Genomic DNA, 50,490 nt, shown 5'->3' on the forward strand with positions numbered 1-50,490 from the left:
TACAAATTTTTATTTTGGAAAAATATTTTCCGTCATGACTAAGAGTAACTTTATAAGGAAATTGAAAGCAGTTCTACTATTTATTGAGCAGCAAATTTATTCTTAACAGAATATTTACACCGAAAAATTAAACAGAGTAGGGACCAAAACATTGCCGAAACGGGAGTCCAACCACAAGAATATCAATGAAAATTCTTACATGAATTTTCAAAACCAAATAGTGCATGAAGGTGAAAGCAAGTAGATTTTACGATGTTTTTGTTTTTTTACAAATTTGCAAAATCTCCTAGAAACAGTTATGGTTAGCCCACGTTTTTGTGAGAAAACCGAAAATTTTTATTTTTGCAAAATACTTTCCGTCATAACTATGAGTAACTTTATAAGGCGATCGAAAGCGATTCTACCATTTATTGAGACGCAAATTTATTCTTAACAAAATATTTACACCGAAAGCTTAAACCGAGTAGGGACCAAAACATTGCCGAAACAGGAAGTCAATCCACAAGAATATCAATGAAAAGTCTTACATGAATTTTCAAAACCAAACAGCGCATGAAGGTGAAAGCAAGTTGATCTTACGACGTTTTTTCTACAAATTTGCAAAATCGCCTAGAACTGTCACCCACGTTTTTTTTTTTTTTTTTTTTTGAGAAAAATGAAAATTTTTATTTTTGCAAAATATTTTCCATCATGACTAAAAGTAACTTTATAAGGCAATTGAAAGCAGTTCTACCATTTATTGAGCCACAAATTTATTCAAAACATAAAATTTACACCGAAAACTTAAATTGAATGGGGACAAAAACATTGCCGAAACGGGAGTCCATCCACAACAATATCAATGAAAAGTCTTACACGAATTTTCAAAACTAAACGATTCGTGAAGGTGAAAGAAATTTGTAATTTGATTTTACGACGCTTTTTTTACAAATTTGCAAAATCGCGCTATAAACTGTGATGCCCATGTTTTTGTGGGAAAAATGCAAATTTTTACTTTTGCAAAATATTTTCCATCATAACTAAAAGTAACTTTATAAGGCGATTGAAAGAGATTCTACCATTTATTGAGCCGTAAATTTATTCCAAACAGAATATTTACACCAAAAGCTTAAACCGAGTGGGGACAAAAACATTGCGAAAACGAGAGTCCATCCACAAGAATATCAATGAAAAGCCTTACATGAATTTTCAAAACCAAGTGGTGCGTGAAGGTGAAAGCAAGTTGATTTTCCGACACTTTTTTTACAAATTTGCAACATCGCTTAGAAATCGTGATGGTTAGCCCACATTTTTTTTGAGAAAAATGCAATTTTTTATTTTTGCAAAATATTTTCCGTCATGACTAAAAGTAACATTATAAGGCAATTGAAAGCGCTTCTACCATTTATTGAGCAACAAGTTTATTCTTAATAGAAAATTTACATCGAAAACTTAAACTAAGTGGGGACAAAAACATTGCCGAAACGGGAGTCCATCCACAAGAATATCAAAGAAAAGTCTTACATGAATTTTCAAAACCAAACTATGTATGAAGGTGAAAGCAAGTTGATTTTACGACGCTTTTTTTACAAATTTGCAAAATCGCCTAGAAACCGTGATGGTTAGGCCCACTTTTTTTTGAGAAAAATGCAAATTTTTATTTTTGCAAAATATTTTCTGTAAAGACTAAGAGTAACTTTATAAGGTAATTGAAAGCAGTTTTACCATTTATTGGGCCACAATTTTATTTTAACAAAATATTTACTTGGAAAACTTAAACTGAGTGGGGAAGAATACATTGCCTAAACGGGACCACAAGGATGTCAATAAAAAGTCTTACATGAATTTTCAAAACCAAATGGTGCGTGAAGGTAAAAGCAACTTGATTTTACGATGTTTTTCTTACAAATTTGCAAAATCGCCAAGAAACCATTAAGCCCACATGTTTTTGGAGAAAAATGCAGATTTTTATTTTTGCAAAATATTTTCCGTCATGACTAAGAGTAACTTTATAAGGCAATTGAAAGTGGTTCTACCATTTATTGAGCCACTTATTTATTCTAAACAAAATATTTACACCGAAAAATTAAACAGAGTGGGGACCAAAACATTGCCGAAACGGGTGTCGAACCAAAAGAATATCAATGAAAAGTCTTACATGAATTTTCAAAACCAAACGGTGCGTGAAGGTGAAAGCAAGTTAATTTTATGACCATTTTTTCACAAATTTGGAAAATCACCTAGAAACAGTGATAGTTAGCCCACGTTTTTGTGAGAAAAACGCAAATTTTTATTTTTGCAAAATATTTTCTCTCATAACTAAGAGTAACTTTATAAGGCAATAGAAAGCAGTTCTACCATTTATTAAGTCACAAATTTATTCTTAACAGAATATTTATACCAAAAACTTAAACCAAGTGGGAACCAAAACATTGCCAAAACAGGAGTCCATCCACAAGAATATCAATGAAAAATCTTACATGAATTTTCAAAGCCAAACGGTGCTTGAAGGTGAAAGCAAATTGATTTTTTACGACCTTTTTTTTTCAAATTTGTAGAATCACCTAAAAACCGTGATCGTTAGCCCACGTTTTTTTTGAGAAAAATAAAAGTTTTTATTTTAGCAAAATATTTTCCGTCATGACTAAGAGTAACTTTATAAGGCAATTAAAAGGGTTTCTACCATTTATTTAGCCGTAAATTTATTCTTAACATAATATTTACACATGAAACTTAAACTGAGCGGGGACCAAAACATTGCCAAAACGGGAGTTCATCCACAAGAATATCAATCAAAAGTCTTACATGAATTTTCAAAACCAAACGGTGCATGAAGGTGAAAGCAAGTTGATTTGACAACGCTTTTTTTATGAATTTGCAAAATTGCTTAGAAACCATGATGTTAGCCCATGCTTTTTTGAGAAAAATGCAAATTTTTATTGTTTGTAAAATTTTTTTCGCCATAACTAAGAGTAACTTTAAAAGGCAATTGAAAGCAGTTCTACCATTCATTCAACTGCAAATTTATTCTTAGAAGAATATTTACGCCGAAAACTTAAACCGATTAGGGACCAAAACATTACTGAAGCGGGAGTCCATCCACAAGAATATCAATGAAAAGTACTAAATGAATTTTCAAAGCCAAACGGTGCTTGAAGGTGAAAGCTAGTTGATTTTTTACGACGCTTTTTTTACAAATTTGCAAAATCGCCTAGAAACCATAATGGTTAGGCCACATTTTTTTTGAGAAAAACGTAGATTTTATTTTTGCAGAATATTTTCCATCATGACTAAAAGTAGCCTCATAAGGCAATTGAAAGCAATTCTACCATTTATTGAGCAGCAAATTTATTCTAAACAGAAAATTTACACCAAAAACTTAAACTGAATTGGAACCAAAACATTGCCGAAACGAGAGTCCATCCACAAGAATATCAATAAAAAGTCTTACATGAATTTTCAAAACCAAACGGTGTGTGAAGGTGAAAGAAAGTTGAGTTTACGACACTTTTTTAACAAATTTGCAAAATCGCCTAGAAACTGTGATGATTAGCCCACGCTTTTTTGAGAAAAATGAAAATTTTCCATAAAGATTAAGAGTAACTTTATAAGGCAATTGAAAGCAGTTTTACCATTCATTGGGTCGTAAATTTATTTTAACAGAATATTTACTTCGAAAACTTAAACTAAGTGGGGAAGAATACATTGCCTAAATGGGAGTCCATCCACAAGAATGTCAATAAAAAGTCTTACATGAATTTTCAAAACCAAACGGTATGTGAAAGTGAAAGCAAGTTGATTTTACGATGCTTTTCTTACAAATTTGCAAAATCGCCAAGAAACCGTTATGGTTAGCCCACATTTTGTTGAGAAAAAAGAAAATTTTTATTTTTACAAAATATTTTCCGTCATGACTAAGAGTAACTTAATAAAGGCAATTGAAAGCCGTTCTACCATTTATTAAGCCACACATTTATTATAACAAAATACTTACATTGAAAGCTTAAACCGAGTATGGACCAAAACATTGATGAAACGGGAGTCCATCTACAAGAATATTAATGAAAAGTCTTACGTGAATTTTCAAAACCAAACGGTGCATGAAGGTGAAAGCAAGTAGATTTTACGATGTTTTTTTTACAAATTTGCAAAATTGCCTAGAAACACTGATGGTTAGCCCACGTTTTTGTGAGAAAAACGCAAATTTTTATTTTTGCAAAATACTTTCCATCATAACTAAGAGTAACTTTATAAGGCGATTGAAAGAGATTCTACCATTTATTGAGTCACAAATTTATTATTAACAAAATATTTACATTGAAAGCTTAAACCGAGTACAGACCAAAACATTGCCGAAATGGGAATCCATCCACAAGAATATCAATGAAAAGTCTTACATGAATTTTCAAAATGAAACGGTGCGTGAAGGTGAAAGCAAGTTGATTTTACGACATTTTTTTTACAAATTTGCAAAATCACCTAGAACCGTGATTATTAGCCCACGATTTTTTGAGACAAATGCAAATTTTTATTTTTGCAAAATATTTTCCGTCATAACTAATGGTAACTTTATAAGGCAATTGAAAATGGCTCTACCATTTATTGGGCTTCAAAGTTTTTCTTAACAGAATATTTACACAAAAAACTTAAACTGAGTGGGTGCTTGCTAAACCCAAGTGCAGGTGTCGCGTAGCAGTATCAACTTGAAGTCTGAGTGTCATATTCCTTAAAGAGCATTGAAAAAGAATGCAGAATTATCAAGACTGAAACAAAAAATAATATCGAATGAGATGTAACTTATAGAATAAAAGTTCAACAATTAAAAACACTAAAGCATCAGGGTTCCACCCACATACAACTATGCAATTTCACTATTTCGATTCCTTTTTATAACTCAACTGAGATACCAACAACAAGTGATCTCAACCAGAAAATATAGCAATTAAGTTTTCCTCGTATAAAACTTCTTGAAAGTGATTTTCATTGTAGATATTCAAAACAAAACGCCCATTCAATTTCTTATAGAAGTAATCCCAAATATAATTTGTACCCACGGCAACAAAATATTAAAAAATTACTCCGTCGAAATCGTACCATTCTACTAATTTATTCAATTCACTAAAAGCATGAATGTGAAACAAAAACTATAGGAAAATATGATTAAACTTATGAATCATAACCAATATTCATCAATTAGAATCAAAATAATAAAACTACATACTAGTAATATAGGTTTCCCCCCTAGCTAGGGAGATTAGTTCTCCATAAACTAAATAGAAAAAGAAAAGTCTAAAATTATGAAAGAGTCGGGCCACTTTGGAAAACAATCAAATGGAGATTATATGAGCTGCTACCGCAGTCAACCTCCCTTCATATTCTTCTTCGATAATGGTCATTGATAAACCCATTATTAATATGTTAATGCCAATCCCCATAACCCTCTGAATAATGGTCATTGATAAGACTTAATGTGTCACATCCCGGCCCGGGGCGGACCACTTCCCGGGCCCGCTCTATCACCGTAGCACGATATTGTCCGCTTTGGGCTTACCATTCCCTCACGGTTTTGTTTTTGGGAACTCACGAGCAACTTCCCAGTGGGTCACCCATCATGGGATTGCTCTAGCCCCCCTTCTCGCTTAACTTCGGAGTTCCTACGGAATCCGAAGCCAGTGAGCTCCCAAAAGGCCTCGTGCTAGGTAGGGATGGGAATATACATATAAGAATCACTCCCCTGTGTGACATCCCGTCCCGAGATTATAAAAACGTATGTGTGAATTTACCTTTTTACCCCTAGTTCGTTACATTTACGTTTAGTGTTGTTTGTGTGGTGTGGCATGTGTTGGACCACACACACACACTTACACACACTGTCTCTATCTCTCCCGTGTTTTCCTCTCCCTCTGTTTCTTTTCTGTCACTTCTCTCTCTCCCTCTCCCCGAGTCCTCCATCATTCTTCTTCCTTCAACGTACGGACAACACACAAATCACCCAAACCTTGTAGATCGGAGAATCCAAGTACATATTCGAACTCGTGAAGCTCGTGCGAGTGCAACCATACCATTTTCAGGTGAGAAATCCTTCGTTTTCATGTCGATTCGAGGTAATCCGATTTAGGTACTGTTCATGCAAACTTAAACTAGCATGTTTTTGGGATTTTGAAGCTTGCAGGAAGCTTGGTGAGGTCCTAAGGAAGCTTGGAGTGCTTCGTTTGAAGGAATTGGACGTCGGGATCATCGTGGTCAAAGTTGGCTGGAGCTTTCGAGGCCTTTTCCGGCGAATCCACGGCGAGTTAGGGGTTAAGGCAGGTATGGTTGTGTTCGTCTCGTCAATACCTTCATTTTGATATATAAGACGTCGAAAATGGTTAAGAAATGAAGAAGTTATGACACTTTGAAGTTTACCCAGAAATTCCGGCAAAACACCCACCGCCGGCGAAACCAGTCCGGCGACGCGGGGAAGAAGACGCGCGCGTGGGCAGCGCTTGAAAATGGCGCGTGGGGGCGCGTGAGAGCTCCAAATTGAGTTCTGAAAATTGTCACGTGTTCGTGACGTCGTGTAGATCACCGTGGTATATTCATACACCCAAATTGAGCAACGTATGAGAAAGTTATGGACGAATGTTTGGTGTATGTGCGTTAAATAACGTCAAGTTGGTTACTGTTTGTATAGGTGAAAATTATACAAAAGAAGAATGTAACCAATCTAGGGGAGGCTCAGGGACCTACGAGACGTCGATGTGATCAGTGAGTGGGCAGTTACTTTTCAGTATATATATATATACGTATGCTTGACGTATTTCCCATAAAACGTATTTTAAAAGAAATACGAATTAAATATCCTGTCATATATGCATCATATTTTAATATGTGCATTACCATAATTATGCATACTGTTGCATGGTGCTGAGGAGGCCCAGGTAAGCTACATTTGAAATACTATCATCACATGCATTAGTAGCGGCATACATTTATATATGTGTATTTGGTGCTGTGGACGCACAGGTAAGTGCCAGGTAAGTGGTATTCAAGTTTGTATGCAATAGTAGTTTGAGATGCTTAGAGAGCTCATAATCTGCACCCCCGGTGTTAGTGCTCCCGCCCAGAGTTGGGGCATAGCCTTCACGTGTATGTTCACCCGTACCGCATGCTCGCCTTGGATCCAAGTTAGGTGCATAGGCTTGTCGTACATACCACATTAGGTGGTTCCGACTCGTAGGTGACCCGCGATTTATCGCCCAGCTTCACGTGATCGTAGCACTAGAGCATATATATATATTACACCAGCCTGTCGTACAAACCACGTTAGGTGGTTCCGACTCATGTGCAGATTCAGTTATTGAGTTTGAGATTTGAGCTCTATATGCAGCCGTACAGGTCACGTTAGGTGACTCTCGGCTGCCAGATTATATGATATTGATATGAGTTATGCTTGAGCATTTACATTTATTATGAGATTCTGATGTGGCATATTCTCAAGCATGAATGGCATACTTTGGAGCATGACTGACATATCTATACATACGTATATATGTTTATTTTTTGAGAAAGTATACAGGTTTTACGGAGAGGGGTTACAAAGTTTTGAGAAGTGTTTGGATTTGGAAAAGAATTGTTTTACTGACCCACTCAATTTTGGTTTTGCGCCCCTCCAGGTTTAAGAATTGCAAAGGTGTGGTGACTACGAGGAAATTCAACGGTGTTCTGACAGAATGGACCAAATGAGAACTCACCTTCGGGTGGTTCATCTTAGAAGTTGTATATTTTAAAGCTTCCGAACTGTGTAAATGGTTACGTCACTCTCACGTGACGGCCAGCATGCCCTCCTTCGGGACGGGGTGTGTCACCCTGGGCGATATGGGATGTCACAATCCACCCCCTTAGGGGCCCGACGTCCTCATCGGCACACACGCGACCAAGGTTAGGCTCTGATACCAAATTGTCACATCCCGGCCCGAGACGGACCACTTCCCGGGCCCGCTCCGCCACCGTAGCACGATATTGTCCGCTTTGGGCTTACCACTCCCTCACGGTTTTGTTTTTGGGAACTCACGAGTAACTTCCTAGTGGGTCACCCATCATGGGATTGCTCTAGTCCCCCTTCTCGCTTAACTTCGGAGTTCCTATGGAACCCGAAACCAGTGAGCTCCCAAAAGGCCTCGTGCTAGGTAGGAATGAGAATATACATATAAGGATCACTCCCCTGGGCGATGTGGGATGTCACATAATGCCATATTGAAATGGTAATGGCTAGCCATTTCTTTTTCTTCTTATTTGCCTTCTCCTTTCTTCATTTCTTTTCGGTAACCGACATAGAATTAAGCACCAATTTATTGTCTTGTGCCTCACCCTTTAATTGCCTTGCAACATTCTCATAGCCTTGCACATTAAAATTAATATAACCTCAGTAAAAAATTTAAAAAAATTAGATATAAAACCTATTTAACTAGTTATACATGATAAAGCACAAATTTGATAAATTACTAGAGAAAAACAAGTAACGGGTATAATCAAAGCGCATTAGACATGCACTTTTGAGCAATTATCAATGGGGACCAAAACATTGTCGAAACGAGAGTCCATCCACAAGAATATCAATGAAAAGTCTTGCATGAATTTTCAAAATTAAACAGTGCGTGAAGGTGAAAGCAAGTTGATATTACAATGCTTTTTTTTACAAATTTGCAAAATTTCCTAAAAACCATAATAACACCCACGTTTATTTGAGAAAAATGCAAATTTTTATCTTTGCAAAATATTCTCCATCATGACAAAGAGTAACTTTATAAGTCAATTGAAAGTAGTTCTACCATTTATGGAGCTGCAAATTTATTCTTAACATAATATTTATACCGAAAACTTAAACCAAGTAGGGACCAAAACACTGCCGAAACGGCAGTCCATCCACAAGAATATCAGTGAAAAGTCTTACATGAATTTTCAAAACTAAACGGTGCGTGAAGGTGAAAGCAAGTTGATTTTACAACGTTTATTTTACAAATTTGTAAAATCGCCTAGAAACCATGATGGTTAGCCTACGTCGTTTTTTTAGAAAAATGAAAATTTTTATTTTTGGAAAATATTTTCCGTCATAACTAAGAATAACTTTATAAGGCAATTGAAAACGGTTCTATCATTTATTGAGCCGCAAATTTACTCTTAAATGAATATTTACTTCGAAAACTTAAACTGAGTTGGACCAATACATTGCCGAAACGGGAGTCCATCCACAAGAATATCAATGAACAGTCTTAAAAGAATTTGCAAAACCAAACAGTGCGTGAAGGTGAAAGCAAGTTGATTTTATGACGCTATTTTACAAATTTGCAAAATCGTCTAGAAACTGTGATGGTTAGCCCATGTTTTTTTTTGAGAAAAATGCAAATTTTTATTTTTGCAAAATATTTTCCGTCATAACTAAGAGTAACTTTATAACGCAATTGAAAGTGGTTCTATCATTTATTAAGCCGCAAATTTATTCTTAACAGAATATTTACACCGAAAACTTAAACCGAGTAGGGACCAAAACATTGCCGAAACGGGAGTCCAACCACAAGAATATTAGTAAAAAGTCTTACATGAATTTTCAAAACCAAACAGTGTGTGAAGGTGAAAGCAAGTTGATTTTTTTACAACGTTTTTTTTACAAATTTGTAAAATCGCCTAGAAACCTTGATTGTTGCCCACTTTTTTTTTTTTTTTGAGAAAAATGCTAATTTTATTTTCCGTCATAACTAAGAGTAACATTATAAGGCAATTGAAAGTGGTTCCACCATTTATTAAACCGCAAATTTATTCTTAACAGAATATTTACAACGAAAACTTAGACCGGGTGGGGACCAAAACATTGCTGAAACAGGAGTCCATCCACAAGAATATCAATGAAAAGTCTTACATGAATTTTCAAAACCAAACGGTGCATGAAGGTGAAAGCAAGTTGATTGTACAACGCTTTTTTTACAAATTGGTAAAATCTCCTAGAAACCATGATGGTTAGCCGGCGTTTTTTTTTTTTTTTTTAAATGCAAATTTTATTTTTGCAAAATTTTTTCCATCATGACAAACAATAACTTTATAAGGCAATTGAAAGGGGTTCAACCATTTATTGATCTGCAAATTTATTCTTCAAAGAGTATTTACACCAAAAACTTAAACTTAGTGGGAACCAATATATTGCCGAAACCGGAGTCCATCCACAAGAATATCAATGAATTTTCAAAACCCAACGATGGGGTGAAGGTGAAAGCAATTAGATTTTACGACGATTTTTGTCCAAAAATGCAAAATCACCTAGAAACCGTGATGGTTATCCCACTTTCTTTTTAAAAAAATGCAAAGTGTTTATTTTTGCATAACATTTCTCCTCATGATTAAGTGTAACTTTATAATGCAAACGAAAGCAATTTTACCATTTATCAAGCCCCAAATATATTTTTACTAGAGTATTTAGGCCAAAAACTTAAAAATAAGTGGACAAAAAGAGGGGCCCAAAACATTACTGAAACGAGACTCCATCTGCAAGAATAATGAAAAATCTTGCATGAAGTTTCAAAACCCAATAGTGTGGTGAAGGTGAAAGCAAGTATTTTTTATGACGATTTTGTACAAATTTGCAAAATATCTTAGAAATCGTGGTGGTTAGCCCACCTGTTTTAAGAGAAAAATGAAAGTTTTTTATTTTTGCATAATATTTCTCCCCATGATTAAGAGTAACTTTATATGGCAAATGAAAGCAATTTTACCATTTATCAAGCCACAAATGTATTTTAAGTAGAGTATTTAAGCCAAAAACTTATAAATAAATGGACAAACTGTAGTGGGGTACAAAACATTACTAAAATGGGACTCCATCCACAAGGATATCAACAAAAAGACTTACAGGAATTTTTAAAAACCAACGTTGCAGTGAAGATGAAAGAAAGTAGATTTTATGACGATTAATGTACAAATTTGAAAAATCGCCGAGAAGCCGTGATGGTTAGCCCACGTTTTTTTTATGAGAAAAATGAAAAATATTTATTTTTGTATAATATTATCCCCATGTTTAAAGATTAACTTTATAAGGCAAATGAAAATGGTTTTACCATACATCGACCCATAAATGTATTTTAAATAGACTATTTAAGCCAAAAACTTATAAATAAATGGACAAACTGTAGTGGAGCGCAAAACATTGCCAAAATGAGACTCCATCCACAAGGATATCGACAAAGAGACTTACAAGAATTTTGAAAAACCAACGGTGCAGTGAAGATGAAAGCAAGTAGATTTTATGACGATTAATGTGCATAGTTGAAAAATCGTTGAGAAACCGTGATGGTTAGCCCACATTTTTTTTTTTTTTGAGAAAAATGAAAAAAAAATTATTTTTGTATAATATCATCCCCCATGTTCAAGATTAACTTTATAAGGCAAATTAAAATGGTTTTACCATTTATTGAGGCGCAAATGTATTTTTAATAAAGTGTTTATGCTAAAAACTTGAAAATAAGGGGACAAAAACAATAATGTGGCCAAAACATTGCCGAGACGGGACTCTATCCACAAGAATATCAACAATAAGTCTTACATATGGTGCTTACATGACTTTTAAAAACCCAAAGGTGAAGTGAAAGTTGAACAAAGTAATTTCACGATGATTTTTGTAGAAATTTGCAAATTGCCTAGAAACCATGATGGTTAAACCCACGTCTTTTTTTGTTTTTTTGTTTTTTTTAAGAAAAATGCAAATTTTTATTTTTGCATAATATTTTGCAACAAGATTAAGAGTAACTTTGTAAGGCCAATGAAAGCGGTTTTACATTTATCCATAAGAATATTAACAAAAAGTCTTACATGAATTTTCAAAATGCAATGGTGCAATGAAAGTGAAAGGTCATAGATTTTACGACGATTTCTGTACAAATTTGTAAAATCGCCTAGAAACTGTGATACACTCACATTTTTTGAGAAAAATGCAAATTTTTATTTTTGCAAAATATTTTCCGTCATGATTTAGGGTAACTTTATAAGGTAATTGAAAATGGTTTTACCATTTATTAAGTCTTAAATATATTTTTAATAGAATATTTACGCTGAAAACTAAAAAGTAAGTAGACAATAAGTCTTACATATGGTGCTTACATGACTTTTAAAAACCCAAAGGTGAAGTGAAAGTTGAACAAAGTAATTTCCCGATGATTTTTGTAGAAATTTGCAAATTGCCTAGAAACCGTGATGGTTAAACCCACGTTTTTTTTTGTTTTTTTTTTTTTTTAAGAAAAATGCAAATTTTTATTTTTGCATAATATTTTGCAACAAGATTAAGAGTAACTTTGTAAGGCCAATGAAAGCGGTTTTACATTTATCCATAAGAATATTAACAAAAAGTCTTACATGAATTTTCAAAATGCAATGGTGCAATGAAAGTGAAAGGTCATAGATTTTACGACGATTTCTGTACAAATTTGTAAAATCGCCTAGAAACTGTGATACACTCACATTTTTTGAGAAAAATGCAAATTTTTATTTTTGCAAAATATTTTCCGTCATGATTTAGGGTAACTTTATAAGGTAATTGAAAATGGTTTTACCATTTATTAAGTCTTAAATATATTTTTAATAGAATATTTACGCTGAAAACTAAAAAGTAAGTAGACAATAAGTCTTACATATGGTGCTTACATGACTTTTAAAAACCCAAAGGTGAAGTGAAAGTTGAACAAAGTAATTTCACGATGATTTTTGTAGAAATTTGCAAATTGCCTAGAAACCATGATGGTTAAACCCACGTTTTTTTTTGTTTTTTTTTTTTTTAAGAAAAATGCAAATTTTTATTTTTGCATAATATTTTGCAACAAGATTAAGAGTAACTTTGTAAGGCCAATGAAAGCGGTTTTACATTTATCCATAAGAATATTAACAAAAAGTCTTACATGAATTTTCAAAATGCAATGGTGCAATGAAAGTGAAAGGTCATAGATTTTACAACGATTTCTGTACAAATTTGTAAAATCGCCTAGAAACTGTGATACACCCACATTTTTTGAGAAAAATGCAAATTTTTATTTTTGCAAAATATTTTCCGTCATGATTTAGGGTAACTTTATAAGGTAATTGAAAATGGTTTTACCATTTATTAAGTCTTAAATATATTTTTAATAGAATATTTACGCTGAAAACTAAAAAGTAAGTAGACAAAAACTATAGTGGGGGTCAAAACATTGACAAAAAAGGAATCCATCCAAAATGATATCAACAAAAAATCTTACATGAATTTTCATAACCCAACGGTGAGGTGAAGATGAAAGTAAGTAGATTTTACGACGATTTATGTACAAATTTGAAAAATCGCTTAGAAACCATGATGATTAGCCCACTTCTTTTTGCGAAAAATGGAAGTTTTTTATTTTGTATTATATTTTCCCCCATGAGTAAGAGTAACTTTATAAGGCAAATGAAAATGGTTTTACCATTTATCGATGCACAAATGTATTTTTAATAGATTAAACCAAAAACTTAAAAAAAGGTGGACAAAAACAACAAAGGGGCTCAAAACATTGCCTAAACGGGACTCCATCCACAAGAATATCAAAAAAAAAAAAATTTACATAAATTTTCAAAACCCAACTGTGTGGTAAATGTGAAAACAAGTAATTTTACGACTATAGCAGGGCTCACAATGTCTCTGAAATGTCGTGCATGAATTTAAAGAATCTTATGGTGTGGTGAAACTTCCACGAAAATACTTTTATGATGATATTTGTAGTTTTGGACAAAATGGAGTTGAAATTCATGAACTATTCATTGTAGTGTTTTTTATGAAAAATGGTTATTAAATTTTCGCAAAATATTTTACGTGGGAGGTAAGATAAATGCGACAAGTTTTCTGGAAGCACTCTTCCGTTTTATCGAGTTGATAAATGCGACAAGTTTTCTGGAAGCACTCTTTCCTTCGCAGTTTTGCTCCCATTCTTCAGTCTTGTAATATGCCAGCAGTGTTCCTAACATATTTCTGACAACCATAACAAATTTTTTTTCTGGACAAAGCATCTCTTGAATGTCCTACAAGAAATTTAAGAAACTTAATTATTGCAGAGTTCTAATTTTTGAAGTTCTTAATTATTGCCTTTAGAAAAAACAATTTTGATATTATATATATGGCCCTACCATCCTTTCTTAGAACTCACAAAGCATGTGATGTTTGTTCAAAGGTTCACATCATTGCTGTTTTTGGTTTTTTTAAACCCTAAACAATTTTCTTTTCTGCGTTACTTTATTTTCTACATTCCATGTGAAGTTGTTGTACAGAAAGAAGCTATTTTTTTTCAATCCATGTGAACTGATTGAAGATGAATGATGATGTGTGTCCAGGTCTAGGTTAATTTGTGGCGGAAAATTTAGTTGTCCCTCCGTTTACGTCACGTGATAAAAACGATAGAGATATATGACCAATGTATGTAAGTTGTTGCATATTTCCTAAATAGTTTTTGGAGATCATGTTTTTGACTCCCTCATCCATAATACCCTCTGTTTTGCATTATATTTATACGAAAATTCATGTAAAACTATAGGATATTTTAGGCATCAAGTCATTTCATTCATTCTCTGGCATTGTATGGATATGACCCACACAATGAAGAATTTCATTTGGACCACCGCCAAGTTAATACAATCCTTGGCTGTTCTGAATGGTCCCTCACAGAAACTCACAAGCCACAAACTTGCAAGGATCAAAGCACTTGGTTTTGATTTTTTGGTAAACCTCCTCGTGGAGGACTTCCATGTAATATAACACTAAATTGTCGATAATATCTCAAACGAATCACACATTCTTATACATAATAAATTTGTAATACTGTCACTTTGATGTCCTAGTTGCATGTAAATCTTTGTTCTCCCCTTGCATGTTCAACACTCGACTATGGAATGGCCTTAAGCATTATTGCAGAGGCACCACAAACCCATGCCCAATTCACCATTACAATTCACACAACTTCATTGGAGTAGAACATGCCAAGCTTAGCTAGCTACTGCTCATCATAACCCTTCTCTTCTCACCACAATTGCCAACTTACAAGGTCCACTCTGTCTAATTATCTTTGTTTCTTTCTTCTCTTTCAGTTTTTTGCTTTCAAAATGCAATGGTCTAAACTACAAGAAGGAAAACTAAATCAAGCGAAAGACACACTGTCCAAACCAACGGATCATATAACTCACATATGTTTTTTTTTTTTTAATCAAATCACATATGTTATTTCTTAAGTATAGAAAAGTTTCATAATCATACGAATTCCTAGATTAAATCCAATGATGAGACATTAATCTGAAAACGACAAGAAAATAGAAGAATGAAATTTTTTTAGTACAAATGAATCACTGATAGAAATGATAGAGAAAATACAAGGACATCAAATGCCTACCCTTGATCCCCTTTATTAGCCTAAAATTGAACCATCCTCACATTCCCACTAAAAAGATTATGACATTAATTATACATCATATAATACAAATCCACCAAAACGAAAAGATCACACACATACAACTCCATCAACAATACAAAATTAAATTAAGACCTGAAATTCCCCCCAAAAGAATCATGCTTAGAAGAATAAGCCAAAAGCCAAAGCTGCCAGAGAAGTAAAGAAAGTGGGGGCAAATGTGAAGGCATCAGATGTTGGGCTTGGAGCTGGAACTTGAGCTTCAGCTGCAGCTACTTGTTGAATGCCTGAGAAGGCCACCATCATAACCACCAACAAAGCAACAAAAAGGTTCATCTTCATTGCCTCCATTTCTTGATTACTGAGTAATTAATTTGGAATATAGAAAAAAGGAGAGGAAGAAAGAAACTTGATTGCTTATATTGCTGTAGAGGAAGTGTAAGGACAATGGCTGTGGGTTGTAGGCTATATATCCTCAGAGAGAGGAGAGAGAAAGAGAGAGACGAGAGACAGAAAGATAGATTAAATTTTTCAATTTTTCAAATTTTCAAATTTTCAATTTTCAAAGGCTGCTGAACTGCCAAATTTCCCAAAGTGAACGTTAGGGGGGGTTGATGAAGTTGACACCTCACAGGGTGGCTTTGGCATTGTTGTCATACAACTGTCACCTTGCCTCAGGGTCCCCCCCCCCCCCCCACGTTTGCTGTCTTCTAAAAGATTTTTAACTATTGTTTTGCCAATTTTTTTTATAGTTTTTTTTTCACAGTTTTTTTCACTTTCATTCTGCTAATTAAATTCGTTTTTAGCATGTCTACTTATTTAATCGATGAAATCATGAATCGAGAAATTTAGAAGTTGAAAAAAAACGAACTTGTATTGGAACAGCTCATTTCTAATTATCAATCTAGTCTTAGTTTTTTCAAGTAAAGAATTACCAATTGTTTCATGAAGATCACAATCTTTTCGATTATGTATATATTAGCAATTGGATTTAATATAGACAAGTAAACACAGTATAAGTTCTAACTTGATAGCTCATGCACTCATAAGTGGTTGAGTTTACCATTCATCATTCATTGGGTGAACGTTATTATGCTTTTCTAGTTTTCTTGTTAGGTGTATTATGCGATTTGGTAGGAAATGAAAAGTGATGATGAGCTGGTTGTATGATAATGTTATGTTTGTTTAACAATACTAGTACTACAGTGGATTATTATATGCACTTGTGCTGCTTTTATTTACATACTAGTGTGGTTTTGTAGCTGTACTTTTAATTGTATTTTAGAATATGTAGGTGTTTTTATATAAAATTTAGAAAATACATAACTTACGTGTAATGAGTCATTTCTCTTTACAAAGGGATTAAATTTTTTATATACGTGCAGAAGCGTTTTATTTTGTAGATTTATTGAAATATTTTGGTAAGAGCGCAGGAAGGAAGGATCTAAAATGGATAGGACATATATACATGGGGTAGGAGGTAAAAGTCCTCGAAGTTACAATTTGGGTTGTGATTTCCACAATCTCGCTCCTTAAAACTTTAGCTTAAAATCCACATGAAAGGGAAATCGGAACTGCTTGTGGTCTCTGCAATGGACAATAGTAATGGGAAAGCTGGCTTGGAAACTTGGAAACTAGATGGGTCACCTAAGCTTACCAGCTGGGTTGGTGTGTTGTCCATATCAGCTTCATTCTGTATCTACACAGTTTTCAACTGAACCAAATGTGAATCAAATCAAACATGGAAATTTGATCTAATTATTTAAGACTGAATATCGGAGGAAAATTTTCATTCTTAATTTTAACAAATCCTTACATGTTCTATCGTAAAGACAATCTAATTAACATTAAAATATGTAAATTAAAGTTTTGAGTCCGCAAAATTGTGATCATATGATTATGAAAACTCTACTGTATGTGAATGGGTCAAAAGAAATTGAGGCAAGGAAATCAGCAAATTAAAAATGGTGATCATATTATCACGAACGATTCTTTTCCATAAGTGCTAGCTAAACTCCAACTCTTTTACACAAGGCAAATCCAGGCTAAATGCTTTGAAACTGAAAGGATGTTTTTGGAATCAAACAAATTAACTGGGCCAATCTATAATAAATGAGAATAAGACGGTTTTTGTTACTCTTTTTATGCATCTTCCTAGTCTTTCATTATTCAAGTCACATCTAAGTAAAGAAAAGCAGTACTCAATCTTTACTATGTTTAAAGAAATTCCGAGTTTAAATTTCATGAATGATTATAAATTTAAAAAAATATATAACAAAAAAATTTAAGTATTCACAAATCATGAATATGGCAGCCATATTGGCTAGAGAATCAGAAAACCCACTAATATACCAGTATGTGACTTGCGAAGCATGAAGTGTTGGAAAGACATGCATAGTTATAGAATGAAATCGTACATGAAATTGAATGGGTTTGTTATTTTGTGACAAAGTGATATTTTAAACTACTTTAGCTTACAAGAAAGTGGTTCGAATTTGAGCACAAACGGGCAAAATCATACTACCCTAGCCCAAACTGACCTTAACTGACATCTTCATAATGGAATGGGACTAGATAGGAGGCACAAACCATCCAATCATTTCCATTTGCCTATCCTTTTGAGTTTCTTGCCTATATGCCTGGTTTTCTTTCTTCGGTTGGTGACTCGTACTTGTTTGACGCATTGGGATCAATTTGCAAGGTATAACTATTTATAAACCTAAGATAGATACCGATCGTCCACTCCATTGCCTCGTAAATGAATGCTATGCTGTCTTTCGCTTCCCATTCAATAATTCGACACTGCACATCAGCAAGTTAAACAAGACACTTTTTTTGGTGAATGCGAGACTACATAGAACAAAAGGTAAATACGATTTACTTTAAGATACAACCTAATTTAAGTGTGAATTACCTGATATAAAATCATCTGCGTACTCCTTACTGATTTTTCATGGGCCATTACACCCACCTGATCGAGCATAAATACGTAGTAGTCATGGTGATTCCATAATTTTAAAATAAATAAAGTAGCAAGTTCTGCAGTCCTAAGATAATAAGCAATTCAGATTCTTAAGTATACCACAAAAACAAGATCCTGATCATCGGCCCCAGCAGAAATAACGTACTTATCTATGTCAACCAACTTCTCTAAACTATCAGAGAGACCTACATATATCCCAATTATAATCAGTAACTTGACAGGTAAATCTCGAGTTACAGGTTCCTCGATGACGCGCATAAGTACCTCATTTGTATCTTCGGTGCGTATACATTTCTTTGTGAGCAACTCCACTTGAGAAACTGAAGAATCAAACGACAAATCAATTAATAAGTTCCTCATAATCGGTCAAGAAGTACTTTGAAGAGACGGCAATGTAGGACGATCGAATATATCAGAAAAGGACTGCTATTAGTGTGCTCTAAATTGGTCTTTCAACGCTCCTCCCTCCTTTAAAATTTTCACAAGGGAGGATTGTAGTTGCCATTAGCGACTCCCTAAGCATGAATTAATACACACAAGATCTTAGTAAGACTGCATATGATCCAATGTTAAGACTTCTATTTCCTAAAAAATAAAAACATTAAAATTTTGGTAGCATACGGTAGCAAGCTGTATGTTAATCTCAATCCAAAACCTGAATGTACTGTTTGAGTTATAACTTAGAGTTGGGATTAATCCTTCCACTAAAAAAAAACCTTAGAAAATTATTCATGTTAATATATTGTTGGAGCTAGGTTGAAACTAAGAGCTATGATTTCTAAGAATATAATTAATTTCTTACACACACACACACACCAACAACTCACAAACCTGGTAAATTATTGCAGGCCCAAAATCATCTTGTTCTGCTTGAGGAGAAGGTTACGGTCGTCATCCAATTTTAGAATCTTCCACCTCTGAAACATAAGAAATGCTAAATCTAGAATCTTCTACCTCTGAAACATAAGAAATGTTAAATATTACGTCTAAGTTGAATTCAGGGTATCTTCTTTCAAGCATTTGCATATCAAATTAAAGAAATCTTAATCCTTTTTTGTTTTTGTTTTTGTTTTTGTTTTTGGAAGTGTGTACCTTATGGACGAAACCCTTTGTGAGAGAAGTGTTTTGCAGAATGAATATTATTGGGCGGGACTTCATCGTATTCGGTTGATGAGCATGATGAACTTGTTTTCTGTTGTTGTTCGATAAGTTCAACTCCGTTGTACTTCTTGTAGAATTGTTTTCTATCTTCCGCTTTGCCATGCCCCCACTACTTACAGACATTTTTGTACTTTGTAGACAAGTGTACACTTTTGTACTTTGTAGCCAAGTGTGGCAGCGTGGAGAATTTTGCAATAGAGCGATGGGTGCTTCTTAAATAAAATAAATCTGAAAGAAATTACCAACAAAATTAAAGAAGGAACCCTAGCTAGAGAGTCCTAGTCCAAAAGAAAAAGGGAAACAACCCAAAACGTAAGCCCAGCGCTTAAATACCTAATCAACTTCTTTTTTCCGTCAATCTAATTGAATTTGTGGAAAAGTTGGCACTGATTAAATTTGTAGATAAAATTTTGTAAATTAAATAATATAAAAGTTGATAATTGAGTTATTAATTAAACGTTGATAAATGTGCTTATTCATATTAGTGACAAATTATTTAATTTTTAAATTTTATATACAAATTTAATCTTCCTAACATTTATCAAAATTTCAAGTATTTATTTATTTTTTTTTTGTGATTGTAGCATTTTAATGATGCATATGCCTAGAAAAGTTGGTCATGCGAATTGCATGTGATAGAATTAATGGAAAATTGTGCACGACCTAAAAGTCTCTTGGGCTCAAAATCAAATTAATAGTTCGAAACTCGTGTTATTTACTTTCATTTGAAAAAGGGCGATCCCCTATTTTCCTTCGCATAATGCTTTATTAATAAGCAAGAGATAGTATAACTCTCATAAACCTTTGCAAGTTACATAGTACAACACCAGTTCATCAACACGGTGGCGTCTTATGGTAATAAAATTAAGACATGTGAAAGTATTTGTTCATATGTTATTTATTTCGTTGGAACAGGATAACACCATGCCATATAAGTTTTTCTTTAATAATTAGGTATCAAATTTGCAACTATAAAAATTATATGGTGACGGTAACCCATTAAACCTAAGTACTTTTCTTTACAAGGGGGGGGTTAAAAGGTCAGGCAGTTGGAGGGAAACGCATATGACCATTTGACATCCGACAGTCAAAATCATTTTCGACATGTATAGCGGTAAGTGTGTGACATAGTAGAGATTGGTGATTGGAGGAGTGCAACAAAAACAAATCAAAGTAGGGTGAAAAAGCAAAAGAAAAACAGAGGCTCTGAGAGGGGAAGAGAGAGAGACTCACAGAAGTGAAGATAACAAAGAAAAGCGCCGATTTTTGATCTCTTGGCGTTTCAAAGACAAAAGCCAACACACAACCCATATCTCATTACCGTCATCACTCTTCTGTATTTATTTTTTCAATTATTCTGGAGAAAATTTGAGGCCAAAGTTGTTCACTTTTTTGAGTTTCTGCTGCTGCTCGGCTGCCATCACACTATGTAATGAGCTCTTTTTCTTCAAATATCTCACCTGCTGATTGTATAATCGTCATGGTCTGTTTGGTCTGTTCGGTTTCCCGTTGGGTTCCTTTGTTTCTTTGTCTTTTTTTTGTCCGAGACTTACTCAGCAACCAAACAGATCAGATAATTACTATGATGTTGTTTTTATTCGATCTAATTTGTTAATGGGGTCATCGTAAATCCACTGAAATGCAGGGCTGTCTGAGACAAAGTGCATTTTTCGCCGTTATCTCCATAGATCTTGAGGTCAGTTTTCAGTTCTCTACATGCTGGGGAAATTATCTTCCACTCATCTATCATTTTCTCGCACTTTATTATTATTATTTTTTTTAGTGGAATTCCCAGATGGGTAATCTCTAAATTTATGGTTGCAGAGATGGAAAAGGAAGGGAAAACCTCTAAGGCCACAGAGTCAGACTTTGTGCTGCAATGGGGGAACAGAAAGAGGCTTAGATGTTCAAAGTTGAAGCAGGACGAAAGCTTGAGCAACGACAGATCGTCGGACTGTTTGAAGAAGAAGAAAATCACATCTCGGACCGCCGATAAAGACTCTCCGGCTCGTCATCCACTGCCCAATCGCATGGATAAGTAAGAAACATCGATGGTTTTAACTGAAACATGATGCAAAAATGTTGACTTTTCAAAGTTTGAAGTATGCTAGATATTATGTTATAAATTGGTTTGAAGCAGCTACTCTTGAACTAAGAGCTTGTATGTTTATCCTCTGTTTTTGTATTCTCTGAAATTTTTCAAAGATCCCTCTTAAAAATAAAGAAATGAAAAAATGGAAGTGAAAGGTTAGAACTTAGTGGTAATAAATTGAACAATCCCAGAATCATGGCACTTGTGAAGTTAGTGTTGTGATGATATTGTTATATCTCAGATTCGTTGCTTAAGTTGGCAAAATTCTCAATCAGAAAGTCTGTGGGAAGTGGAATAGAGGTAACATTTTACCAAGTGGTTGCGTTTTGATTGCAGGAGTTCAGCTTCGCCAATGAATGGTAGGAAGCAATTTGTTACTTCACCTGAGAAGGAAGATCGGTACTACACAACAAGGGGTTCATTAGGGTTGGACGAGAACGGGAAGGTGTTAGGATTAGATAATCCTGGTCCTGCAAGGGATGACAAAGGAAGCCGTGCTTGGCCAAGGTTATTTCTATCATTGTCTAGTAAAGAAAAGGAAGAGGATTTCATGGCTATGAAAGGGTGTAAGCTACCTCAAAGGCCCAAGAAAAGAGCAAAATTGCTCCAGAAAAGCCTACTTGTAAGTTGTTCATGAGAGAGAGAGAGAGAGAGAGAGTGTGTGTGAGTGTGTGTGTGTGTGTGTGTGTTTAACTGTTTGTGTTTGTTTTTTTTTGTTTTTTCGTTTTTGTTTGTGAGGGGTTTGACTTACGCTCACTTCCGTGTGCAGTTGGTGATGCCCGGTGTATGGTTATCGGATTTGTGCCAGGAGCGGTATGAAGTCAGGGAGAAGAAGACTTCAAAGAAGGTATTCTTGTCTCTTTTGGGTTAATTTTCAGTTGTCTTAACTACATTGTTCCATCCTTAGGGTTGACAAAAAAATGGATTCAGAATCTGAGACTGCTTTTAAATGTTCGGGACCTCAAAATCGATTAACAAATGGATATGTCATATGATATTTTATGTTGTCTGTTTATTTTCCTAAGAATTGTTGTGCCAAGCATAACTATGCAAATCCGAAACTGATTGGGATTCCATTATGATGCAGAGACCCAGAGGATTGAAGGCCATGGGAGGTATCGATAGCGAATCAGACAGAGAGACGTGAAAAATAGGCAAGAAAATACAACTTTATCGAGTAGTTAGGACTCGAGTATGCAACTAGGGACAGAGATCAAAGCCGGGTAAAAGAAAAAGTTGAAAGAAACAGCGTGATCTCTCTTCCCTTGGTTTGTTATGTATTGCTTCGGCATTTTTGAGACTTGGAAAATAAACTTCATTATCTGCCCTAGTTGCATGATCATTTTTATCAATATATTTGTTCTTTTTGTTTCATATCACCGGTCGCGACTCACCTAAAACTGCAAGCTTGGAGGATTATTGAACACAGTTGCTGGAGATTAAAGGACTTATATGTTTGCTGTTAACATATCCTATTTCAAGGGGCTCTGAAGACAGACGATTCTAGCTTTGATAACATTCACGATTTTTCCTTATCTTTTTTGTCAACTGAGCAACCTGATTCGCAGTGAGAAAATTAATGAGCATAAAAGATGCACGTTAAAGTAAAACGAAACAAGATAATGCAAGTTACATTGAATTAATGAAACAGGAGAATCAAATTGAGAGAATTACATATTTTGTACACTTGGGCTCCATTCGTTGGTTGACACTTGTAACCTCAAAACTGCAGCTAAAACAACAAAGAGTTCTAGCTACATTTGCCAACTTACATCTCCCTCCAACTAAACATATTCTATTTCTTTCCCAATTTCCCCCCTCATTTACACAACATCATACCTATATTCATTCCATGCAAAACAATTAGTTGTATGTACAGAGACAATTACAAAACCCCCGAAAGCCCTGTTCCATGCTGGCGGAAGCAAATGATATGCATAGAAGGCCAGCGAGGAGTGCGACTAGTTTTCTTTCACAAGCACCATTTCGCACCACATGCATGTATATGCCCGCCTCTTACTCATTCTTGCGACTAAAGGACCCGTCTGATACTCGGTGCATTGAACTTGGAGAGTTCAGTGCCGCTAATCAAAATTGCAGACCTGGCAACTTTGCATTTTCTGCAATGATAGAATCAGTCGCATCATATGTACCCTGCCCTGCTCAGAATTATGTCCATATTAACAAGTCCTCTAAGAAGCTCGAAAAGAAGAGAACCATTCGGAAGAGGATTGACCACCGCATTGACTTAGACACAGTGAGAAAATTACCGTGATCATGTCTTCTAATTTGTGGTCCACCGCAGCCTTCCAACAGGGAGACGCAGTCCATGTCCAGCCCAAGCAATTCAACATTTTTTTCAAAAGCGTTCTCATACCAAAGGAGGAAAAGACATCTGAAGACCACAGCATACTACAAGGCTTCCAAGGTAATTGATGCTTTTGTGAAAACAGAAAGAACAAATGGAGCTTCTTCCCCTGGATGTATAGTTGTAGGCACAATTGTGTAACCTTTTGGATCTGGATCCAAAACCATTTCACAAGATATTTCTCGAGAATTGACATAATCCGTCCCACCAACTGATTCATGTAGGTATATATTGTAAGCAGCACGACGGCCTCGAGTTTTGAGTATCCTCATCCCAATGTAGAACATCATTGAATCATGACTGGATTGATAGTTTCTGAAACCAGCAACTGTTCTTGAGAAGCTCACGCCCTAAGCATTGACCAAATGATAGAAGTTTATAAATCCAGTTATAAAAAGATAGCTAATTGTTCATATAAATACACAACAAGGTCCAATTCGAAAGATACCTGTGTCAACGTAATGAATACGTGAATTGGAAGCGCGGCATCAGGGCCAGTGGCCCTCAATCGGAACTGTGGATTTTGATGCCATGTCTCATAATCTTGGCAGCCACCAGCACTATAACCTCGCCATTGGCCATGAACAGAATAGCGCATCTCAGGGGGATAGACACGACAAACATATATTGATCGAAAATGAATTTGGAAGTCTTGCCAGGACATCCAGAATATGCCGTCCTTTGACTGTTAAGAGAGACAATAGAGAAACATTATGAATCATGTCTTGAGATTGGAAACACTCCACCAAAAGTAATGACAAGATGGATTCACATATGTGATGCAGAAAAATGAAACAGTAAACAACCTGAGGAACATGCTTCAACTTATGCTTCATCCTATCGGTCCAAAGAGGTGATGAGTCCGACCAAGGGCCATTCCACTCAACTTCATTAGCCCATGGATTCCGAATCTGAATAAGCTTGTGGCCATCCACCTCTCTCACCTGAGTTAACAAAATTAGAACAGTGAGCCCACCTTATGCAAGTTTCATTTGCTGACATATAATGACATAACTAAGAGATGGTCGCCTTCCAACGCACCTGCAATAACGAGTAGGCATGACCTTGCACAATGCCACTGGAGGAAACATGTACATCTGAACCTGATGGACTGCCAGCACCAAGAAGAAAGCCTTCTTGTTTGAAGCGCAGCAATTGAGACCATAGTCGACCACTCGCAAGATCAATTTGGGCCTGAGCACTCCTCATGTCAATCTCCTCGCCAGCACCTCCAGTAAGGTCGACAAGAGCATCTTGGACAAGCCCACCTTCTAATGCTTCATAGGAGCCATGCAATTTAGCATACGCCTTCTCCAATAAAGAAACCCATAGCTCGTTACCTTTCCTACTAGTAGCAAACGCTGGTTTCCCCGGTGACTCACATGGAATCCAATCATCCACAACAACAGGAACCCACTCACCCTAAAGAAATGTCAGGAACAAGCCTTAGCATGCTACTATTAGAGTGGGAATTCAACTTCGTTCTATTTAATTAGTCTCCAAGAATTCTAGCATCTTAACGATCATTTAGCTGCATAAAGTTGCAAACTTCCCATTACAGAGAAATAAAATTCCTATAAAACAAGGCCAAGCTACTATTTTCATCAGAATTATATATAATAAACTCTTATCCAGAGACGGTGAGTGCTTTAAATTTTAAACTGGATCGGGAGTCGGTGGTCTTTTGTAGCAAGAAATTCAAGGTCTTTAGCGTGCTCTATTGAAACACTGCAAATCCTCCAGATGTTTATCCTCTCTTCCTTATCTTCTCTTTTTAATTCATATTACCCATGGTAATAGATGCAAGTTTATACTAGAACTTCATGTTTAAAACTAAATGATTCGGAAATGTTATGTTAAAATGACAAGTCACCTGAATACAGAAGCGAACAGTGTAGATTCCTTCCTCATTATACTCTGGGGTAATTATCACTTCCGATATTCGTGAAACCTCCGTCAGAACAGCAACGGCACTCAAAAACCAGCAATCACCAAGTCGGCCCTATTTAGAATGGAAACCCACTTAAGGATAATGCGGAACAAAATAATCATAATTAATTACCATATTGGCAAAGAGCCAAACCTGACAAACATCAGAAGGATTGACAGTGCCAGAAAACAAGCATGGACGAGCATCCAGCCGACTCTCTTTTACAATATCAGCAGGCCTCACCCACTCAGAAACAACCTAAATTCAAAAGGCCAGAAAAGTTATCTAAGACCACAGATTCTGTCAACAACAAAATCAAAAAGGTAATCAGAACAATAAAACAACCTGCAACTTTGATGGGGGATTTTCTGGATCTACAAATAATGACTGATCATTTGGTGGAAACTCCTGATCAGTAAAATGTATTTCTCCCCTTGCAGAGAGGGCTTCCTTGACTGCCAATTCAACTGAAAGCATTCGCTGGTTGATTTCTTCTTGTGTTTCCATCCTAGGTTTCCGAAACCTCCTGGCAAATGAATCCACATCAACCAGCACTGCATCACGTTCTGCCCTTCGTTTCCTCCCACTAGAATATTGCCCATCCCAATCAACGTCATCCCTATCATACAGATCTACATCTGCAGGATCACTATCCCATTCATCAACCTAGCAAAGGAAAAAGAATGCGAAGCAGAATCAGTTGATAGGTTTAACCACCCACTATAATAAGAACTAAATTACTTTACTTTACATTCTAGCATGGATTCATACAGAACAATTTATATCAACGACAAAATGCACATACTCTAGAGGGTGAATCTGCCCATTGCCAATTATCTTCAGGAAAATCTATCATATCAGAATCAGCTGAGCCAATAGCTGAATGAAGAGCAGCAACATCATCTTCAGTTAAGCACCTTCCCCATAGGAACACATCCATAATATGCATCTTAGACTCAGCCCCTTCACTGTCTGACCTCCCAAACGCATCCACATCTGTAGGTGGTCTAACACCAACCCAAACTTCTGTTCCTTGTTCCCAGACAGTATTACCCACATGCAATGGTAAACCGGTCTGGTAGCCATCAAAACCACCATCCAGATAGCAAGTTGCCTCACCTAAATCAGCATCAATCGTCATTGTTACCAAATGCCACCTGAAAAGCAAATACACGTTCCAGTGAGATTCAAAAGCTATCAACAAACACGTATTCATGGTTAAAAATCTTTTTTTTTCATACATAAAACTGGGAATTTATTAAGGAACCAGACAAGGTGAACAAGAGGTCCATCAGAAAAACATAAAATCAAAACAGACCTGATACTAAAATATTAGAATAATAATAAAGAAAAAGAAAAGCCCACCTCAAACACAAGAATATGTGATCAACAAAAGAAATTAAGTAGCCCTAAACAAATGGATGGTAATAGAGAACCATCAGGACGAATCCATGAATCAGAAGAAGAAAAAAAAAAGCCAATAATTTTGTTTTAATGGATAAGGCTCAAACCTTCCATCTGCTATACTAGTTGCACTAATACTCCACTCCTTTGCAACAGTAGTTTGTCTATCACCTTTTGTGATCAATCTAAGCCCAACTTGTCCAGCTTCAATACCTTGCTCAGAACCGGCCACCAATATTTCCCAGCAAACTTTCTTTTGAAACTCAGTGCCAAATAAGCAAACAGGCCCAGATACAGGTTGAATCATCACTGCAACGGAGAAGCTAATCTTTTGACTTTGACAAATGGTGGGGTCAATCTGGCCACAGTGTCTGCCACTTGTTATAGGCTCATCATCTAGAACACATACAGCCCCAGAAATTCCAGTCTGCCAATGACATTAACAACCACATTTCCGTGAACAAACAACCTCCTTATGTAAATATCATGACAAGGCAATCAAACTAAACAGATGAGGCAGGACAAACAATAAGTGAATAACAGATTGATATATGATAAAACAAAAGATAACAGCACAAGGTATTTGAATACTTATTGGATCTACTGGATCATTGAGATGAACTGAATACATGGTTTGATCACTTAATAACAAAAGGACTTGACCCATTTCATGTCTACAGTATACCACACTCATCCTTTACTCGTTAAGAAGTGAGACTCTCTCACTCATGGATTCCAACTCACAGTAGAGCATTATATTGATATATTCTACAAGGGTGCCTGTGGAAATGTTCTCAAATCCAGACAACAAGACCAGGTACCATAACATTGAAACCTTTCTCGTATCATTAAGTTAGAATAAAGATGACTCATCATCCCCCCATGGAAAAAGATGTGGATGCTATTAAGACTAGAATCTTTTAATAAATGTCAGAAAATATCTAAGACTGAAAGCCCAACAGTAAATGAGAACTGAGAAGATATCCTACTTTTGTATACATTATATGAGAAGCGAACTGATGATGCTATCACTTATAGTGGTATTTGCTTGAAACAGTTTGAGATAATATACAACACCTGAACTGCTCGACGAGCCAACTGAGCTGTTCGTATGCGACGCGCAATGCTTGAAACTCTCTCTCGAGCAAAAGAATCATCAAGAACAGAATCACCCCCTACTGCCCGCACTGCAGCTGCCATAGCTGCTGCTTCCCTATTGCCAGCATTAGGAATGGAGGAAATCAGAGAAGCTTCTATCTCCTTCCACTTGCGTTCTTCCTTCTCCAGGAGAGCCTTTCTTCTCTCTTTGCCTTTCCCCTCCTCTTCACGCCTTTGCATTAAGAGCTCCTCTTCCATCTCTTTTTCTCTTATATAACTACAAAATCAATATACAATTAGGAAGAGAGGATAACGTCAACAATCGCATAGAGGAAGACCCAGATGTGGAAGAGGAACTTTACCTCTCTTGAATAATCTCAAACCGCCTGCGGTCCTCGGGCATCCACTTTTTTATTTTCTTGGCACTTAGGTCAGCAAACCCTATGCTATCGAGAAAGAGTCTCAAACGTACCTCATCCTAGCATAGCATAAAAACAATGTTATTGTTTACACTTAAACAATTATATCATCCATGGCAAGCAGCAACAGTCGAAATTTACCTGTACTCGCTCTGCCTTAGCAGTCAAACCAAGCAAAAGAAGCAGATACCCACCAAATTTATCCCACATATACACCCATTCAGTATCAATCGCCTCTTCCAAAGCCAATATTCGTGCATGAGCACACATCTCTCTTCTATGATCAACATCATTAGTTGGTTCATGGCGGAAAGTTCTTCCATATCTCTTTCTGCAAAAGAATGAGCCTGCAACTAACTCCTCATTTCTTAAACGATCTCTTAATTTCATGACATCTGCTCTGGGAAGCACAAAATTTCCTGCCCTATCACGCATAATGGTGGGATCTCCAACCAAGAGAGCCGCTGAACTGGCAGACCTTTGTGGAGCAGAATAAGTTCCAGACAAAGCATTTCTGGTCTGCATGATTATAAGAATAACTCCCTGTTATATTCAAATAGAACATTCACCTCTAACAAGAATGAAAATCCAGCTTCAGAATACAAATATAAGGGTAAACATGTTAAAAGTTTGTGCAATTTAAGGGCATGGTTGAATAATATGTAGTAATAAATTATTAATTCACACAGCTTATCCGATCCGACACACATACACATGCATATTAGTGTTTGTCGCTTCCATGTAGATGGGGAAAATCTTAAGAACAATGCTTGAAAAACCGATAATAACAATATTATTCATACCTTGGTAGCAGATCTAGCAATAGCTTGAACAACGGTTTCCTTACTAAGAAAGTGTACTGCATCTTCCATCATCTAGACATAAAAATGAACATCTAATCAGACAAAAGAGCACATGAGAGAAAGGGAAATTCAATGGCAAAGAGAAACAAGTCAACTGGTAAATATGTCAATACATCTTCCACCAAAATAAAGCATTTAATTATATCGAACTACGTAGAACGAACAAATGCCAAATGAAAGACTCAAGCAAAATAAAGAAAACCTTGAGAGTCAAGCAGGGACGAGAGAAAGCAAACCCAAAGGCTACAACAAGAGTGATTGCTGACACAGAGGCACCAGCAAATGGTGGATAAATTTTCAAACTGGCAACAACACCCCAGCCTTCAGTTGCCAATGCAATCCCATAAAGCACTAGAAATGCCACACTGTTAAGGGATACAAAATGGAATCATCAGTTAAAAACACATGATAAAGCAAAACTACTTTGTGTACCACATGTTCATCAGTTAAAAACACATGATAAAACACCTGACATTCTTTCCACAATCTGCATGAGCATCATAAACATAGACAGGGAGAACTCTTGGAGAATAAACAACAATGGGAGGTGAAAGAAGAACCTGCACCAAACGCCATGTAACAAAAAATTAAAGTATGCGGAACAAGTAGAGACAAGAACTCAAATATTAGAGTGAGAATTTAGAATTTGATTCAAAATATTGAATTCAACTCACAGTCAATGCTCTCCCAGCAAGAAGAAATAAGAATAGAAAATAACCAACTGAAGCACCCACAAATGCTTTATCTGTACAGAGAGAGTAAAACAAGGTCAGTACTTAGTAGCATAATATATATATATATATATATATATATTTCTATGTAGTATATAACTGCAAACTGATGATGAGGTAAATAATAAAAGCAGCAACAAAATATCTTCACCTTCAAACCATCCAACAAGAAATGCTGCCAATGCCAACAAAAATGCAAGGAAACAAACAAAGAATGTCTGGGTCCTTGTCAAATAGAAATTGTTTGAAGCCCAATGATGGATAGCACCAATAGCTAGTACAATCATGAGAAGAACTAAAAGAAACGCCACCCCAACCTGTTGTGAAGCCAAAAGCACTGTCAGAGAGGTCAACTGCCTATAAAATCTTGGAAGAATCAAGGGTACCAAAGTTAGTCCTGACTTACCGTCCATGGTTTAACTACAACTATAACAGCTGATATTGCCCCAAGCAGAAGCAGCAGCCCAATTGTGACAAAGATATAAACACCCCGAGAGAGTTTCCAATCATCATCCTTCCTGGAAAAACAAAATCCAGGAAATTTCAGAACGTTGGCAAGCACCCATTACTCCACATAGTTCTAATTTCTAAGGAAAGCAAGCCATGGATTTCAGCCTCAAATCAGTCATTAAAAGGCAATTAGTTCACTTACCATTTATGTAACCCAGAGCAAAGAGACAACAATGCAGGACTGCAAATTAAAGGAAGTAAAGCAGCAAGGAAATCACCCTCTGTTGGAACTTGGTCATCTCTAGATTTCACAACCTCCATATAGGATGCACCACAAAATGCCACAAGGACAACTGGAAAAACAAGGTAATATGACAAAATTCATGAGCGAAAACAGGGTACCAACTATGTTCCAATACGAAAAGAAAAGAGTCTTAAAGAAACAAAAAATCTAGAGAAATCACCTGTGAATATCCCAACACACACTGCAGAAGACAGGGAGAACCGGTATGTTGCAAACCATGAAACAATCGGCAGTAGACCAGTGACCATCAAAGCAATCGCAGAAGCCATAGCCCAGCCAATGTATACGGATGACGCATATGGAGAGTTAAAGCTTTTCTGTTCACCAGTCCAGCCTTTGTATTTTAAGTCATCCAAGGGCTTTGCAGACACTATCGCACCAAGAGCTAACACAGATCCGGCAAATAATATTGTACTTAAGACAAGAATAACACCCTGACAAAGTACAAGATGTAATTAGAATTACAAAAAATTCAAGTCAACCATAAATTCTGGTGAAGGGTGAAAAAGTAGAAGAGAAGATTGTATAATAGAAAATAAGAAGAGAAACACCTTCAGGGAAACTCTTGAAATCATGATTCGTGAAAGCACACAATAATCAAATCACACAACAACAAGGGAAGTAATTAAAGCTAAAAAATAAATTCAGTACTTTGTTCTCCATATAAATAAGTGGGTACTCCAAGAAATAAATACATAAATGAAAAGAAGCGCATCAACGTTGTCAGTATGTATGAATCCATATACATGCATAACCATCCAATGACAATGGTGAGAATGAGATATAAGCAGCAACCAACATCCATATTTGTGCTGATAGATGCTCTCATTAAACATGGTACAAATGGATTTAGTACAAACCTCTTTTGTTCCACGAATTTGATGGTTTCCTGCAGGACCTGCACATTGTAATTGAGGAACCCTAAACTGGTAACCATTACGGATCCATATAGGAATTGCAACAGAAAGGCATGCCACCATGAGTGGGACAGTCAAGGACAATCCAAGAAGAACTGAGGATTTGCTGCACATTGGAAAGAGATAATAAGCATGATGGATATAGACAGCTTTCGCGATTTAAGAGCCACAAGTTTTACAGACAAGTTAAAGACCATCTTTTTTAAGACTAAATGGTGCAATGCAGTATGACATGATCAGAAACTCAAATGACATGCAATATTTGCAAACTTAGTAATAAAACAAGTTTTGTAAATTATCTTATACAATCAAGAGTTATATATGCAAAAAAAAAACAACTTAGGTTCACTCAGACATTGCCAACTGATCCATTCAACCATTCATTTCACACTTAAAAACTGAAAACTTGGAAGACTCGTTCTCTTCTATATATATTTTTTATAAGAGATTCAAACTCTATATATTATCCGATAAGCTAGAGCATACCTCAAGAAGGAAAGCAGCAATCCAACAGAAGTGCTGAGCAGCCAAGCAACAAAGCCATACTGAAGAAACATGAGAAAGAGAACCAGCATAAGCACCAATAAATTTCAAATAACATAGGTGTACACAGAAAAAGATAGTGGAAAAGCTCAGCCCCAATCAAACCGATCCAAATGTGCATTCCCCAAGAGATTTTTCCTACTAATCAATAATCATATAGGCCAACCCATTTTTACATACTACACAGAGGTCAACAAGCATCCAGACTAGTACAATTACATTAAACACGTTTGTTTCTCAAGAGTAAATTCAACCATGAAAAACCTATCAAGACTATTTGAAGCAATTGAACATCCACCTTTTTGTTCAATCCAAAAAAAAATAACAAACCTAAAGTCAGTGTGAGATACCTTGCGGGGTTTTGAGGTCATGGCCATATCCTCTGCTTGAAGAGATCGAAGGAAAGCCATGATTGAACAGACGACAGGAGATAACAGCAGCACTGCAAAGCCAAATTCAAACTACAGAAAAAACAAAATATAAAATTTAGGCATGATCAGGTACACAATTATATGTAAAGTTTTCATCTCTCATCATCAATCAGGATTGAGAAGTATAACAATGAAGTAACCAACTCATAAATGATAATGTACATTAGAAGATCACTTGCTCACCTGTTGATGTGTGGCATTTATTATTTTTATTGTCCTTGGACGAACAATTGCCACAGCAATTGTTTCTAGGATGAAAACTAAACTAAAAAGAACCCATGCCCGTTCTGGGGTGCCTACTACATGATGCAAAACAAGTCTCGATAATTGAAGCCATTTCTCAAGCCCATGAAGCCTCAGTTCTTCTGACAAAGAGATTTGATTGGGTAAACCATGACCAACACTATTTGAGTCAACTATGGTGATATCTGTATTGTCACGGTGATCTCTATCAGCATCCAAGCTACTTCTTTGAAGTAATGCCATAATAGTAGGATCCAAGCTCTTCTCCTTTAACATCATAGCAAAGTTAGGATCCAATCCTTTATCCTGCAATAGATTAACCAATTCAAGATCACCTTGTCTTGCCCTCTTCTTTAACATAGATGTAATCCTCGGGTCACTCAACCTTTCTTGCAATGCAAAAGCTAAGTTCAAATCCAAAGTTTGTTGGTTTGCAGAATTTGATGTACTAGATTCACAGCCTTGGCTTTCCAGACCACTACTAGAACAAACCATCAATGTGTTATGGTGATCAAAATTTTTGTCCGTATAGGATGTGCCCACTTCAGGCTCTTGGATTACTGAACGACAAGAACTGCTACGCAATGCTAAACTTGGCCTTCCACTATCTATGCTCTTATCACTATTAATCCCCTCACGAGAACTTGCAGCTCGTAATAGAGTGTTAGTCCAGTTATTGGCATCAAGTGTGCACTGTGTTGTGCTCCTATTGCTTGCTTCAACCACATTACCCAGGCAACCTGCTTCAACGCTACTACTGCGCTTCATGCTTGAACCACAACCTTCAGATGAGCTAGATGAACTGTTTTGCTCTTTTTTGTGAAATCCCTCTCTGAGGCGAATCACGGTACTCTGTAAGGCATCTCTCCTTGCAGCCAACGGGTTCGTTGCAGATAAATGACGAGAAACAGAAGCGCCCAATAAAACAGAAGCTACAACTGCATAACTAATGCAGTGCCCAAAATACCTGACAAAAAATGGCAGTATTTGTGGGAACCAAGAGAAACAAAAGGCAGTAACATTCAAATAATAGTAAAAAAAAAATGCACAAACCAGTAGTGGACCCCAAAGCAAATGAGAAAGATCCGAGATGTTCCAGCAACAAACAATGCTGCAACACGACTTTGAAGGAGTTCGAATCCATACAAGCATGCACCCATGTTCCAATCTACAGCATGTTGGATATGCAAATTAATACATAAATTTGAATATAAAGCACGCAAAAATAAACAAAAACAAAACAAAAGACAGTGGTTAATATACCAAGAATGATGACAGCAGCTGATGTAATTGCTCCAAGCCAACGTGACTCCTTTGCAGTCAAACCATAGAGGATTGAGTACACAAGAAGGACTACAAGTGAGCCAAGGTAAAGAAGCCCAAGGTGTGAAGCCCTACATACACGTAATGAAATCAGAGAATGCAGACAACACTTGAACAAAATTCTGGGGCAAGTTTAAACCAGATGTAAGCTATTAGGTATAAATATATTACACAATTCAACAGACGGAGAAACCCTGACCAAATTCTTCAATGTTTAATAAGACAAGTAAAAGTTCTATAAGGATTATCTAGATGTAAAATTTCTGTAAGGATTATCTAGACCATTTATTGCCTTGGATGCAGATCTGTTCAACATATCTCTTTCCTCTCGAGTTTTTTCAGATAATCAATAAAAGGCTGTGAAAGTGGTAACACTATTCACTTTACAAGCATCTATTATGAAAGAGAAGGACTAGTTACTTTTAATCAATAACAGTATAATAAAATCCAGTAATAACTTATGAAATAAAACTTGCACATTAAGGGGTACCTGCTAGACTGTCGAGGATATAATTCATTAGGGTCTGGTGGTTCTGGTAAACATGCCACAGGACCTACTTCTATACAATCAGAATAAGCAAATTTATATGCCTTCCTCACATATTCATCAACATCTAAGCCATTCCCTGCACAAAGTGATGGAGAACATTTTTGAAGAAGGCAAGCCAATTGTAGAGAATAATTGACAGCAGAAATTACAAATTATTGTTTTCAGTGAGATAAAATCATCAAATTGAAAAGCATGCAACAGGATAAAAGTTTGCAAGGTGTACCATTAAACACCATTCTGCAAATAAAGAGCATGTTGATTGCCAAGGCAACTGCTGACACGCCAAAAAAGAAACCAGACGGTGAATACCGCTGAGATGCTTTTGAACCAGCTGTAACATACACAGCACAAAGTTCGTACGCACATAGCAGGGCAACAGCCAGAAGAAGAAGAATTGCAACAGCCCCTGTTAAAGAAAAATTATAAAACAATTTTAATGCTTACGCAAAACAAAAACCAATAAACAATACTTTTATAAAAACATGAATGCTAAGTGCAAGCTCGAGTTATACATATTCCAAAAAATTATGTTGAATGTGAAGAAAGATGAGGTTCCACCATAAAACCAATTGGCAATATGGGGAGTAGACCAACTACTTATAAGCACATGCAAGGTCAAGGTCCCTTATTTTCCCAATGTGGGATTGATACTCTCAAGGCCCCCCTCACGCGTGGCGAATTTTCAAACCTAGCACGTGGACAACACAAATCAAGTGACGTGAGGAGCACGTGTGGCCGTTGGGCTTCACACAAGGGATAACCTACTCTGATACCATGAAGAAAGTAGAGGTTCCACTATAAACCAATTGGCAATATGGGGAATTACCAATTACTTATAAGCACATGCAAGGTCCCTTCTTTTCCTGATGTGGGATTGATACTCTCAACATAATGGAACTAGACCATCAACATGAGTACACTGGATCCATTAAGTACCCATCATCAATTCCCATCACAACTCATATATCCCATTACCAACTCGACACATGTTAGTTCATGTATAATCTTTGCTGATCTCATATACCCTATCACCAACTTATCAATAATATAAGGCCCAAGGCTTGGTATATAATTAATAAGAAACCATCTTTTCTTTAAGCTAACTTAGATGGTCCATTCTGATCGTCTTCAAAACCTTAAGGTTTACTATCTGTTCGTACAGTTTAAGTCATATAAGGAAAAAAGAAAGTTGATTAAAGGTACAGAAAATACATACTTGAGCTCTGCCATTGCGTTCGCCACCAAAGCATGATCGAATAGAAAGACAGTAGGAGAGCAGTGCCAGCCATTATTACCGCCAGACCAACTATATGTCGATCCAATATTACAACCAACCAGCTTCCCCATATGATCAGTACTAGGACCGGAGAAATGACAAGTATCCATGCAGAAAGAGACAGAAAGCCACATACTATATCCAGCTGAGGTCCATGGAAGATACCTGGCCATTTCCTGGCAAAGATCCAACTGGAAAAAAAATACAGAAGTGATAGTATTATATTCGGAGTTTTATATGCTAGGAGGGGGGGAGGAGGGAGGGAGAGAGAGAGAGAGAGAGAGAGAGAGAGAGAGAGAGAGAGAGAGAGAGAGAGAGAGAGAGAGAGAGAGAGATTGTATGTTGATAATTCAATAATTTAAGCATGAGTACACGAATCAGCAACTCATTTTGCAAAAAGGCATCACAAATGATCACAAAGTAGCTAAGTGAATACAAAACATCATTAATTTCGGAAATACAGAAGGCTTCCAAACAAAAACTGTATTATGTATTATTTTTACATCTCCAGCATATAAGGGGTCACAGCAGAAGATGACCCACTCATGACTCTCCCCTTGGTAAAAAGGTTAAAAAACATAATTCATAGAGAAAGGATCCAACTGTTTGTCACCCATGGTACAATTAAGTTGGGAAAAAATGCAGCATCTAAGACTCTCAGCGTTATAACAAAGCAAGCATTCCAACAGTAATCAATCCTTGTTTGAAAATTGGATGAAAAAAACCCATGCCCACACAGAAATATATCAAGAAATGTGGATTCCCGCAAATGCTTAAAAATATTGTTCGAAAAACACACGCGCGCAAAAAGGAAATGGATAAATATTAGCATCCGTATATACAAAATATAAAGAATTGGGTCAGTGTAAATTGAGGAAGATATCAGTATGGAAAAGTAAAATATTCGATAATCATTTGGGCTATAACTATTTCTACAGTGGCCTATTGGAAATCTTTCCTATGAAGTTCATAAAATCCTAATACTTGTACCCTTACAGTTCTCAAAAGTACATGTTTCCATTTAGCCAAAAGTACTTGTACCCTTATAGTTCTCAAATTTTTGTAGGTCTAACCAGCATGATTTTGTGTAATCTTCTGTTCCCAAAAAATGATGCTGGCCAGTATTACGTACTTAACTAAAATTCCCAAATTAACTAGAATCTTAGCCTAATTGGCCAGCAGGACCAAGTAATCTTGGAGAGTCTTGTAGACAATCCTGGATCAAATTAGAACCAGGGGTAAGGAGACTAAAGATTATAACCAAAATGCATCCCTTTCACTATGATAAAGGGACTTCAAAGGGAAGTCAAATAACGAAACAGCGCAAAATTTGTGCACCTCCTAGGCTTCACTCACAATTTTCTCCACTTTGTAGCCATATGTCCCCAAGTATTCCAATCCCGTCAGTTACAACCCATCTAAGTCATGTATTCTTGAAAGCCGGAGATGGGAATTGTTTCTCACATTCTTAAGGAACTCTTCAGAAAAGAGGAGTTTCCAGTTCCCTGAAGATGCTGCCTTTCTCAATTTCTTAAACAAAATATAAATCCCAGAATTGCATACTGAATGCAGCCCTTAGCCTCTGTTTTATAGAAGAGTTAAACCCAGCAATAAATCCCCAAGTGAACTTACTTTAACAGTGCAGTCATGAAACTTCTAACTAACTACAGCTTAATTCCCTAATATTAACAAATACATTAATGCAGCCATAAATTAAATTAAACATTGCATTTTTTAATCTCTATCTGGGCAAAGATGGTAACTAAAAATTTCAAAAAAGTTATAAGAGATGATTACCTGTAGATCCTCCAGGGCCTCCAATTCACAAGCCACAGAATAGAAAATGAAGCAGAACCCAAAACGGAGAAAAGGGTCCCAGAAATCACGCATGCTAGCAGCAGCTGATGCTCATCTCCTTCCATGGCTTTCCTCTCCCACCTACGCAACGCATGCATCCGAACTCATCTCCCAAACTCCAACTAAGAACCAGAAAGCAACAAAATTCAGTCAAAAAACCAAATTTCCGGAATGCCCCCAGCACCCACTAGCCCGCAATGGCATGGAATGGAAGTAGCATGATGGTGAATTCAGGGCAAACGGGCCATTTTGGAAGTGGGAATTGGGGTCCAAGACTAGGGTTTGGAGCAGAAATTGAACAAGAGTGAAAAGCCAAGGTTTTTGAGTCAACAATAGCAGGAAGAAAGGAAAAAGAAGAAGACTATGATTTGGGAATTAGGGTTTGTTTTGGGTTAAAAAAGATTTTGGCTTTATGTTTGTTTTGTGTTGTGTTGGGTTTCTCTCTCAAGAGTCAAGATTGTAGGTTCACAGAGAGGGATGAGGGAGAAAGAGTAAAGATTAAAAAACCCTACTGACTCACAGATATCTTTGTGTGAACCGTGAGGTGAAAAAAGGAAGCTCATTTGGAGAGAGAAAACAGGCAAAAAATAAAAATAAAAACATTATATTGAAAATAAAAATTAAAAAAATTAAAAGGCTAGAAGAGTGGCCAAAAAATAACAGCTACCTCTGTGCCTTTGGGGGAGCTACATTCACGCATGGATGGTGCGCGTGCATCTCACGCTCCTATAGCACGATGGGCAACTTATTTTCTATTGAGAGGTAGGTGGGCTACTTTGGTGTGAGAGTGAGAGTGGAAGTTTATACATATGTATATTTTATAGATGCGGGTTCTTTGTGTATGAATTCTCTCAAGATGATAATTATTCAGACAAGAAAATAAGAATCAGAAAAGTAATTTTACCCGAAAGGGGACACACTTGTGATTTAAATAATTTAAAGAGTCAAGATAGTATTCTTGAATTAGTAGTAGGTGTAGAATAATGTGTTCCCACTGCATTATTTGTATTTGTTTAATGAAATAATTAATTAGGTAAAGAATTCGGAAGGTGGGTTCTTTTTTATTTTTTAAAGTTTGTCATAGCAGTTGGCACAATTCTTAAGCTATTTGGAATGAGGACCGAGGTGTCTTTGGGATGTCAAATCAAATGTCAGCTGCAGGATTGCCTTCCTGCAAAAGCTATACTCAGCTAGATCTTTGCAAACGATAAATCAGAGTGTAAATGGGAGAGACTGCTAACAAAGTGTTAGTCTTCATCTCTGTGTATAATTATGTGTTTATTAGAAAAATTAACGAAAAAAATTTAAAAATTTTGAATTTTAATAATAATGATAAAATAAAAGGTAAAGTGAATAATACTAAAATTGATTTTTTTTAGTGTAAAAATGTGATTTTTTATTAAAATAAACAATACCGAAAGTTTTTCGTTAAAATTTCATTTTTTTCTTGTGGAAAGATTGACGATTGTATATAAAGGTTGTCAAGGATCCCAAGAGCAAACCGGTAGCCATTTCTGAACTGTCAACTTAACCAGTATATGAGATTTGTCCTAAAATCAAAAATCATTCATATGATTTGTCATAGCTCTTTGACAGCATGTTTGCTTAAGCAGGAATCGAACAAGTAAGGAAACAATGGACTTGGAGATAAAGGAAATCTAGAAATAAGGATCAAAATAACTAGCTACTGATTTTGAGGGTAACGATAATTAAGTTTAAAATATTGACATAGCTAGAAAAGCTTTGAAGGAAGGTTATCTTTAAATAACTATAAGATTACAATATAATAAGAAAAGTTCATATAAAAATTTATTATCCTCGACAAGCTTTAATAGTCTGAAATTTTCTCATAAGCATATCATAATCAATATTATCGAAAACAAACTGATGAGGGTTGTATTGTTCAGCAATTCAGAAAAGTGTATGTTTAGGGTTAGGAATTACCTATTTGATTTCTTGATTCAGAATATAATTCCAAAGATGAATTGATGAACACTGTATTATTGTTGTTGCAGTCTTGGAGACGAAGACGCCAGGAAAAACTCTGAATAGGAGAGGTTTTAAAAGTTTAATGCTAATTGATTTGTTTAGCTTTTAGGTTTGGTGATTATATTAGTTTTCTAAATATTATAAATGTTTCAAAGAATGAAAGAAGAAAAAAAGGTAAGGAATAATTCTACCATATAGGCATAGTGTACATAACTGATAAATTACTATATACTATATTATTTTGATGAGAATCATAAGAACTTCACAAGGGTGAGATGATCATTGTGAGGCCATATTGGCTCCGCCCCTAGTTTAAAATGGAATCCACCTATATTTTCTTGTGTTAGTAAACGTGAGGGAAGTCAAAAATTGGAAATAGATCCATTTCTTCTAAAATTCAGTTTTATACGGGTTTGTATCCAATTGAGATTTTGAAAGATTTTGAAGTGTTATATATCCCTAGAGTTTTAATGGAGTTTCATAAACTCCATGTGAATTTTGGGTGAAATTATTAAAAATCTTAGTAGGAGATGCCTGATTTTCTAAAGAAAAAATAAATAAATACACTTAGATTTTTATGGAGTACAATAAATTCTTTTAAAATTTTGATTGAATACATCCCTTTAAGTAAACTTGTGTCAGTTGCAGTTAAAAGAGTGGCATGAGAATAAAGGAACTGAGATGAAAAGGATAGGGACTGTTTAATGCGGAGACCCCAAATCCCCAAATTGTATTAAAACGTGCGGCATAATAAGCAATGCGGGCTTCACAAGTCCCCTCCCCTTGGCCCAAATCTGATAACATTATCTTATTGCACATTACAATTACAATCACAATCAATCAATATATTTTCATGTTTGTTTTCAATTACAATCGGGAATCCCAAAGTGTGACTGGTTTGGTAAAGTTTCAAGAAAGAATCAAATGCAGATCATCGGGTGCAAAGATAAACGTTGTTAACCACTTGTAACATCAATAACATAAATGCTTTATGAAAAGATTTTTTGGGCATTCTGGACTTTTTAACAGATCCTTTACAAAACGATGTATCACAGCAACTGGTTGGATCAAGAGAGCAACCAACACAAAGACGACGATGTTGGAACACAACTTAACTTTTTAGTTGTTTACCAATTAAACTTGCTTCCAACATTTAGTAGTTGCCCCAAAAGGACTCCAAGATCAACATGCATGTCTCTCTCTCGTCTTTTGAAATTGCGTTTAGCTTTACACACTTTTAAATTTAGTGAAGGAATCTAAAGCTGGAAGATGGCTTGGAATGAAAAAGCCTCACAATGGACATCCAGGATGTAACAGCATTTCAAATCTGTCAAGCACTAACACGTGTTTTCATCTTTGTAAGATACGTGATTAATTTGAGACACCGAACTGCAGAAAATTTCTTCTTTGTGATGGGTGGTGGGCGTAGAGGTGGCGGACATGCAATGCAACTATGCTCAGGTGGGGCATCTAATCCGATAATCTAATCTAACAAAAAGAATTGTCATTCGCTCACATGCCAAATCACATCCCATCCCATCCCATTCCAAACAACTTTTTACACCAGCTACACCAACACCCAAATTCAAAAAATAAAATAACATTTAACAAAACAAAAACCAAAAAGGTGAGACTTGCGAATTCCAACGCTTTTGCTCAACATTTTCGAACCAGAAACTTGATTAATTTCAGTAAACAAAGGCCACTGCAAGAGAGGGATTGGAATTTGGAGTGTATACAAACAAGGAGAATACCAAAGGAGTTTTATATAAATAAATAAAAAAAGGCCTTTGTTTCTTTAGGCTTCTGAGAAACTCGGCCAACCTTCTTCACACCCACCCACCGCTTACTTACATGGAGCGAGATTCTTTCACTAAAAAACCAACGAGTCAAAACTTCCCACAACATAAAAAGCTACAACCACTTGTCTACTACTAGTACTACCCCAACCAACCTAAGAGGACTGAAAAGGACAAAAAAATAAAAAGGGTATACAAAGGAGGAGGAGAAGAAAAAGAAAAAGGTAATGCACTAGATTGAATGATACACATAGGACTTCAGTAGAGGGGTGAAATGGTATTTTTCACCTCACGGGCAATTCGAGTTTTTACCGGGGCCTCCGTAGTAAAAGTAATGACCCCAGTCCCCGTTACTGCCAGTTTGAACATCATAGCAGTTTGGTTGCTCAGTGAAGGTGCCCAACCCTTTTGGGGCCTTGAGATTATTTGAGCTATCAACAACTTGGATGTTTCTGAAATAACTTGCCTTGCTAAAACCCTCCTCTGGAAAACGTCCGCTGCCCATTTGGGTTGAGGTGTGCTGGCCGTCCGGCTCTGAATTCACAACCTCACCTCCCCACTCAACCATGGAAGCACTGTCAGCCAAGTATGAGAATAGGTAAGAAGGCCAATAACCCAGCACATAGTCGTTTCCGAATTGCATCCACCAATGCCCCTCCTTTGGATCCTACGAACAATAAAACACCACAGTTTTCCCAAGTGAACAGTTTTCTCAAATGTGCATCTAGTATCTACTATTGAATTACAGAGGGAAACAAAAGGGTCTCTAGTATCCTATAGCCTATGCCTATGCAAAACAAAAGAGTGACAAGACAATGCTATTATCTTTCCCGTGACATGCATGCAAAGAAGGGTGAATCAAAGTTTGGAACTTGTCAATGTCTGCATAAACAATGCTTGTCCCTTTATCAACAACAGTCAGCTTCTTAGAATCTCAACCACAATCGATTTTTGCCCCTACCACCCCCCCCCCCCCCCCCCCCCGGGGACTCTCAAGATTGCAATACGATGATGATGATGTATATCTATTGTATATAAATACATATTATACATATATACACATATTTTGCTGTTTATATTGCCTATGATGAATTGATTAATGTTTATCGATGCTCATATGCCTCCAATAGGAGTTTATCAGCTCTATGCCTTTGTTTTCTGTAGCCACAAACTAGATGATCCATTTGTTGATTTTTACCTTCCAGACAAGTATACTGATGTCATATTGCGATCCTCGAACACCTGAAACTGGAGAGATGCTTGCACCCATTGCTATTTCATTGTTGATTTGAATGAAGCCTGAGCAGAGGAGGTTGTAGCAACCAGTGGCTTGATATGCATCACTCTGTAATATAGTCACGGAAGGGAAGCATGCAAGGAAAAAACACATTAGCAAAACTATTAAAATTGAAAATAAACAAGAAACAAAAATGCAAACGCGAAAAGGTATGGGAAAATTAATGTTTTGGAAGCTTACAGTCCAGTATGTAAAAAGTCTTGTGTTGTTGTCACCATAGAGGTCTGGGCTTACCTGTTGCAGTGCACAAACAAGCATCAAGATCGATACTTCATGTTTCAATAAGAAAATAAGTAACTTGGTAAGTACAGGCTCGAATACTTTTTGGCCTTGATTAAGACAGTACCTGCCAGCCAGCTTCAATGCTGTTCAGATCTTCACCAAAAGACCCTCCTAATACCCACAGCTGAGACAAGCTGAACTCATTAGGCTGTTGTATCTTGGGTTCCCAGACATTTATGGTTGCTTTTGCTCCATAGTACTTATCTCCATTGACATATGCAATTGCATGCTAATCACCCCCAAAAAAACAAAGAAGCCAATTAAAACAAAATTAAGAAATCCACTGAAATAAAGTTTAAAGAACACAGGGAAGACTAAGAACGTCCATTAGAGAAAGCTTACCTGATGGCCACTCTCATTGGCAAGATCAGGATCTGCAGATTTTGGTATGGTTCTCTGCTTCTTCCTTCCATAATGTTTCATTGAACTTGCTCTCAGAATATCATCTTCCTTCGTTCTCCTTACCGGAATAGTATCTTCCGGGCATCTCCCATTGACATGCCACAGCTGGGTATTTACCTTTTCTTTTGTACTTTCAGCCACTTTGTTCTCAGCAAATAACCCTTCGGGGTGGTAGGTAGGCCTCATCTGATAAACAAAACAGACACATGCAAACTTAGAAACAATGCAATACGCAAAAGGAACAAAAAAATTGTCAAATTTAAAGATGCGTTGTTGAGGAAAAAGGACCTGGATTTTGTGGTCTTTGAGGTAAGGGTGATCGAAAGCCGGTTGCTGAGAGATATGAACACAGTCTATAATATCTCCATCTGGGCTCTAATACCCATAACAAATCAGAAGATTATCGAGTCAGATCTTACAACAGAAGCAGTGCAAAATACTACAACAAAGAAACCTGCTAACTCTCAAGAATCAAGAGAAATAAATTGAAGGCCGAAAACAAACGAAAGCATTTACGTTATGCCTAGTCACTTGAACAATGCTTGGTGATGACAAATGGGGGCCTGATTTCACAATGTTGCCACACTTTTTTTTTTTTTTGGATTTTTTTTTCTTTTCATTTTTCTGATCTTCTGTAACTACTTTTAAAATGAAATCATTGTAAAGAGAAAGGAAAGAGCAAACAATGACTAAATCATTGTTTTGTTTTAAAAAATAATAATAAGCTTCTGCAGAAGAAAAAAAAAATATATATATATATATACTGAAAATCATAGGGGAAAATCCATGTGCTTACACTTCCCGATTGGTCACTGAGAAAACAATAAGAAAATACAAATAAATCAAACATTATTACCCAAAGAAACTAAAAGAACTAATCAAAACAACAAAAAAAATGTATAAATTTTTTAACTTTCTTCCATTTTTCACCACTTTCTCAGAAACCCAACAAAGGGAGAAAACAAAAAAAGCAAGAAAGTTCTTCCTTTTTTTCAATTTTTTTTCAAAAAATAAACACAACCCAAGAAAGTTTAATGAAGAAAGAATGTAAAGTTAAGGAAAAAGAGGATACCTTGATGCTTTTCACGGCGGGTTTGTTCAAGCGGTTTAGGTGCTTGTGGATATCAAGCTTCTGCCTTGAAGAAGCACTCAATCTGGCAGCACAAGATAAAGAGATCAGGGCCAATAGGCAAAGGGCCAGCGCCTGAGCTCTCCCTGAGCTCACTCTGCTGCACTCAGCAAACTCCATTGGGTAAACCCAGCAAAACAATAACCAAAAAGCTCAAAAATCAAAGCTTTCTCTCTCTCTCTCTCTCTCTCTCTCTCTCTCTCTCTCTCACAGTGCTACACTACAGAGACCCAGCAGTGTAGGTTAGAGCTCATGCAAGCACATTGATCATTACCCAGAAACACAAGACCCCTCTCTCTCTCTCTCTCTGAGAACCCAAATGACGCACCTTTGCTGGGTGAGTTGGTTCTGCTTGAAACCTTCAACGCCAAAACCCAATAAAACTGCCCACCCCTCCCTCAAGAACCCACTTTGGGAACTTTGTCGTTTTCTCTCTCTACTTTCACATTTCAAGAACTGCACCTTTCTTGTCATTTTCCCTCTACTTTTCTTTCATTAACAATGCCCTCCTTCTCTCTCTCAAATTAACTCTCTTTTTTTTTTTTTTTTTTGTTAAAATTAACTCTCTCTCTCTCTCTCTCTCTCTCTCTCTCTCTCTCTCTCTCTCTCTCTCTCTCTCTCTCTCTCTCTCTCCTTTCAATTTTAGGCTTTTGCAAGAGCACGATGGAGTTCAAAAATATTATATAAAAGGAATTAATAAAAAATTATTAATACTTTAAAATTATAATTGTACGTTCCAAATGTTTTATATTTAAACAAGGATCTTGTTAGAGAAATTAAATTTTGTCAAACTAAATGATATGATCGTGGATAATTTGATTATTTTTAAATGTTGATTAACATACTTACTTTTTATTGATGACACATTATTTAATTTGTAAATAATTTAAAATTTTGATCTCCCTATTATTATCCTTTAAATAATACTCTTGTTATTGTATAATTTGATTTGTGTACTTGTCAATAACATTTTCAACATGAGGCAGAATGTTATATGTTATTATATAACTATAGCAAAGTTTTTTTCAGGTGTATATTCATTTATATAATAATATATAACGTATGTGTCTGTATTTCAGAAATAATAAAAAAAATCTCTCCATGATAAAAGCAAAATTAAGTTACACAATAGATCAACTATAATAATTATTAAGACATACACTGTTAATCAACTAAATTAACGGTGAATAAATGTCACAACTGTCTATACAAGAAGGGAAGGGACAATCCTAACCGTGAAAGGCCTGTGGTAAATGCGATTATTTATGTAATTTGTGGGTGATTCCATGCTTATGAACATTTCAGTAACAGAATTACTAAAAATAAAACTGTTGATAAAACCAATATGCATCAGCACACAAATATAATATATTATAATATTTATAGGAGTTGAATTTAAAAAATTTTATTTATAAAAAAGAAGAAATATAACTAGACTATTATTTTATTAAACAATGGGGTCGAAAATGAACTAGATTCTTTTACATGAAAACTAAAGAAAATGAGTTAAAAACTTTTAGTTTTAACGATAAGTAAAAAGTAAAGAATAAAATGAATAGTATCATGATTGACTTTTTAATATAAAAATATAATTTTTCGTTAAAATAAACAGTACCAAAAATTTTTCGTTAAAACTTCTTTCTTTTAAAAAGGGGAAGGAAGATCCATCAGATGAATTATGATGCTACAAGCTTTTGAGGCTACAGCTTGGTTTGTCGTTTGGGAAGACTGCTATTGGGAGGTTCATGAAATATCTTTCCAGTTTCTCATTTTCAAAAATAAACCCCATCACATTTACTCAAGGACAGAGCTATCCGCAATCGTCTTTAATTTTACACCGTCTTCTTTAATTTTTTTTATCAAATCAAATAAATTAAAAAATTATTAAAAATGTGTAGAAAGTTCAAAAGAGTGTGTAAGAGTTCAATGGTGTGTGAGAATCACTATTCTAAAAAAAAAACCTGTGTTTTTAATGCATAAACGAGAGGACATATTAAGACGTTTGAGGAAGCACTATTTAGCAGGGAGTCCTTGACACCGGGGAGTCTCGTCCACGACCTTATTTTTTTGTTATTCTGGACAAAGATTCTTCTGTTCCAATCTTATTTCAATGGCACCACCACCATCCACCACCTTCATATTATTCTATACTTTTTACGTGCATAATTAAACTTTTCAATGGCAGGCAGTGGCTTACATTTTATGCATAATTAAACAGAATAAATATATTAATTAGGATAATACTGGGAACAATGGTCCTCTCCTCCCCCATTTTATATCCTATTTTCAACATGGAAATGCACAATTTCCCAAACCCATCAACAAAGGTAGTCCTTGCTATATATATATATTACCCCACCGTCAAAATAATAAAAAGGAAAATGAGACCAATATAAGACACATGGTAGTTTTACAATACGTAATATTGTTCAAACGTTAATTAATTAATTAATTTAAGAAGAAATTAGGTTTTCATCCTTCATTTTGCTACTCTATTGATTAAAATCTCATTCATTTTCAATTTTTGATCAAGATCCTTGAGTATTAATAACATCATTAATTGTTTCAATAATAAATTTTTTTTTAAATATATTCATTTAATGTTAAAAATGTTACAATTAGTATATTTATATTTATGACTAAAATTTTTTATCATATATTTTTAGTTTTAGTTTGTACCCATTTTTAATTTGTAATTCTTTTAATTTGTATCAATTTTCTTTTCATTTTTTATTTGTACCCATATATTAATTTCTTTTTGTGCCCATATTTTTTAAAGTTTATTTGTATTTGTACCCATATAGTATTTTTATTTGTACTTTTTATTTTCCAAAATGTACCCATGCTAATTATATGTACCCATTCATGTAAAACTTTTTAATCATAAAATGTACTCATACTTAAATTGTGACATCCTACATCACCCAGGGGAGTGATCCTTAAATGTATATTCTCATCCCTACCTAGCACGAGGCCTTTTGGGAGCTCACTGGCTTCGGGTTCCGTAGGAACTCCGAAGTTAAGCGAGAAGAGGGCTAGAGCAATCTCATGATGGGTGACCCACTGGGAAGTTGCTCGTGAGTTTCCAAAAACAAAACCGTGAGAGAATGGTAAGCCCAAAGCGAACAATATCGTGCTACGGTAGTGAAAGCCCAAAGCGGACAATATCGTGCTACGGTAGTGAAGTCGGGGCCGGGAAGTGATCCCACCTGGGCGGGGATGTGACATAAATATACCAATTTGTTATATGTAAAATGTACCTTTTTTTTATATAAAATCTATTCAATTTTTTTCTAATCCATATTTAAACTTATATGGGTACATTAATTCTTTTTTCTTTGATTTTAAAATGTATCCATGTCAAGTTTTATTGAAAAAATTTACTAATGTTATTAAGCCTAATTTTTTTTTTTTTTTTGTGATTTTGAATAATGTACCCATGTTTTGATACAATAAATTTTTTGGTTAATTTTGATGAACGTACCCATGTTTATACACACACAATAGTATATTTATATTTTAATATTTTTAATCCCACAAATTATGAATTTTTATTTAAAATCTCATTTATATAAGCAAATAAAATTTCTAATTTTTAATTAAAAAAATATAGTAACGTACATAGAAATAAATTATCACATTAATTTCAGGAACCTCGATCAAAAATTAAAAACAAACAAGATTTCAATCAAAGAATATTCATAACTAAATACCGCATCTAAGGTCTCCCTTCATTTAATGTCAATCACTCGTTTAATGTTACCATATATATTTTACATTACTTAAGCATCATTTTTAAGTCATCACTGAACAACAATCATGTAAAAAAGTATGCATAACAAAAAAAACACAATTTGTGAGTAATCCACATTCTAGATGGTTAAAACATTCATTACACGTCAAAATTAATTGCATTTTCGACTAAAAATCAACTATAACATTGGAAAAAACATAAGCTATATCATCAGTAATATTGACAATATATATCGCTGGTAAAGTTAACGCATGTACGCATTTAGACCAATGAATTCAATAATTTAGTGAAACACAAGCAATAGCAACTATAACATTGGAAAAAACATAAGCTATATCATCAGTAATATCGACAATATATATCGCTGGTAAAGTTAACGCATTTTGACCAATGAGTTCAATAATTTAGTGAATAGCATGTGTTGACTGTTCGGTGAGGACCAAAACTCTACACTGATCTTATGTTTGAGTGAGGAGCGATGAGTGTGAGTGCACTCTGATTCTGAGGCAACTTCTGCACTTTTCACATGACAATTATTGTCATCTTATACACACAATAATATCATAAACTACATAAAATGGTGGAAGGAAGGAACTCGTAAGCGAAAGCATCTGGATGCCAATTGCCATGCCTATTCAAAGTATTCTTCCTTTCTGGTTTCTAGCCCCTTCTTCAGTCCACTTTGACCACCTTACAAATTTTTATTTTTTATTTTTAAATTTTAACGAAAAACTTATGGTACTGATCACTTTAACGAAAAATTATATTTTTACATTAAAAAGTCAATCGAGGTATTATTCATTTTATCTTTATCATTAAAACTCAAAATTTTTAAACCATTCTCATTAGTTTTTTTTTTTTTAAAAACTTTGCAGTATATTCCTGACAAGTAAGGTATTAATTATTATTTTTGTCATCTTTTATTAACATATGAAATTATAGAAATAACATATGTGTTCTTCCGTCCAGCCCGAGAGATATATAATCCGACACTCGAGCAGAATATTCACTTGTATGAGACTAGCTAGGGCAATGGAGTCCGAAGCTCCACTGTGAAACACAACAGTGGAAGGTTTCGAGGGCCTGAAAGCTACTGCATTGCCAATAATATATATATATATGTGTGTGTATACACACACACAAACACACATTTAACTGGTTCCACACCCAAATCTTAAATTAGATGTTATAACTTTCATAACTTAACATTTATATTTAACCGGTGGCAGTTCAGTAATATTACATATTCATCGTCTCAGAATCCCAATGAAAAGTGTTCTCGTCAGCTGCCTTCATGATTACCAATGTGGAGATATGACTGACGCAGAGCCGCAGAGGGGACCGGTCGCTTTTGTTTTCCGTCACCTGCCGACCACAGTTACCGTCGTTTCATCATCAATTTATTTGTGAAAAAAAAAAAAAAAATTTGTGTGGAAAATATTTTGACTATTCTATGAACGAGAGAATGGATCCGGATCCTTTTTGAAGATTCTGTAA

The 50,490-nt window shown here is 35.6% G+C and overlaps 4 protein-coding genes and 1 long non-coding RNA gene across 6 annotated transcripts; 1 reads left to right on the top strand and 4 right to left on the bottom strand.

Moving 5' to 3' along the window:
- Positions 1-15,284: 15,284 nt before the first annotated feature.
- Positions 15,285-15,899, bottom strand: LOC137742534 (arabinogalactan protein 13-like). Its single transcript, XM_068482427.1, has one exon. It carries the CDS (start codon positions 15,747-15,749, stop codon positions 15,561-15,563), a length of 189 nt encoding a protein of 62 aa, XP_068338528.1. The 5' UTR covers positions 15,750-15,899; the 3' UTR covers positions 15,285-15,560.
- Positions 15,900-17,787: 1,888 nt separating this feature from the next.
- On the bottom strand, positions 17,788-19,638 carry LOC137741446 (uncharacterized). The gene is made up of 3 exons (XR_011069298.1): positions 19,474-19,638; positions 18,313-18,701; positions 17,788-18,200 (listed from the first exon to the last, which is right to left on the bottom strand). It is a non-coding gene; the product is annotated as an uncharacterized lncRNA (long non-coding RNA).
- Positions 19,639-20,697: 1,059 nt separating this feature from the next.
- Positions 20,698-23,008, top strand: LOC137743751 (uncharacterized). Its single transcript, XM_068483695.1, has 6 exons — positions 20,698-20,971; positions 21,188-21,238; positions 21,367-21,580; positions 21,971-22,256; positions 22,404-22,481; positions 22,722-23,008. Exons 3-6 carry the CDS (start codon positions 21,369-21,371, stop codon positions 22,779-22,781), a joined length of 636 nt encoding a protein of 211 aa, XP_068339796.1. The 5' UTR covers positions 20,698-20,971; positions 21,188-21,238; positions 21,367-21,368; the 3' UTR covers positions 22,782-23,008.
- A 252-nt stretch (positions 23,009-23,260) lies between these two features.
- LOC137743750 (calpain-type cysteine protease DEK1-like) lies at positions 23,261-38,884 on the bottom strand. 2 transcript variants are annotated; one of them, XR_011069525.1, is made up of 31 exons: positions 38,282-38,884; positions 36,425-36,675; positions 35,432-35,614; positions 35,149-35,284; positions 34,599-34,729; positions 34,389-34,503; positions 33,276-34,302; positions 33,012-33,122; positions 32,605-32,663; positions 32,062-32,224; positions 31,362-31,635; positions 31,100-31,250; positions 30,854-30,965; positions 30,599-30,764; positions 30,391-30,461; positions 30,185-30,276; positions 29,919-30,081; positions 29,657-29,728; positions 28,995-29,372; positions 28,797-28,912; positions 28,414-28,711; positions 27,444-27,763; positions 26,738-27,089; positions 26,278-26,598; positions 26,086-26,190; positions 25,876-26,004; positions 25,044-25,424; positions 24,809-24,946; positions 24,451-24,687; positions 23,905-24,352; positions 23,261-23,793 (listed from the first exon to the last, which is right to left on the bottom strand). XR_011069525.1 is itself a non-coding variant. In XM_068483694.1 (30 exons), the coding sequence occupies exons 1-30, from the start codon at positions 38,437-38,439 to the stop codon at positions 24,047-24,049; spliced, it is 6,516 nt and encodes a 2,171-aa protein (XP_068339795.1). In that variant the 5' UTR covers positions 38,440-38,884; the 3' UTR covers positions 23,261-24,046. The 2 variants fall into 2 exon arrangements, 1 of the variants encoding a protein (XP_068339795.1); XM_068483694.1 differs by having other exon boundaries at positions 23,261-24,352.
- Positions 38,885-42,079: 3,195 nt separating this feature from the next.
- Positions 42,080-45,655, bottom strand: LOC137741704 (protein neprosin-like). Its single transcript, XM_068481414.1, has 7 exons — positions 45,183-45,655; positions 44,399-44,485; positions 44,051-44,296; positions 43,773-43,937; positions 43,607-43,660; positions 43,328-43,474; positions 42,080-42,796 (listed from the first exon to the last, which is right to left on the bottom strand). The coding sequence occupies exons 1-7, from the start codon at positions 45,357-45,359 to the stop codon at positions 42,419-42,421; spliced, it is 1,254 nt and encodes a 417-aa protein (XP_068337515.1). The 5' UTR covers positions 45,360-45,655; the 3' UTR covers positions 42,080-42,418.
- Positions 45,656-50,490: the final 4,835 nt, after the last annotated feature.

Source organism: Pyrus communis, chromosome 8, assembly GCF_963583255.1.
Source record: "Pyrus communis chromosome 8, drPyrComm1.1, whole genome shotgun sequence".
Classification (NCBI taxonomy): domain Eukaryota; kingdom Viridiplantae; phylum Streptophyta; class Magnoliopsida; order Rosales; family Rosaceae; genus Pyrus; species Pyrus communis.

What these genes read in the sequence shown, in the direction of transcription:
- LOC137743751 (XM_068483695.1), top strand. Translation starts at nt 21,369, where the DNA reads ATGGAAAAGGAAGGGAAAACCTCTAAGGCCACAGAGTCAGACTTTGTG. An exon ending in CTGCCCAATCGCATGGATAA is followed by an intron (nt 21,581 to 21,970) that starts GTAAGAAACATC and finishes TTTTGATTGCAG; the next exon opens with GAGTTCAGCTTCGCCAATGA. An exon ending in TGCTCCAGAAAAGCCTACTT is followed by an intron (nt 22,257 to 22,403) that starts GTAAGTTGTTCA and finishes TTCCGTGTGCAG; the next exon opens with TTGGTGATGCCCGGTGTATG.
- LOC137742534 (XM_068482427.1), bottom strand. Translation starts at nt 15,749, where the DNA reads ATGGAGGCAATGAAGATGAACCTTTTTGTTGCTTTGTTGGTGGTTATG.
- LOC137743750 (XM_068483694.1), bottom strand. Translation starts at nt 38,439, where the DNA reads ATGCATGCGTTGCGTAGGTGGGAGAGGAAAGCCATGGAAGGAGATGAG. An exon ending in TGCTTTGGGGTCCACTACTG is followed by an intron (nt 34,303 to 34,388) that starts GTTTGTGCATTT and finishes ATTTTTTGTCAG; the next exon opens with GTATTTTGGGCACTGCATTA. An exon ending in AGTTGAAGCATGTTCCTCAG is followed by an intron (nt 24,688 to 24,808) that starts GTTGTTTACTGT and finishes CTCTCTTAACAG; the next exon opens with TCAAAGGACGGCATATTCTG.
- LOC137741704 (XM_068481414.1), bottom strand. Translation starts at nt 45,359, where the DNA reads ATGGAGTTTGCTGAGTGCAGCAGAGTGAGCTCAGGGAGAGCTCAGGCG. An exon ending in GCATTGAAGCTGGCTGGCAG is followed by an intron (nt 43,661 to 43,772) that starts GTACTGTCTTAA and finishes GCACTGCAACAG; the next exon opens with GTAAGCCCAGACCTCTATGG. An exon ending in GACTTTTTACATACTGGACT is followed by an intron (nt 43,475 to 43,606) that starts GTAAGCTTCCAA and finishes ACTATATTACAG; the next exon opens with AGTGATGCATATCAAGCCAC.